Here is a 72089-nt window from a genome sequence, read left to right as displayed (position 1 = left end):
GCTGTTGTGATTTACTAGTACACGTCAGACACGCTCTCATAATAACGTATTAATTTATTACGGGTTACACGGTTTTTCCCTCTACCTGGATGCTCTGGCTGACGGAGGCTGAATTTGTCCACACATAAACGCTAGTTATGAAAACATCATTCCGAGTTGTCCAGAGAGAACGGAGGGAGGTTGAGGCCTGATGCCTATTTGCAATACAGTCTACATATTTCCGACGAAGTGCTAGGATCTGCTTGCCGTGGGCTTGATGGCTCTGCCTGCCTTCTTAATAGTACTGTTTTCATCAGTAGCCAGGTCGGATGCGATTGCACCTAAACTACTACTGCAAATTTCTCGGCCATTGCTAACATAGTTTTCGATGACGCAGCTGTACTCCACACGACGACCTTAGATATGCTGCCTAACCTACAGGCAAGATACCTTTTGCTGGATATACTGTTCGTCTCTCTAGGTGGGCATTTTGTTAACCTGTGCTATGTCTTATACACACAGTAAGTTTGGTTGCAAGCAAAAGAATTTTACTGTTACATTATTATTATTATTATTATATTATTATTTACAACATGGTCTATAACACAAAGATTACATTTTAAAATGAGTTATGTAGTGGTCGCTCGGCAAGGTTTTATCTATTGTGGTGTGGTATCTTATATATCTTATATATATGCAATCTTTGGTAACAAATCAGTAAAATAGCAGTGCTTACGGTTTTTGCTATGAAGTCATTAATACGTCCAGACGTCATTACTTCTACCAACAGGGGATACGTGTTCTTTCGTAACACATACACTATGACGCCACACTTTCAATGTAGTAATTTGATGGTGGATTAGCAGTGATAAATAATATTCGGATACTTTTGGGAACATACTGATTTATTGTGTTTGGCTGTGAGAATAATCACAACGTTCATGCGACGCGATGTTAACGGCACGTCGGGGGCAGTGGGACACAACTCGCCAGTTGGATAAAAGTACTTAAAATTTGGGAAAGATATGAAAAATAGTAAAGTACGCCAATTGTAGTTTATACGAACATATACGAAAAACATGAAAAAGTAAATGAGTGTACTAAATATCTGTCCTAGGGTGATCTCTGTTAGTGCATGGAATTACGAAGATCAAGTAAATTTAATTTGCTATTAACAAATGGATCTCGAGTTACGTGAATTGACGTTATTGTTGCACAATTAATTTTTATCAACAAACAGATATAGCCTGTTCACTCCCTGTGCTACGCAGCTCCAGATTCAAGCCATTCAAGTCCCTTTGTTCTTAAGAGGTCTAAGGCCTGTTAAATCTCTAAATGTGTGCTGTACGTAATTTTCGGAAAAGACGTTCAGAGTAATAGCAACAGAACAGCACAAATGCTGAGTAGTCACTTAAATAAACGTTTTTAGGTGGTGGATGAATGACTTTAACATTAGGCATTTCGGGGTAACACATAGTCAGACATCTGTGACACAGAAGACATATAGTCATTTGGTAAAAGCAGAAGCGCTGTCGTGGCGCATCACGCAGATATCGACAGTTAAGAAATACAGAACACATACGAGATACATCGAGCTGTACTGACGAACTGAAGATGTGATAATTCCACACATGTCATAGACAGACCGACGGTTGCACAGTGATAACAGCACCATGAAACAATATTCTACCGGCAAGTGGCACGTGTTTTTATCGCATGACGTTCTTATATTATTCCTCGCAGGCCGTCTTTATGCCATGTTACTATTGCTTGATCAGGAATCTTATTCACGAAATTCTGGAATTCGCCAAAACTTTACATTTCTTGACGTAGGTGTTTATAAAAGCATCCGATTACCATTTAAACCCACCTTTGATGCTTAACTTCATGCAGTTAATACACATTCGGAATCAGTAACAACGTCACCAGATACTACCGAATACTTTACAACAATAAATAGAACGTCCTCTTTAGCGTCTGACCTATCCTTATGATCTATATTGCAAGCTTTATTTAGGATTTCGTTTCTGTTTTCCTCCGGTTTCTACCAAATTTCTGTTCCTAATACTGTCTAGTCATTAATACATTTAATAAGCGGTCTGAATCATTACTATGGATGATAGATGCTCCTGCAGTTTGCTGGTATCATTTTAACCTTCTCTACTTCCAATCTGTGGGGAATACCATTTTCTGAGGAGAGTGTGGCTGATGTGTCCCCTATTTCGGTAAGAAATTTATCTTCATCCCAAGGGAGAGGAGGATTTCTCTATCATAAAAAAGCCCTCATGTGCACGCTGCACCTAGCCTGTTACCGAGGCATGCATTTACTGCACGTCTGACCTAATTAGGAGAACCCTACAACCCTCCATCCGATAATGGACGTCGAGGAACCTGCATCCAATATCGTCGCTGTACCGTCTGAGTTGCTGGTTTAGAACATCACGCTGTGTCCGATGCTATTAATAGTGAGCTTAACTTGCTACCCACGTGTGATGTTAGCTGGCATCACCAAATCAGCCATGCAACTTTAGAACCTGAGGATGTCCTCAAAACCGAAACGACAATCGTCCTTTGTGCCAACATTAGTCACGATTTGTAGTTAGTTGCACACAGTGCACTTGATTTCCACCGACAGGGTCTCATCCGAGACCTCTTTCATACATGCTGAGTGCACACTGGCATTCTTTCCCGCTCTTCCTACTATTTGCCTGAGGGTTTCCATTACCTGCCTAACACTGGAGCTCCATTGACTGGCATACCTCCCCTGTGGCCGGCCGTTGTGGCCGAGCGGTTCTAGGCGCTTCAATCTGGAACAGCGGGACCGCTACGGTCGCCGGTTCGAATCCTGCCTCGGACATGGATGTGTGTGATGTCCTTAGGTAGTTCTAAGTTCTAGGGGACTGATGATCTCAGATGTTAAGTCCCATAGTTCTCAGAGCCATCTGGATCATTTGAACCTCCCCTATGCACTTTCCCTGAGTAGGTAGGAAAACCAGCCACAGTCCAATACAAGGGGCGTCCTGTTGTGGCTCCGAAGTATTAACACTGGGTAGCACCTCATATACATTGCTAAGGTGTAAGGAGTCAGCTGTGCCGCCCGTTTCCACTTTCGCCCTCCGCCCTGAGACGCACAAGAGTGAGTGACGGTCAGTGGTAAACTGATCGTCACTCTCTCTTGAGTGAAGACAGCCCTGTCAAATGTTGCGTATCCCAGTTCGTAACGACAACTGGGTAGAAAGGGGATTCCAGCAGCACCTAATGTTTCATAGGTCGCGTCTCCAGAGCTTCGCTGTTGCCGCATCTATGAGCAGTAGCCAGAAGCCAGCTAAATGTGGCAAACACTTCCGAGTATTTATGGACAGTGGCCAATTTCCTTGAGTAGGCACACGACAAGCACGGCCCCTATTCATATCGCGCTGAATAAAACACTATATGAGATTTGAAAAAAACACAAATAAAGCAGTCTGCAGTAACTGAGCAAGAGACCCCAGAAAAGAAAAAATCACCCAACAGAGGCGACATATCTTGTGTACACATTAATCTCATTCTTATTTTTGAGATCATTTAAACACACTAACAGTTCATCTGCTAATTTTTTTATTCCTCTGATATTTTGATGATGTAAATTCATACTACCCATTGTTTTATCCCTATTTCTTGTATAAGAAGCTTTCTTTATTCTACTTTTCTTGATTGGGGATCATCCCTTGTGTGACTGTTGCCCTCATATGGTAACTGCTAATACAGAAGCCAATTTATCTTTCCCCTTCCTTTTAGGTGCTGGCCGTGTCCAGTGAACCCCCTCCTACCAGTAGCATCGGCTGGAAAAAGACTTACGTGAGATCCTGTGTTTACTCAAGATCGATCGTGGCACTGAAAGACGTCCACACACCCTACGTTTGTGTGCCCAGTTTCTGCTCCTATTTTACCTATCTCACTCCAAACACTATAACTTGGAGTCCTAGACAGGCTGCCTCCCACTCTCCCAACTATAATTACGTGACCTTCTTTCTCCAAGTCCCTGCATAGCTGATCTAAGCTTCCTGTCTGCAGGCTAAGGCCAGCACCTGGTTTCACAAAACTTGTGATGGAGTACAGGGCACCGAATTTCTTCTGAAGCTCCTGGCCTACACCCTTCCCATGAGTGTTACCTAGATGCAGAACTCGTCTGTTCCTGTTCAATCAGATCCCGACTTGTTTTTATTTTCTTTAAGCTAATATTCTGCTTCAACCTACTTCAGATAGCAAGCCAAACTGGTTTACTAACTGAATTTCCAACGTTGTTTCAACAGTTCCCGTTATTCGCCATTTGCTTGCTACCTTTCTCCAGCATCCATCTCTTTTTCCTCCCTTAGACCACATAATTTCAAATTCGTCTAATTCAACCACAAGGGCACATATTTTTGCCTCCTGTTCAGCAATTTTTCCGTCCTTCCTACATAAATTACTTTGTCATGGAAGAGCCTCAATATCTAACCCCGATTCCTCGACGCTACAATCGCCCCAATGGAACCATAGCCTACTGTCGTGACAGAACAACCTCCCCCTTTTTTCTGTTTTCTACGGCAACCACATATATCACACATGGTTTGATAGAAAAATTTATCAAAAGCAGAAAATAACTTGGCACGAGTGCACAGAAGTTTCGTAACCTGTACTAATACGTAACTAAACGGTAATGTCAACTAACTTTTAACTCTGCTGTCGAAAGTTTTAATTAACTACCTAAGCTCTATATGACGAAGAAGAGTTAACGCAGCTTAAGACTGCTCAGTCTAGCCAAGAATAAAGATTTACACCCTCACGAAATTTATCCCTAAAACGTAAACATAACTACCGCATTCCGTCCCTTACGAAATACTTATTTGTCGATGTAAATGTCTGAAAAGCAAAAACTGCAACATATAGCCTAAGGAAGAAGTAAATCCACTAGTCTGAAATTTGATATTAACTAAATTAGCTCTTATTTCAATACTAATAACATAACTTAGCGAGAGCTTCGTGGACGAGCGTCTGCCCGAAATATTACTTGTTTTGTAATTGGATCTTTTGTATAACTGCTTAGGATAGAAAGATTCAAATTTTGACACAGATTGACTATGGAGAAAACTGAATCTGACATCAGTACCTCTTTCAGTATATGCCTCATTGTATACCACCTCCTGTAATTTACTCTTGAAATATTGTACTTTGTTCTCATTAACATGCTTACTGCGTTGTGTGAACATGCGTCAGGGCTGTAAGGTGCAGTATTGATCATTCTCGTTAATTGAGCATCATGATCATATAATGCATTGACAACTGACTGCAAATTAACTGTTCTATCCTCCGCCCTGTCTATAATAATGTCATCAGCCTGTGTCTTATTACCTTGTTGCAGACAAGTTGGAAACGTGAATACTGAAATTAGATTCAAACACCAAATTAATGATTCCAGTTCGTCTTTTGTTCCTATACCCTTCAAGATATCTACACTGAAATCTCCACGAACAGCTACATGTTTGTTTTTGTCTGACATATGGCTCCACAATTCATCCAGATTACTCAAAAGTAGGTGAATGTTTGCAAAAGCTTATCTGTATACTGTTAAAGTTACAAGAATATTCTTCAATAAGAACTCAAAACCAAATACTTGTACGTTCTGACCTACATAAAACTATTTATTTCAGTATTTGTATCTTGCGATCAACTTTTGCATGGTTCTGCTGCTACTCCTCATTTTTCCATGTTAACTCTACATAAAAATGATGCTAAAGTGTCATCCCTGATATTTACCTTCTGCATTCCTGAGGTTACTTGGAGTTCTAATGCAACAAATTAATTTAACTTTTTGTGGGAATTGTTACACATGTCATGGACCTGTTTCGCTCTATTTCCTTTCAATACTGTCAGTTTGAAAGCAGACTACAATCAAAAAAGTGTGCCTCAGGGATTCTGTAAAACCTACCTCTCCCCTTCCCCCCCCCCCCCCCCCCCCCGAATGGTTGCTGTTGCTGTTACTACTGCCTACAAGTCACCGTTAAAATTATACTGTTTCCTGTTACTCTTACTACAAGTTCCAGATCCTCTCCAACAACTTCTCTGTTAGTGGCCCCTATGTTCTCTGTCACATGACTACGCTTAGCACTAGGTTACACGATGCATGTGACCTGGTGTTCTGCACCTAGATTATCCTGTAGCAGTTGGTCTACATCCCTCTTTCGACTGCTACCTATCAGCAGCCCTCTTTCATTTCTATTTCACTTTTCTGCTGACCTTGCGTTAAAGTTGTTCCTACGAGTTTGCTTCCCTCTGCTTTGCTCAAAATCTGGCTGAGATTCTTCTCTTATTTCAGGTAACAAGTCAAGATTCATAACCGAAATTTGAAATGTCATTCCTTATTTATTCTTATTTCGCGCACTACTAGTCTCCTTTTCCCACCTCCCATTATTTCTTCCCCCTTCAATCTGTCTAAGAATACGCAATTTCTAATTCTGCCTGAGGAACACAAATCTTTCCCCCTTTTGCATGATTTTCTATTTTCGGCTATATAATCTACTGCTCCATTAGACAGCCTAATCTTACACTTTACCAGCTTCACCACTACAATCAATCCAGTGATATATTTCTCCCATACTAACTAATGAAAGGGAACATTTTCATTTGTCAAATGTGACGCTATTTTTACAGTAAACTAAAAGCGTATACCACACACTCAAACTATTAATTAGTATTAATCAGTGATAACCCACCTTACAACACGCAAATGATCGCTGAACGTTACTTTTAGGTAGCAGAAGCCGCGAAATGAATAAAAACTAAAAATAATATACTTTGTGACAACAATCTTAGACGCTGCCGGGAAATTAAAACACTGTAACACATCCAGACAACATATAACGACTGTACAACAGGTGGACGTTAACGCTAGACTGTAAACACCCCACATACTTACGTTCGGCGAATGTAAGCTTTAAATCACAGAAGACGTGCAACGATAGAAAATTTGAAAGAAGCACTGAATTTTTAACGACCATATTAAACAAACAACACCTGGAAATTATGAAAAGCAATGTATTATATCCAAAACAACACGCAGCATTCTGCAACTTCGGTTGTTGACACCAGAGTGCTTGGAGGGTGTGACCGTGCACCACGACTGCCAGCTGCCAATTGCCCTTTGGTTTGGTAACCATTGTTTATACAACTACCTCATAGTAACTGATGCCACTTTTTATGTGGATATCCTCAAAGAGATCAGGTCTGTTTGTTGCTACTAGACAGATCATATTTCCGTCATAAATAGATTTCAGACAATCTGTTGTACGTGGTTCTCGAAGAATGCGTTTTGTAATGTTTCGCAGGACATAATATTACGCCCATCACTAACAAAACTGAAACTATCCAAGCAGATTGTAGGATGATTAAAGTTTCCTACAGTGAAAGACAGTATGACTGCGGAACTCATGTACCAGTGACCTTAGGTTTTCCCTTATCAGTTACATCTGGTGGTGAATATGGTGGCCGATGGAGGGATCCAATCATAGGGTTATGTGCACCCTTGATATTGAGTTTTGTCCAGACAAACTCGCACGCATTTTCAATTTATATCTCATTGGATTTAATTTTCTTTTCTATTGCAACAAATACGTCACCCGTTTTACAACTGCGTTTTCCTTCGATACACGCTTACATCTTCCGCAAATATCTCACTGCTGTCAATTTTGGGTTTCAGTCAGCTTTCCCTCTCTACAATAATGGGAGATCCACAGCTTTCTAGGAACACTTCAAGCTCTGGTACTCTTTTACGAAGGCTTGGTAATTAATCACAATGATTTTGAATCTCTTAACTGTAGGCACCATTTCTTGCAATGTTATACTGCCATTTCTGGGTCCTCCACAGCTGTCGTTAATTGGACAGGGTGGAGAGTGGCCTACGCTTGTGTAAAGTAGACTCAGCTACCTGGGTAACAGCCTCTGATGTGTAGTGCATATCTGGCCTATTTAGAGGCACCCTAAAGTTGTCAGCCTTACGGCGGAAGTCCAGGAAGTTACGGCCTTGCTTGTCGCAGTCTTTTTTTCAACTCCCGCATTCAGCTCAGCACCAGGGGCCACGATCAGGTATTGTGAGCTTGGTTGAAACTCTGTAAGCGTATCTGGAATGATCCTAGTATGTCCCGGAGGTCACATGACAGGCATCGTTTGTCAAATGTGCGTCAGAATCTTCATGAAGGCATACCCCTGTTCCATTTGTGACAGCCTGGATAGCGTCTTCTTCATTTTGAATGAGTCTCCCAGGCACATAGGCTCAGTGCACCTGGCGGCGACACTTATCATTGGCTGCCATTCCCATAAGTGGTTAAATAATTCGCCATACTTTTGAACAGCAGAGGACTACTAGACTCCTAGCCGTTCATGCTCACCTCTACTTCACACAGTATATACTAGGCTCTGCAGCCAGGTGACGTAAGTCTGCCTGGCTCAGTTTCGTTTCAAGTACATACAGGATCTCGAACGTGTTATTAGAGAGATCGGTATAACACCTTGAGTTCTCCCTGGCCTCTGTCTACCCTGTACAGGGTACCTAGGCCTACCACTACACAGTAGGCAGGGCGATTTACATCTGGTTACAAACGTCATCTAATTTATTCCGTGTTCTACAAGAGCATTCACAGTGTGGCTGCGTTGTGGTTGCTAATTTTATTTTGATTTCTGGATCTGTTAAGCTAAAAGAATTATTAATTCCCCTAAACAAATGAAGCAGTTAGTTACCAAATTGAGATTTATATCAATGCAACAGAAAAAGCTGGGATTAAAATTACTGATTCCTGAAAGATTGTTGAGGTTATGGTCGCTAACAAATTCAACGGAAGTGTTATTATGCGATAAATATACACGTGGTTGATAGTCGGACTAAATGTAACATGGTATGGAGTAATATGTGCTATACTAAGTAAACAATAAATGACGATTTATTACGATAAATGTTATATTATGTCAAATTAACAATGAAGTATGGGAATGCAATCATTCTAGTAAATGAATTACTCTTATGTTCATTTTTAAGCTGTGACACTTTTTGTTGTTTTTCAGAATGAAAATTAGCATTTGTTTGTGTAAGGCATACCATTTATACCTCTATTACGTCACATTAGCATTATTGCACAAACATTTATAATGTCTATAATTATTCTTTGATTTACATGACTTTGGACACGCGGGATTAGCTAAACGGCATAAGGGCGCTGGAGTTATAGACTGTGCGGCTGTTCCTAGCGGAGGTTCGAGTCCTCCCTCGGGCATGGGTGTGTGTGTTTGTCCTTATGATAATTTAGTTTAAGTAGTGTGTAAGCTTAGGGACTGATGACCTTAGCAGTTAAGTTCCATAAGATTTCACACACATTTGAACATTTGAACATGACTTTGGAAAATGATGTGGGAGCAAAGAAATTATAAACTTTCAAGTAATGCTGACTCATGTAATTATAAATCACTTTAACATATCATCGAGCACTGATTAACGTTCTCTCTTCACATATCTAAGGAGAATAGAGAAGCATCTTATTCTTTTTACTGAAGCATAGACTTGTAGGCAACGAGCAGTAAACATATTATGGTGTCCTCGCGTCTCATATTAATCTTTTAGCTGCTGCTCATCATATTGCATTCTTGGGTCACGCTGCTTTCTGAACGTGTAGTGCTAGCAATAACGTCACAGATTTAACCTAAGAAAATCTTTCATGCTAGGCAATTACATTAGTGAGACGACATCCTACTGTAAATGCATCACACTATCGTCTGCATTCAATATTGTTCAATACTTTGCACCACAAACTCAAGTTATTGTTGAGCATATTCGGCGCGGACTGCTTGGCACCATTGTTTAGCTATGAACGATTACCGCTGACTGCAGTCACATATCGAAGTTCTCTGGTTGAAGACCACGTTCAGAAATACGTTAAAAAATAATTCCTTCACGAAGATAGCAGTTACTTACAAACATTAATAACGAAGATAATCTGATGTACAACATAGTTGCAACATACCAAATTATTAAATACATACTGCATAGGCAACGATAGTTAAACCTTGGTTTCAAAAACAATGTATAAAAAAGCGATCTTTATTAAACTATTATGGCAAGAACGTGCGATAATAAGCAAAATACACTGATGTTATGTTACAAGCTGGACAGATCTTTTAAGTTGTATTAAAAACACCTCCAACAAACAGGATCGCTATAAACTGTACCTAACAGAGGGTGCAGGCATACTTACTGCAACAAAGGTATAAAGCCTTTTAAACGTAAAATACTGTGTAAGCTTAGTAAGTTGGTAAAATATTAGAAAGGTCTTAGTATGTTAACTAAACAGTTACAAATATCATAGTATGCGAACGATTCCGTGCGAGCTTCAGGGACCAGCGTACTGTACGCGGAGGGATGTCATGTGCCACAGCGAACTGGGTTTATGGCTTAACCATTCCCATGGATTGTACCAAGCTCTCATCCTAAAGGTATGCTACATGCTGACTGAGTGGATGACTGTTGTGCCAAGCAGTTACTAGCCAGGTAACTATCGGGCAACTGCAACACTTCAGTTCCTTGGAACCTGTGTGTGGGCCTCTGCCTGAGTGAATAAAAGCTACCCTAACGTCTGAAAAGGCCAAAATGGAAGTCCGTAACTCTGTCTGAACACTTCCGGTGAATACGACCCAACAGTGAAGTTTTACAACTGGCTATCACAATGACTTCTGTGCGAAACTCAACAGAGTGAGTTAATTGCATTCTACAAATATAAATATTAATGGAACACAATTGTATTTTGAGGTGTGAAAGGATGACATGAAAGTACAGTTCAGAAAACTGCAGATACTGACATGATTTCTGAATTTCATTCTAAGGTTTCCTAATCGCATCCTTCTACGTCTGCATACACATCTATGACGTGCAAACCATTATTAACTGCATGACAGAGGGTACGTCCCATTGTACCTGTTATTTAGACGTTTTCCTTTGCCCTTCACGTATCAAGTGAGAGAAAAATGATTGTTTACATGCCTTTGTGCATGCTGTAATTAATGTAGATCAAACTTCACAATCGTTGTGGGAGCGATGTGTAAGCGGTTCTAACATTTTCGTACAGTCATTACTTAAAGCAGGTTCTGGACACATTTTGGTAGACTGTTTCAGGATAGTTTCCGTTTATCTTTAAGAATCGGCCCGTCCAGTTTTTTTCCACATCTCACTGACACTTTCCCGCGTGTCAAGCAAACCTGTGACAATTTATGCTGCCCTCCTCTGGAGGTGTTCAGTATACCCTACTAGTCCTATTTGGTTGTGGTCACACATACTTGAGCAATATCCTAGAATGTGCCACAAGAGTTATTTGTGAGCAATCTTCTATCTAGACTGATTGCATGTCCTTAGTATTGCATTAATTAACCAATGTCGGGTATCTACTTTATCCACGACACAGCCTATGTGATCGTTCCACTTCATGTTCCTACTAAATAGTTAAACACATTCCAAATGCGACTCATTGATATTCTGTTCACATAGCACTAAGTTTTTCGTTTTTTGAGGTGCACAGTTCTGTATTTTTGAACTTTTGAAGCAACTTTCCGTTCACTGCACTACTACGATTTCTTATCTTGGTCTGACTGAATATTTACACAGCTTCGATCAGACTGCCTTCCGTTTTACATAACGTCATCATTAGCGAAAATTGAGAGGTCACTATTCATATTTTCCATAAGATCATGACTATACGACATGGAACAGCAATGGAACCCACACACTTACTTGGGGTACATCCGAAGTTACTTCTACATCTGTAGATTACTCCTCATCCGAGATAACGCGCTGCATCTACCCTAGCAAGTAATCCTCAATCCAGTCACAAATTTCGTCTGATACCACATATGATCGCTTTTTTGATAATAAGCGAAGGTATCGTACCTGAGTCAAATGCTTTTCGGTAATCATCCAGGTAAATGAAGAACTTCTCGATTAATGTCTTTCAGGATGTCATGTGGCAAAAGTAAGAGTTGAGTTGCACATGATCTGTGTTTCCGAGCCTCGCGGGATTAGCCGAGTGGTCTCAGGCCCTTCAGTCATGGATTGTGCGGCTGGTCCCGGCGGAGCTTCGAGTCTTCCCTCGGGCATGGATGTGTGTGTTTGTCCTTAGGATAATTTGCGTTAAGTATTGTGTAAGCTTAGGGACTGATGACCTTAGCAGTTAAGTCTTATAAGGTTTCACACACATTTGAACATTTTTTGTGTTTTCCGAATCCATGCTGGTTGACATGGAGAACGACGTTCTGATCGCGGTATCTCATTATGCCTGAGCTCAGAAAATGTTCTGAGATTCAACAACAAATGGGTGTCAAGGATAGTGGAAGGTAGTTCTGTAGATCACTTTTGCTACCCTTGTTGTAGATATATGTGGCCTCTGCTTATTTCACCTACTGGGCATCGTTTTATGTTTGAGGTATCCGCAACAGATTATTGTTAACAGGGAGTCTAACTCAGCTGCTAATTGGGTACAGAATCTGAGAGGGATTCCGTCGGACTCTAGGAAATTGTTCAGTTTTAAATATGTCATTGTCTCTCAACACCCATGACAAAAATATCTGTCACTCTTCTAGTGGTAAGAGATTTGCATTTCGGCAATACTTCTGGGTTTTCATTCGAACAGGAACTTTTGAAAACAGAGTTAAACATTTCCGCTTTTGCTTTGCTACTATAAATTTCAGGTCCTGCCTTGTCCTTGAGTGACTGGACACCAGCTTGGGTGCTACGAAGAGTCTTTTCAGCCAGCCAAAATATCGTTGAGTTTTGTGAAATATCTTTTGAAATATTCTGTTACAGTCGTAATTGAAGGCTCCAGGCATTACTCTTTTGACTGCGAAACACGCTTATTCTGTATCTCTCTACTCATGGCGCTATGCTTATTTTATACCTGTTATGCTCTAGTATCTGTTTTTCTAGTAGTTTCTTTACAGTGACTGTATGCCATGGAGGATCTCTCCTACCATGAACTATTCTACTGGGTACATATCTATCCAGTGCAAGGTCTACTAAACTTGGGTTATAGTTCATGTAGATGTTCCTCTTCTGAACTAAGAGTTTCAAGCTCGTCATCGAGATATTACACTACTTCTTCGCTGTCTACTTTTCTAAACATAGGCGTATAGATCATTCTGCTTGTAGTAATAGCCATTTGCACTTTGGTATTCGTTGTTGCTATAATTGCCTTATGGTCCCTGATACCATTTTCGATGCGGACTACCTCAAAAAGGTCAAGTCTGTCTGTTGTCGTTGGATATAAAATATTCCGACATGAGTAAGGTTCTGAGCTATCTGTTCTAGATAGTTCTTAGAGAAGGCCTTCAGCAACGTTAGTAGAATATCTCAACACGCCCACCACTAATAGAGCTATAATTAGCCCAATCAATTGTTCGATGATTAAAGTCTACTACAACGATAACAATATGGAACTTACTTACAACAGAATTAGATTTATCTCTGAAGTTTTTGGACGCATCAGGAGATGGGTTTAGTGGTCGACATAAGGACCCTGTCATAATATTATCCCCATCCTTGATATTGAGTTCTGCCCAAACCATCTCACATGCAGATTTAATTTCTACCTCAGAGAACTTGAGTTTCATGCCTACTGTAACAAATGCATGACCTCTATTTCTCATGTACCTATCCTTTTAGTACACGATTGAATTTACCCAGAAGGTGTTGCTACTATGAAGTTCAGGTACCCAACTATTTTCTGTGTCTAATAATGTGTGAGCTTCACTGCTTTCTAGGAGTGATTCCGACTCCGGCGCTTTGTTGAGAATGCTTTGGCAGATAACGCCAGAGTTTTAATATTCTGGGCAGTGAGAGGCATTTCTTGGGGTCTTATACCGATATGTCTGGGTTTCGTAGGGCTGTTGTTATCTGGATTGGATGGAGGTTCACCTAACCCCCCAAAGAAACCTTGTATGACCTCCACACACAGTCCCTTCCTCCTAATTCAGACATCAACATATAAGCACGTAGAAAGCCTTCTGAAGCGGAAATTCCAGATGAATGCTCTGTCATGGTCAAAAGACACAGCACTGTACATTCCACTGAACTTGCAGTGCCTTGGCACAACTTTGTATTGATGAGAATCAGCGATATGCAGAATTGATGGCTAGAAGAGTTTGCTACAGAAAAAAATATATTTAATTAAAAGGGCCAATGGTGAACCAGTGAAAATGAACCCCTTTATAATAACACTTAATACACCAGAATATCTTTAGGCATGTTTTATAAGTTTTACAGGCAGATAGTCTTATGTGGGGCTATAAATGCGAGACAACATTATGGCCACACTATCTTCATGTGCAAAAGCTAAGCAGCGGGTAGGTGATATTTAGTGACTTCTCACGGAGTACAAAAAACCTCCCCATCATTATCGTGTTATGCCACCTGCTCGTGTCAGAATTCTGTGGAGAGAGCTGGACGCCCTATATTCGTTGAAGAGAAAAGGACACGAGAGACGATGGTAGCTAAACGGATATTGTCCGCGGACTCCAATAAAGTTTACAAGGAATTAAAGTAACGTACACATTTACATCTTCTTTCGCAGTGTTACTGGCTAGTTCTAGAAGAACTATACATGCATGCAAAACAGTTCATAAGAACAGTGAGGACTTTATTCAGAAAAGTCCGTCTTGTTCACACCTGCTAGACAATTCACAAGCATCAGATCTGTTACAAAATACAAAAAGATACTAATGTAATAAAAATAAGTTCAGTTGTCAAAATACTAAATATACAAAAAAATCTAGGTATACATAAAAAACATACGATGACAACAGCCATACAATGAATTACAAGCGTTGTGAAACGCGTATCAGTGTCAAATAGTATGTTAACTATGATACAGGGGTGAGCCCTTCACGCTTGTAAACGGAACTGTATATCTATAACTGTGATTTCGAAAGACATTACCACACTCATTAGAATTTGAGACAACTTGCACTTTGACATAAACTATAAAGTAATCCGTAGGCAAATTATAATATAGTAAGAGCCAAACGTATAGTAAGTACAAAGACGACTACCCACGTTTGGCTGAGGAGGCGTTTAAAAAAAACTGCACCGCATAAAGAGAGGAGTACAGGACATCTCGAAAATACTGGAAACCGAAGAAAGTGCAATGAAAAATGCGTGTTTCGATCATAACAACAATAGGAATGATTGCGAATTTGGAATTGTTGCACGGGCAACTACTTTAGTTCATGAGTCCTTAAGTGAAGCAGAATGTGGAAATTTAACACAGACAGAGGATGATAGCAATCCTTACAATGCACAAGCTGCAATAAGACACATCGAAGCAATGTTGGGCTATTTTATTCTTTATTACTGAGTTATGACACACATATTGCGATTTGGGACTTGAAATGTCACCTAGTCCGCAATAGAGGGGGAATTTAATGACTTGAAACATCAATTGTTAATTAATGAGAATCGGCCAATGCGAGTTGACAAATCCGTTGCTTGTAGTGAAACTGCTTGTTTATGGAATATCGTCCCATTTATCTGACTGGATTCGTGAATTCCTTTCAGAGATGTCACAGCTCGTAGTAAATGGCGGAAAGTCATCGAATAAAACAGAAGGGAATTCTGGCATACCCCATGCTAGTGTTAAAGAGCCACTATTGTTTCCTATCTATATTAATGACTTAGGAGACAATCTGAGCAGCCGAAAAAGGGTTTTTACACTCGATGATATCGTTTATCGTACAGTTAAGCTCGTCAGAAGATCAAAAGAAATTGCAAAAAGATTTAGAAAAAAATATTTAATCATACTAATATAGGAAACTGACGCTAAATAATGAAAAGTGTGAGGTGAGCCACATGAGTGCTAAAACGAATCCGTTGAACTTCGGTTACACGGTAAATTAGTCTAATCTAAAGATCTTAAATTCGACTAAATACTTAGAAATTACAATCATGAACAATTTAAAATGGAAAGAACACATAGACAATGTTGTGGGGAAGCAAAACAAAAGACTGCGACTTAATGGCAGAACGACTAAAGAGGAATCCTAGACTACGCTTGTACGTGCTCTTTTGGAATACTTCACCACGATTTGGAATCCTTAGACGATCGAATTAACGGATTACATTGAGAAAGTTCTTCGTTGAACAGCTCGTATTGAATTATCGAGAAATAGGGAAAAGTATGTCACGGACATGATACAGGATATGGGATATACGCAATCAAAAAAAGAGGTGCATTTCGCTGCGGCGGAATCCTGTCACGAAATTTAAATCTCCTCCGGACCCGAAAACATTTTGTTGACGCTGACATTCATCGGGAGATCAATCATCATAATAAAATAAGGGAAATCCGAGCGTGTACGGAAAGAAACGTGTTCGTTTTTTTCTCGCGGTGTTCGATAGTGGAATAATACAGAATTATTGTCAAGGTGGTTCGATAAACCCTGTGCCAGGTACTGGGGTGCATTTTGCAGAGTATCCATGTAGATGTAGATGTTGAAAAATGCTATTATTTCACAACGTTGCTATTATGCATCGCCGTTCTTTGTAAAGTTCGCTGATAAGAATGGTTGTTCCGTCCAGCTCCCGTTTCCATCAATAAAATAACATGTTCATCTGTTTCGTACAGAGTCTCTGGTGGTGCAGAATAGGTTTTCGTGTTCTGAAGACGATTGGTCCCTTATCACACTGTCGATTTTTGGAACCTTCGACGCAGGAAACAGAAGATTATCTAGAGGATGTTCTGCTGAATCTTCAGTTCTTGAATCTTAACTATTACGTCTGCTTTCCTTTTTGTCTTCTTTTCTCTGCTGATAATTTCTGAAAGGTAGTGTCAACTCTTAATATTTGTTACTTCACCCGAACGATGGTGTTATGATAATTGGCTGGAAACTTTCTCGTTTCTCCCGTATTTGCACGGTCAAGCTGATTCCATTGTCACAGAACTGCAATTCTATTCTCCGTGGTACACATCCCAAGTATTTACAACACAGAATACTCCTCATTTCCGCTAAAGTATCATTTTCTTGACTAATAAACCGACACGTCCCGCGGTACGTCTTTAAACTACCACTTCCCAGTTTCAACTTTCTGTTTCATTTATATATTGCCTCGTAATAAAATTTTGCACACACGTGTGTCAGGTATCACGTTTGTACCCTCTTCTGTGTCTCTACGTCAGAAGCAAATCTACGGCTTCAAGAAACTTTTTCAGGAACCCGAAAGAATGCAAATCGAGAGGGGATAGTTCGGGTCTGTATGCTGGATGTGTAACGGATTATTAAGTATCTTCTTCAGCGTAGTCGAAATAACCTCGGCAACGAAATGGCCGTCCACATACGGCTACTTTTGTTTTGAGTACGTTGTAGAAGTTCCGCTGTAAGCATTTACACATCCTCCATTCGTTCCCGATCTCTTCCCATGTGATTTCCATGTTTTCGGAGGACTGAACAAAGACTCGTGGCCATCGATTTCCTTCTGAAGAAGAGGAGCACGCCAGCCGCAAAGGTTCTTCAATAAGGGAGTTGACAGACTTGTCTCAGAGGAAGATAAATGTTTTTACAGTTACGGTAATTACTCTTCAATTAATAAACGGTTTACTTACGTTTTTCGCAAATGTCTCGTTTTCACGGGTTGCCTCTTATACAACCATCTCAAAGTCAGTGGTACCGTTTTCAGTATGAGCATCTGACACATCTAGTCCACTTATTGCCATTACACCAAATATATTTCTATTACGAACAACCAGGCTTCCGGTGTATCTAAACTAGGAGCTTCTTAGGAAAGCCATTTAGCAATGGTTAACGAGGTGTCTTACCATGACCGACACTTATAAACGTTTAATTATTCCTGTCGATAACTCTATGATTAAAATCTCTTCCAATGATGACAGTTTTAATAGGGAACATACTTTTAAGGAGATGAGAATGTGTTCAGGGTTTTTGGTTACATCTGGGCTTGAGTTCGTTGGTTAATAGATAATTCAATTTAGCGACACGAGTTTTCGGTTATACATGATTTTCCTTTCGACATGCACATCCATTTACGGTAAAAATTATCACTGCAGTCAACTTAGATATCTAGCTAAATTTTTGTACCTTGTGCTATGTGAACTCCGCAGCTTTCTACGAGTGCTTCCAATTATTGTACCTTGATGCGAATGCTTCGGCAGCAGATATGGATGAAGTGGATGGAAAGTCGCCTAGACTCCACTTCCATACCAGATTTCTAGGAGCGCTACAGACTCTGCTACCTTGTTGCTCGAGTAGTGATAATTAATCACACAGGACTTTAAAATGCTAACCTGTAGTCACCATTTGTTTCGATCTTCTACTGCCATTTCAGGTTCGCCTACAGCTATCTACAGCCTATTCCAAAAACTCTCTAGCCTGCACCCCATACAGTCAGCTACCGGGGTAGCAAGCACTCGTGGACAGTGATCATCTGACCTATTTAGAGGGACCATACAGTTGTAAGCCTTATGGCAAAAGTCAAGGAAGTCACTGCCTAGCTTCTCGCAGAAACTTCGAAAACTTTTCTTCAATCCTTCCATTCAACTTACAACCAGGATCCACGATCATTTATGGGGGCAATGCTGCAAATTGTGATCTTCGTTGAAACTCTGTAAGAACGTGTAGTCTCCTCGACTTTCTCTGGCAGTCTCAGGAATGATCCAGATGACTCGGACAGGCGTCTTTTGTCCCAACGTCCGCCGAAGTCTTCAGTTAGTTATAGACCTTTTTCCTCAATGACAGCCGGAATAGCACCTTCAGCAATTTTAAAGAGGCCCCATGCATATAAACTGAGTGCACCACGTGTCCCATACCATACTTTGCTGCCATTTCGTTAAGGGGTTAAATTAACCGCCATATGTTTGAATTTCCAAAATTTTCTACACAGCTACCCTTTCATGTTTACCGCTTCTTGACACAAGATATGCCGGCCAGAGTGGCCAAGCGGTTTAAGGCCCTTCAGTCTGGAACCGCGCGACCGCTACGGTTGCAGGTTCCAATCCTGCCTTGGGCATGGATGTGTGTGTTGTCCTTAGGTTAGTTAGGTTTACGTAGTTGTAAGTTATAGGGCACTGATGACCTCATCTGACAAGTCCCATAGTGCTCAGAGCCATTTGAACCATTTGACACAAGATATAGAACGTAATCCAGCTGTAGAAGCAAGTCTTACTGGCTCAGTTTTGATTTTCAGTACATAAAGCACTTCGAACTTGTTAGTTAGTGTGATCGATAAAATACTTTGAGTTCTCCCTCGTGTCTGTCACCCCAATACAGGGTGCCTAGCGCTAGAAACACACAGCCGTTAGGGCGATTTATAGCTGCTTACAAACGTCATCTAATTCATCCCGTGTTCCTAAGAGTATTCACGGTGACGCCGCATTGTGGCTGCTAAAAATGTTTTGATTTATGGATATGTTCAGCTAAAAGAATTATTACTTGCCTTTAACAAATGAAGCAATTAGTTAGCAATGCAACAGAAAAACTTGGGATTAAAATGATTTTCTGAAACGTTGTTGAGGTAACAGTAGCTAACAATTTCAACAGAATGTTAGTATATGATAGTTATAATCTCATGACAGGGATGTAGCACAGTAGGTTATAATGTGTGCTACAGTAAGTAAACAGCAAATACCGATTTATTACGATACAAGTTATGTCAAGTCAAATTAACCATGTGCTATGGCAAAAGGGTATTGCATAGGTAACAGTATTTAATTCTTGCTTTGTAAACAAGGCAAAAAAATCGGTGTTAAATTATGAGGGGGAAAAAATGAAATAATAACCAATTGCAGGGCTGTTATGTTATAAAATGAAAACATCTGTTATGTTGTACTAAAAATGCCTCCGATAAATACCATGGCTGTGAACTGTACCTAACAGAGCATGCAGGCGTACTTGCTGGAGAACAAACACAAAGACTTTTAATATTAAAATAAAGTGTAAGCTTATTAAGTACAAAAAATATTACAAATATCGTAGCATGTTTGCTAAATTGGTACCAATATCATTGTAGGCTAGCAATTGTGTGCGAGCATCAGGGACCACCGTGTTGCACGCGGTGGGATGTTATGTGCCATAGCAAACTGGGATTATGGCTTAACCATTTACAGAGATTGTATCAAAATCTCAACCTAAAGGTATGCTACTGGCTGGTTGGCTGGATGACTGCTGAGCCAAGCAGTTACCAGTCAGGGTACTGTCGGGCACCTACAACATATCAGTTGCCTTGAACTTGTGTGCAGGTCTCTGCCGGAGTGAATTAAATGATCCCCTAGCATCTCAAGAGATCAAAAACTAGATCCCTAACTCTACCTGAAACACTTGCAGTTAATACAGCAGAAGAGTGAAATTTCACAACCAACCAACAAATTGACTTCAGTGGGTACCCCGCCAGACTGAATTAATTGTATTCTAGAAATATAAATCTCACTAGGACTCAGCTATATTTTCAGATGTGAAAGGTTGAGATGAGAGTACATGTTAGAAAATTTCATGTTCTGTAACGTGATTTCTGAATTTCAGTCTAAGGTTTCGTAATCGCACCCCTCTACATCTGCATCCACATCTATACCATCCAAACCACCGTGAAGCGCATGACAGAGAGTACATCCCACTGCGAGAACTATTTAGGTGTTTTCCCTTGCATTCACGTATGGAGTGAGGGAAAAATGATTTTTTACATGCCTTTGTGCGCTCTGTAATTAATATAGTCTTATCCTCACGATCTCTAGGGGAGTGATGTGAAAGAGGCTATAACATTTTCCTACAGTCTTAATTTAAAGGCGGTTCTTCAATCTTTTTTATTAGACTTAATCAGGACACTTTCCGTATCTCTTTAAGAGTCTGCCAGTTCACATACTTCAACATCTCAGTGACACTCTCCCGCGTGTCAATCCTGTGGAAGGTTCGCAGGAGAGCTTCTGTAAAGTTTGGAAGGTAGGAGACGAGGTACTGGCAGAAGTAAAGCTGTGAGTACCGGGCGTGAGTCGTGCTTCGGTAGCTCAGATGGTAGAGCACTTGCCCGCGAAAGGCAAAGGTCCCGAGTTCTAGTCTCGGTCGGGCACACAGTTTTAATCTGCCAGGAAGTTTCATTCCTGTGGAAATTTGTGTTGCCCTTCTCTGTAGACGTTCACTGTACCCCAGTAGTCCTATTTGGTACTGTTCGCACATACGTGAGCAATACCCATAGAGGGGTCACACGAATGTTTTGTAGGCAATTTCCTTTGTAGTCTGATTGCATTTCCCTAGTATTCTGTCAATTAAGCGACGTCTGCTGCCTGCCATACACACGACTGAGACTATGTGATCGTTCCACTTCCTGTCCCTACTGATTGTTACAAACAAATATATGTATGAATTTACAGATTCCGACTAGGACTCATATTACTGTGTTGTTTCGTTTTTTGAGATGCACAGTTGTGTATTTTTGAACATTTAAAGCAAGTTGCTGGTCACTGTATTACTTTGATTTCTTTTCTTGGACTGACTGAATATTTGTGCACCTTCGTGCAGACTATATTTCGTTGTACATAAAGGCATCATTTTCGAAAATTCAGAGGTTACTATTAATATTGTCCACAAGATCATTAATATACGTCATGAACAGCAAGGGACCCAGCACACTTACCTAATGTACATACGAAGTTATTTCCACATCTTTGGATGTCTCTCCATCAAAGAAACACGCTGCGTTCTCCCTACAAACCAATACTCACTCCAGTCACACATTTCGTCATACTTTTCTAATTCCTTTGATAATAAGCGTAGGCATGGCACTGAGTCAAATGCTTTCCGGAAAAGGATAAATACTTATTCAACCTGTCTGCCCTGATGCAGCACTTTCAGGAAGTAATGTAAGAAAAGTGCGTGCTGCGTTTCACCACTTTGTATTTGTACGTGCATTATACAGGGTGAGTCACCTAACGTTACCGCTGGATATATTTCGTAAACCACATCAAATACTGACGAACCGATTCCACAGACCGAACGTGAGGAGAGGGGCTACTGTAATTGTTTAATACAAACCATACAAAAATGCAAGGAAGTATGTTTTTTAACACAAACATACGTTTTTTAAATGGAACCCCGTTAGTTTTGTTAGCACATCTGAACATATAAACAAATACGTAATCAGTGCCGTTTGTTGCATTGTAAAATGTTAATTACATCCGGAGATATTGTAACCTTAAGTTGACGCTTGAGTACCACTCCTCCGCTGTTCGATCGTGTGTATCGGAGAGCACCGAATTACGTAGGGATCCAAAGGGAACGGTGATGGACCTTATGTACAGAAGAGACCGGAACAGCACATTACGTCCACATGCTAACGATTTTTTATTGGTCTTTTTCACTGACGCACATGTACATTACCATGAGGGGTGAGGTACACGGACACACGTGGTTTCCGTTTTCAACTACGGAGTGGAGTAGAGTGTGTCCCGACATGTCAGGCCAATAGATGTTCAATGTGGTGGCCATCATTTGCTGCACACAATTGCAATCTCTGGCGTAATGAATGTCGTACGCGCCGCAGTACATCTGGTGAATTTCGCCGCAGGCTGCCACAATACGTTGTTTCATATCCTCTGGGGTCGTAGGCACATCACGGTACACATTCTCCTTTAACGTACCCCACAAAAAGAAGCCCAGAGGTGTAAGATCAGGACAACGGGCTGGCCAATTTATGCGTCCTCCACGTCCTATGAAACGCCAGTCGAACATCCTGTCAAGGGTCAGCCTAGTGTAATTGCGGAATGTGCAGGTGCACCAGCATGCTGATACCACATGCGTCGACGCGTTTCCAGTGGGACATTTTCGAGGAACGTTGGCAGATCATTCTGTAGAAACGTGATGTATGTTGCAGTGCTCTCCGATACACACGATTGAACAGCGGAGGGGTGGTACTCAAGCGTCAACATTAGGTTACAACATCTCCGGATGTAATTAACATTTTACAATGCAACAAACGGCACTGATTACGTATTTGTTTATATGTTCAGATGTGCTAACAAAACTAACGGGGTTCCATTTAAAAAACGTATGTTTGTGTTAAAAAACATACTTCCGTGCATTTTTGTATGGTTTGTATTAAACAGTTACACTACCCCTCTCCTCACGTTCTGTCTGTGGAATCGGTTCGTCAGTATTTGATGTGGTTTACGAAATATACCCAGCGGTAACGTTAGGTGACTCACCCTATATGTTTATGTATGTATATGAAAATGTCGCACCGAGTCGTGTCTCACCGTCAAGAACAGAAGGGAGACTAACGAGGTATACCGGCCGCGGTGACCCAGTGGTTCTAGGCACTACAGTCAGGAACCGCGCGATTGCTACGGTCGCAGACTCGAATCCTGCCTGAGGCATGGATGTGTGTGATGTCCTTAGGTTAGCTAGGTTTAAGTAGTTCTAAGTTCTCGGGGACAAATGACCTCAGAAGTAAAGTCCCATTTTGCCCAGAACCATTTTGAAGTAACGACGTGTATGTTAGTAATATTGATGTGTGCATCAGTAGAACTACAGCGAGTGATCCAGTATTAATAATTTTATAAGTGTTATGCATTGAGACAGCATATTAAATTGTTACTGTTTTAAGCACGCTTTAGTTGTGTCGAGAACGGTGATGTAGACGTTCAGTGCTCACATTTTATTGGATCGTCTTTGAATTTATTCCTCTGAACATCTTTCTGTCTTTATACATTGCAGTTACTGCAGCCTCCTGAGTAAACTATTCCGAATTTGTCGTTCTGAGTTATGATGGAATCAGAACAGAATTTTTGATTGCTGGGGAGTGTGAACCAAGTGAATGGTGAACTGAAGTCCTATTATCTCGCACGGGAATTTCATGACATAGAATTCTACTGGAGTTTAGCCAGCGACATTTATCGACAAGCACTTCTCATGAACGACGAACAACATTTCAAACCCTCATAACATCTCAAAGTAACGTTCAGCGGCTCATCCAGTGACTTGCGGACACTTACGGAATGTAGATCACGTATGATTTCGGTTTACCTCGTAGAACGCGCATGTCGTTAATAGACCAGTTAAGGCTGTACCGAGTAGAGATCGAAATTGAAAAAAGTATTTGATGTATAGCAGCAGAAGCCTTAATCCACGCCCTTGTTCACGGAATCCAACCGATGCTCACAATATGCATAATTCTGCGCAGATATGATCGCGGACTTCTTGTTCAGAGACGAGTGAGCGGTGTGAACCAGAGACTTCGATGAGTTTATGACTAGCTGGACAGGGCTGGGGTGCCTAGATTAGCGCTGTAGGGTCGAATACTGTAGGTTGTCTTTGATTTTATTCCTTTATCACGTTTCTGCTGTTTCCCTTGTAAGCCATTCAATTTTTCCCGTTTTGTGTTTGTAACAAAATCAGAACACGATTCGTGATTGTAGTGAAGTGTGAACGAAGAGAACGGTGAAATGAAAACCTATTATTTAACACGGCAATTTGATGACATAGTATTCCCCTACGGTGTAGCCAATAGTAGTTGGTTATCGACAAGCACAGTCATGTACGACGACATTTGATCCCTGCATTCCAACTCAAAGTTAAGGTCAGTAAATTCATCCAGTGACTACCAGACATTGATGGAATCATAAGAGACCAACACAAGTGATAACGGGTTACCTCGAAAAATGAGCATGTCGGTTATGGAGCAGTGAGTGTTGTGCCGAGTAGAAGGCGGAACTGAAAAAATTATGTGGTAAGTAAGTGTTCCAGAGGTCTTATGCCACGCCCTTACTCACAGAATTTCAACAAAGCATACAATGTACAACATTCTCCGCAAAGCAGATAGGAGACGTATTGCTCTGAGACCAGTGGGTGACGTGAACCAGAGACTACGATGATTGTTTTACAAGCTGGACAGGGCTGGGAGTTCCTAGCTTTGTGCTGTACTTTCGAAAACTGTAGGGTCTTAGTAAATGTGTAAGTGTCGCAATACTATCAGAGATACTATCCACCTGCTGATGGCCTGTGGGATACTCCCGAGGGATTTGTGCTTAGGGTACACTGCGTCCACGTCACCCTGATCAGCTGCCAAATCATTCGCAACAACCTACAAGGGTTGATAGCACTCGTAAAAAGGTGTGGAGTCCACACAATAGAAGGTTATGAAATTTATGTAAAAATTGAAGATGACAAAGGTGAGATTTATTTTGGCAAATGCAAGCGTATATCGAAAGCATAAGCGTATGGGAAATAGTAGTACTGTATTTATCGCAAGTGACAACAAACTCGGATCAGCTGAGATAAAACTGGAGCTGCATGCCAAATTGCTTCCTCAGGACTCAGTATCAAATTTGGGATTATTCTTATAACTCGATCTACCTATTAACCACCGGACTCACGCTCAGATGTGACTGAAAACTTTAAACTCAAACCCATCCCTCTTAATTGTTTCCCCTTTCAGACTGTCGTCAATAGAGAAGCTTGTAATGATACAGATATGGATAGGAATAAATATACATTTATTAGTGTTGGACATTGTAAGACATCTCGTTTATTATTGCTAAATGCCTTTTCTAAAAAGTACCTCCCTTACATGGTTCGCAAGCCCACTGGAGATGGAAATATATTGGATCTAATGGCAATAAATGGACGAGACTTCTCTGATGATGTTTATACTCAGAATTTCATCAGTGATAACTTGCAGTTTGTATATGAGGCAGTAGTGAAAGCGAGACAGTTGGGGAAAAGGTAAGTAAACTGTTTATTATATCAAGAGTAATCGCCATAACTGTGAATACATTTGTCCTACTGCTGGACAAGTCTGTCACTGACTTTATGGATAAGCGTTTGCGGTTGCCTATGGTATCACGATTGTACCAAGTCGTGCTCATCTTGGCCCCAATGAAAGCTATGGCCAGTAATCTCTCACTTCAGTCGTCCAAAAGCATGGAAATCACATGGGGAGATATCATGATCGAATGGAGGATGTGTAATAGCTTCCAGAGAAACTTTTGCATTGTATTTGTAACAAGCCTAGCAGAATGTGGGCAGGCATTTTGTTACCATGGTTATTTCGTTTACGCTGCAGACGTAATTTGGTAAGCCCTTGCACATCCTACATACAGTCCCGACCTCTCCCCTAGTGGTTTCCGTATTACCTGAATCCTGTAGATGGATGTTCATCAACGCCGATCTTCTCCGTAAGAAGAGACACAGGTGTGGGTACAAACATGTTCCTTAGGCAGAGTGGTCAGTTTTTGGTTACGAGGCTACTGATAAATGAAAAAGGAAGTAGAAGTTAGGAAGTGGTGTATTGTAGACCGGCAGGGGGCGTTTCATTTTGATGATGATATAAATGATAATTTTGCGGAATTGGGGAAATATTCTGTGTAGAAATAGTTTGAATGTGTAACGGGAGGAAGAGTATTACATTCCGGTGACAACTATTGTAGTTTGAGCAAGCAGAGACGGGTAAAACGAAGACAAATGGCTTGGTTCAAATGGCTCTGAGCACTATGTTACTTAACATCTGAGGTCATCAGTCCCCTAGAACTTAGAACTACGTAAACCTAACTAACCTAAGGACATCACACACATCCATGCCCGAGGCAGGATTCGAACCTGCGTTCGTAGCGGTCTCGCGGTTCCGGACTGAAGCGCCCAGAACCGCTCGGCCACAGCGCCCGGCAAAACGAAGACATTTCTAGCTTATTATCATAGTAGAAGCCTTGCAGCTTTTACGAGAAGGCACGACAAAATTGGAAAAGACGTAGAGATTTATCTCAATACCTGCATAAAAGCTGTTTTGTCTACATTGGAATCAATGAACTTCACGTCGGTTAATTAAAGTTGGTGAATGACGCAAGGAGTGCTATTTGCGTCATTCAAAATGTCTCTGAGCACTATGGGACATAACATCTGAGGTCATCAGTCCCATAGACTCATAACTTCTTAAACCTAACTAACCTGCCCGAGGCAGGATTCGAACCTGCGACCGTAGCAGCAGCGCGGTTTCGGACTGCAGCGCCTAGAACCTCTCTGTCATAACGGCCGGCTTGCATCATTCACCAGCTACATAAATATTATTACGATTCTATATCTTTATCTGTTTTATGTGATTATTAGTGTTTGTGTGTATGTGTATAGTGAAGTCATCTATCGTTGTCCAGAGCAGATGTGAGGCTAGCCACGTGTAAGTTAGGAGAATGTATTTGTGTTGTGCTGAATTATTTTGGTGATACATTGGTAGGTTTTGTGGTTGCATTTCGTGAGTATTCGTTGACAGTGACGTACACCCAGGGATACTGAAGTGTGCCTCAATATCACTAGAGAGAGTATTCCAGAATCAATTGGATTTGGACCACTATTGCGGTGTCGAGAGCGCCCTATACCCAGTGGTGTTGAGGTTCATTGCTCACATCTTATCAACTTATCTCTGTGTTTAGTCATGTGACTACTGCCCTTTTCACACTTTCTTCTTTTCTTCCTTTGCTGTGTGTCTGTGTAGCTGTTATTATTAGGTTACCATTTTTGTGAAGAATTATAATTGCTACGTTTGTTCTGACTCACTCTAGTTCTCTACAGCCTTCAGAACGACATTTTTGAATTGTTAAGAATAATACAAATAATATGGGAGAGAGGTTAAAGTTTGCTCCTCTTTAGATAATAATGGTGGTTTGAAAGTTTCTGTCTTCCTCTGTATTCTTCCAAAATAGTTTTTTAAGGCATCACAAAGGTTGCAGATGAGTGACGACATTTCTTTCCACTTATCACTTTAGAAAATGAAACTCCTGTAAGAAAGTGCTGAACATATGTTTCTAAGATTACAGGTATGTCTAGTTTGTTCCCTTTGGATTTTCTGCTAGTTAGCACCGATAGCGGTTCGTTCCAACATTTCGCAATGTTCCTTGTATCTGCACCCAACCGATTGAATCGAACGTATCACAAGCTCTGCAGGCTACGAAGAGAAAGAGACGGGAATGTCACTTGCAGATTGTAATACGTCGCAATAGAAGTTTGATACTTCTAAAAGTAATTTCAGCCATAATAAGTGTTTGGCGACTTCAAGGGTAGTGCTATCATCGGATTACTAGACTCTCGTGCTTCGATCAGGTAGACAACAGGTGCCAAGCTCACGTATTTACCTGAATATCAGTGCAGTAATCAGCAATTTTGATGAGAATGTATTTATAAGCCCTAAAAATATTTATATGCTTCTGCCAAAAATCATTATAATACCTAGTCCAAAGTGCTTGAATTCCAGGTCGTCAACATTGAAATCCAATGGTCTATTGCTATACGTCAGGACAGATACCCTGTATGAGAAACTGAGGAAGAAAAAGTCGATGCCATGAACTATCGCATTTAAGAGATATAAAGCGTCGGAGTTTGGACTGTCCGTTTAGTTCAATGGTAGATTTGAAGAATGTCGAAACAATGTATCGGGAATTGTTGTTTCGACTGATCATTTGTATACAGTAAGAAGCGTCAGCTTAAAGGAAAACGAAGAACTCATGTTCCAACAGAAATGGTAGCCCGCAATATCTTACCTCATATCTGGCCCAGAATCGAGGAAAATCAACTAACGAAATTTGGAGACACTGAGCTTCCGCAATTACCAACAAATTGAGTTTCAAGTAAGACAAAACAAGAGCTCCATAATGCCATTTTTGGATTGACTGGATGCAATCCGATTGAAAATCTCACGGTCATGAAGATTGCACGTCATGACGGTGAAATTCACTCGATCGGTCTACATCCATAGCACGTCCATTATTGTATGCAAGAACAATTTGCTGTGTTCGTAAAGTATTCACAACACATCTGTATAGATGGAACAGGTTCATTAGTAAAAAGATTGAAGAAACTAATAGGAAAACTCTGTTAGCAAATCTATCTTTATCAAATCGTCACAGAAACCCCGGTTTCCAGACTGCGCGTCTTTCAAATGTTGAGCGAGTCTCAAAAGACAGATTCCATGCAATACTGGTTTAATGAAATTATTCACTTGCGTAGCAAGCACAATAAAAAATTTCCAGTCGAAAACACGTTGTCTGCAATTTCTACAAATCACTGGCTGCTATTCTAATGGCGTTTGGAGACAGTCGAGATCTAAGAGTTTATTTATCTCTAAAAATGGTTCAAATGGCTTTGAGCACTATGGGACAACATCTGAGGTCATTAGTCCTCTAGAACTTAGAACTACTTAAACCTAACCAACCTAAGGACATAACACACATCCATGCCCGAGGCAGGATTCGAACCTGCGACCGTATCGGTCGCGCGGTTCCAGACTGAACCACCCAGAACCGCTCATTATTTATCTCCGTGTTTTAATTATTTGGACCTTTCTAAAACTGCACTTCCATCACGTTTTCTACGATAGAATGTGTCTCATTACGTTCATATGATTTTCAAGAAATACTGAAATATTCCGTCATAGTTTATAACAGCCAACGTGTATGGTATTCACAAAGACGACTATCCCTATTGGCTGAAAAAGCATTCCAGATTCTGCGCCACGTAACGAGAGGAGTACTGGCCATCTCCAGAATAGTGGAAACCATAGAAAAAAAATTGAAGAATGAAGAAATTTAAACAACTGAGTATTTTCATGATAACGACAACCACGATTGCGAATCCGGAATTGTTAAATGGGCTACTACGCTAATTAATTAGTCCTTAAGAGAAGCTGAATATAAGTACTTAGCATAGACGGGGCATGATATCTATCTTTGTTACGGACCAGCTGTAGGGCGAAGCATCATGGCAATCTTGTATTTTTTCTCCTTTATTCAGCTATTAGAATACCCATATTTTGATTCGGGGCTACAAATGCCATCTCCTCCGCAGTAGAGCGGGAATTTAACGATTTGACACTTCGTTTGTTACTAAATGAGACTTGGCCGAAGCCAAATGACATCTTCGTAACTCTTCGTTTGATATCTATTTCAGGACATTCCAAGCCAGCTTGGGCCAAATAAGTCTACAATGATTCAACGAACACTGACGAGTCCGCTACTGGTTACTATAAACTACATGAAGTGGAAACGTCACATAGTATTTTATTGAATGTACAAAACTATCGAACCACGAATGTTGCAGAACCAGTGGAAAAAATTAGGAGATACTGAACTGAAAAATCGGAGGTGGTAACAGAACACCCTGGAAACTGTTCTACTAAAGATGGAGTTGATTCATCGATAGATAACTCCCACGAGTTAACACTTGAACACAAGTGGCTCAATAAAAATGGCCCCCAAAAGACGAAGAGTACTTAATTGCATCCTCGTTCTGAGTTACAGATGGCCACATCTTGTAAAACTAGAAAGTTCGGTACCGGTGTTCTACTGAATGATTATACTTTGGAGTCGTTTAGGGAAAATGGCCGATGAATTGTTGCGACTGATAAATGGTTTAAATGGCTCTGAGCATATCGCGACTTAACTTCTGAGGTCATCAGTCGCCTAGAACATATAACTAATTGAACCTAACTAACACAAGGACCTCACACACATCTATGCCAGAGGCAAGATTCGTACCTGCGACCGCTCGGCTCCAGATTGGGACTAATACTACTGCATTTGACAATATTGTGCAGTTACAGGCCACCACATGTACTTATGATTGCTTTCAGAAATCAGTTGAAACCACATCGTCAGATGCAATGAATCTTGTATAGCCTTTTGTGCAAATGGGATCATGCAAACAGATTTACATTGAAGGAGCGCAACTCTTAGCTGGCATTTCAAGCATAGTTAAACTAGGAAATCTATCGAGGGTAACTACCAATGATGCCAATTCAGATATTTGTAATTTGTTCTATTGGGTTTTTAAAGATGAGAGACGTGGGGGTCTGAGAGAAAAATGTGTCACATGTAAGAGAGAGAGAAAGTACTAAGGCAGCCTACTAGTAACATTAGACTTTGATACGATTTGCAAACGCGATTATGATAAACTAGCAGCACAGCAATACTCCACAGAGATACTCCACGGATAAAACGACATGAGCGTCAAATACCGCCCGTACATGTTTGACGACAACATAGGAGATACTGTGTGTGTGTGTGTGTGTGTGTGTTGGGGTTTATGGGCGCTCAACATCGAGGTCATCAGCGCCCTGACACACATTAAAAGGAACGAATGTGGAGAGACCTAATAAAACTGAAAAACACATTCAAAGAAAGCAGGAAAAGAGGGAAAATACTACATAAGAAAGTAAAACCTAAGGGGAGGGAAAACATAGCAACAAGAACGACACAGGAAAGTGTCATTGGCTGGCCACTTACATAAAAGATGGGCGAGCTTGTCACACAGTGAGCAAATTAAAATCCTCTCCCTAAAATCTTTGTAAAAACATTTGACAAAGCACAGAACTTTAAAACTTTAACCACATTCGTCCGAGTGTTGCCTAAAAGAGTTGGCAGGTCCGCTGGCAAATCAGCCGAGGCCCGCTGGTCAGAAAATAAAACGCAATAGGAGATACTAACGTTACAGTGAGCGTCAAATCTTTTCCGCACAGTATGACTCTCGGCGTATCTACGTGATATCTTCCTTCATATTTTCTAACAGCCAAAGTGTACGGTATTCACAAAGACGACTATCCCTATTGGCTGAGAAAGCATTCAAGATTCTGCGCCACGTAACGAGAGGAGAACTGGCCATCTCCATAATAGTGTAAACCAAAGGAAAAAACCGTGAAAATTGAAGTAATTTTAACAACTAAGTATTTTGATGATAACGACAAGAACGATTGCGAATCCGGAATTGTTAAATGGGCTACTACGTTACTTAATTAGTCCTTACGAGAAGCTGAATGTAGGTACTTAGCATAGACGGGGCTTGATGTCTACCTTTTTTACGGACCAACTATAGGGCGAAGCATCATGGCAACCTTGTATTTTATCCCCTTTATTCAGGTATTAGGATACCTATATTTTGATTTGGGACTACAAACGCCATCTCGTCCGCAGTAGAGGGGGATTGTAACGATTTGACACATCGTTTGTTACTAAATCAGACTTGCCCAAAGTCAGGTGCCAACTTCGTAACGCTTCATTTGATACCTCTTTCAGGAAATCCCAAGTCAGCTCTTGGGCCAAATAAGTCTACAATGATTCAACGTACACTGACAAGTCCGCTACTGGTTAATATAAACTACATGAAGTGGAAACGTCGCATAGTACTTTATTGAATGTACTGACCTATCGAACTGTTAATGTTGCAGAACCAGTGGAAAAAATGAGCAGACACTGAACTGAATAATTCGGAGGTGGTAACAGAACAAACTGGAAAATGTTCTACTAAAGATGGAGTAGATTCATCGATAGATAACTCCCACGAGTTAACACTTGAACACAAGTGGCTCAATAACATTGGCCCCCAAAAAATGAAGAGTACTTAATTGCATCCTCGTTCTGAGTTACAGATGGCCACATCTTGTAAAACTAGCAAGTTCGGTACCAGTGTTCTAATGAATGATTATATTTTGGAGTCGATTAGGGATAATGGCCGATGAATTGTTGCGACTAATACTTCTGGATTTGACAGTATTGTGCAGTTACAGGCTACCACATGTACTTATGAATGGTTTCAGAAGACAGTTCAGATGCAATGAACCTTGTATAGCCTTCTGTGCGAATGGGACCATGCAAACAGATTTACATTGAACGAACACGACTCTTAGCTATCATTTCAAGCCTAGTTAAACAAGGAAATATACCCAGGGTAACTACCAATGACACCAAATTAGATATTTGTAATTTGTTCGATTGGGTTTTTAAAGATGAGTGCCGTGGGGGTCTGAGAGAAAAATGTGTGAGTTATAAGAGAGAGAGAAAGTACTAAGGCAACCTACTAGTAACATTAGACTTGGATACGATTTGCAAACGCCAATATGATAAACTAGCAGCACATCAATACTACAGAGAGGAAATACTACGTCCCGTTTTTAATGGATGAGACGGCACGAGCGTCAAATACCGCCCGTACATATTTGACGAGAACAGAGGAGATACTAACGTTACAGTGAGCGTCAAATCTTTTCCGTACTGTAGGACTCTCAGCGTATCTACGTACACTATGGTAGGTATAGTTGATTATTGTTGAAACGGTAATGTTAGGCAAATAGCGCATTATATCACCATTATAAAATTTGGTGGGGAATTGTTTGAATTTTTGTGCAAATGGGATGATGCAAACAGATGTACAGTGAAGGAGCACAACGCTTAGCCGCATTTCAAGCATAGTTAAACTATGAAATATATCTAAGGTAACTACCAACTTGCTCAATCCCGTCTTTTGTCTTTACGTCAGTACGTTAATACAGTATTACAATAACATGACGCAGCGATTCTTGTTTTACTAAAACTGACGCATTACGAAAGCGATACGGCTTTCAGAAAACATTACCAATAACCAAAAAAAAAATAAAGAAATTAGCACTGACGATGTAAGTAAATGATTACAGTAACATTAATGTAGGTTGTAATATAGTAACTGAAGTGAGTCGCTTAATTTGCCTTCAACACAGTTGCGTAGTTCTTCAAAGGGATAAAAGGCATAAACGGGAAACGCTTCACTTCTCGTTTGACATTAAACATATGTTGATATAATGATGATAATGGTCAAAATGTAAAAAATGCAAAAAACGTAAGGAAACGAACCAAATAGACTGTACAGTGAAGGAGAGGTTACGTCATTAATAAGATCAAGCCAGACACATAGGAAAAAATTAAAAAGACGGAAAGGTAACTGATTACTTGCACGTGGTCCTTCCTGCATGCTCTTACGTTGATAATTTACCCACGTCAGTGAATGAGTAACCTATGTAAATTGAACGAAAGCACATGATATCTTCCACTTTTCGGATACGACATGATTCAGATAGTTGCCTATTTGGAATAATCTAACGCTGGATTTCAGTTTTCTTAAGTACCTTTTCCTGTTAACTGCTACATTGCATGCTCTACTTTTGCTACCTCTTCGTTCAGTAACATTTATTTGGCGGCATTGTAATTCAGAGCAACTGAAGCTAATCTGAACGGGTGTCATTTTTGGTTATTTTTCCAAAAATTGAGGGCTGTCTGAAGACATGTTTTTGGTTCCATTATCAGCACTGTTTGTCCAGAAATAGTATTGTTCTGAAGCAACATTCAGAGCAGTTACTGCAAATAAGTGCAGGCTTAAAAATTCCGATTTTCTTAAAGTGGTGGCACATGAGATAACCTGTTTTTGCTTCCCATTTGGAAACAGTTTATCTGTGGACTTTATTATTCTGGAGTAGCGTACTTATTTTTGTTTGCTTGCGTTCAAATTTATAGACGTGTTCTTCTGGAGTAACGTACAGCAAGACAACAAAGGAGAACTTCAAACATCTTTCATATTTGAGGCTTAACTTACCTGACGCACTCAGGAAAGTTTCTTAGCCTTGCCTACATTCCATCCACTTCCCCCTGACTCGCTGCCGAAGCAACGTACAATGACTGGGAGCACTCGTAAGAAGATATGGTGTTCACACGACACAAGATATAGAAATGTAGGCGCCAATCGAAACTGACTGGGCTGACACTTTTTGTGGCAAATGAAAGTGAATAATGAAAGCATATTCGTCTGTGAAATGGAAGTAGAGTATTTATCGTGACAGAGAAAAAACTTGGAATCCCTAACATAAAAAATGAAGCTACATGCCATAATATTGGGGAAAAACACAGAATCAAGTCTGAGCATAATCTTATAACTGGATCTATTTTTTGACCACCGAATCCACGCCCAGATTTAAACGAAAACTTTAAAGAAAAACTCATCTCGCCAAAAAAGATGATTTTAATCATACAGGTATCGTTCGAAATAATTGTCGTTTCATATGAGTTGGTCACGGTAAGACACTCTTGCTGAACATTTCTATTTAAGTTTTCTAAAAAGTACCTACCTTAAATAGTTCGGAAGCCAACTCGTAATGGAAATATATTCAATCTGATGGCAGTTAATGGACTAGACCTGTATGAGGTCGTTTATACTCAAAATGTTATCAGTGATATTAGTGCGGATGTATAAGAGGCAGCCCAATAAACCGAGACATTTAAACGAAACGTAAGCAAACTGTTTAATATTTCAAGAGGAAATGCCGGAAATGTTACATCAATTATGCTGCTGTGGGACAAGACTGTCATAGGCATAATGGAACAATGTTTGTGGTTGCCTATTGCATCGCGACGGTACCAAGACGTGCTCCTCTTCGTCCATAGCAAACCGATGGCCACCCATATCCTCCTTCAATCCTCCAAAAACAAGTAAATCATATGGGGAAAAATGGAGATCTTTTGGAGGTTGTGCAAGGGCTTGCAACGAACTCATAACAAGTTCTGCAATATTTGGACGGTAAATTTGTGACCATGGTTATTTAGACTACGTTGCGGAAGTTTCGTGGTCTGCCCTTACATATCCTCCAGGCAGTCTCGAACTCAGCGACTTCCATACGTTCGGGTACCTCAAGAGAGATATTCGTGGTCATCAATTTGCTCTGTACGAATTTGTTCCTGGTACAAAAGTGATTCTATACGTAAATCTGTGCAGGTTTTCATTACGAGCCACCTTATAAATGAATAAATCAGAGGGAATGTGGCAGTTTGAAGACGGGTAGAGTGATGTGTGGGGTTATTTGTGAAGAAAGTAATAATTTATAGGAATGAGGTAGTATTGTGTTCAGTAATAGTGGAACGTGTTACGTGGAGAAGAGAATTGCAGTACCATGAGAATGGAAGAAGCTTGAGGATGTAGAAACGTGTGAGACGATGAAGTTTCCAGTTATTTATCATAGCACCACCGTTTCAGTGAAAAGGCAAATTTTCGGAGAAGACACGATTTCTTCGAAATTGTCAACAGAGAATAAGACAAAAGGTAAACAGACATAGGACATAAAATTGAAACTGAAGGTTCAGCAGAACGTCGTCTCGATAATCTTGTGTTTCCTGCGTCGAAGACTCCAGACATCGAAAGTATGAGAAGGGGCTTCCCGACCTCACAAAACGAGAATAGAAGTTGCACCAACGGGGACTGTGTACGAAATAGATGAACTCGTTATTTTAAGTATCGAAACAGGAGGTGACTGAAGTACAATTGTTATCTGCGAAATTTGCGAAGCAAGACGATTCGCAGGAGCAACGGTGTGAATTAATAGAATCTTTGTGAATTAATTTTTTCGTTTTCGATATCACCCATCTTTAATTATCGTCCTCCCGTGGACATACAATTTAGTATGTCTCCTGCGATATCCAGCTGCTGCAGGAGATACATCTCAGGTGAGGGAGCTACTACATTTCGCTACTGACAGCCATTATTTTCGACACATCAGTGGCTATTTACATTCGAGCTAAACAATATGTAGCAGACTACTCGTAGAGATAAATGACAATGAAGAACAACGAAGCTGACTAAGTTACTTCAGGACAAGGGAAATAAACACAAAATATATTCGACTTTTAACAAGGACGCGTAATTTATACGTAGTCACTGCTATATAAATAAAGTAATGAACTCACGCTTTCGTGAGACCAAAATGTAAATAAATCATTACTTATTTAATCAGGTGCCATAAGCAATTTTGATATTTACGTTTGTTTCGTAAAGTCTGTTTAATTTATCACTTCTCAGCTAACTGTAATATCAACACTGAACTTAATTAACATATTCCATACTCTACAGACATATAATTATGATAAACATTTCAAGTCTCAGGTTTGAGTCTCACTGATATTTAATTCAGCATGTTCAATAATTTTCGGTAATTCGTATTCATTCATACATTCTTAACTCACCTTATAAAAAATGAAGCAAACTGTGTTGACACACGGCACTTCATTCGTCGAAACAGAGAAATTATTTATCCTTCTAAATACCTACATAAATAATATTACGATGTTACTATATCTGTACTTCCTTTATGTGCCTATGTGTGCATATCCGTGTGTGGAATCAAGACATACGCCATAGCCAAGGGCAGAAGCGGGGCTTCCCACGTGTAGGTTGTTGATCTGGTCTTCAGTCCAAAGACTGGTTTGATGTAACTCTCCATACTACTCAACCCTGCACAATCCTCTTCATCTCCGAGTAATTGCGGTTACCTACTTTTTTATGAATCTGCTTACTGTATTCATATCGTCGTCACACTTTACGATTTAAACTCCCTACGCTACCCTCCATTATTAAATTGGAGACTCCTTGATGCCTCAGAGTGTGTCCTACTAACGAATCCTTTCTTTTAGCCATGTTGTATCATAAATTTCTCTTTTTCCCAATTCTATTCTGTTGTGAATTGGCAGGAGCCAATTCGCGGAGTTTGGAGGAAGCCGAAATGCACGCGTTTAAGCTCACGAAGACTGGCGTGAGGTCTGGAACAATTAATGGAGTTGAGTCTAGTAAATAGTTGCTTGAATACTTAACTATAATCCATAATTGGAGAACATCGCTCTTGATGATACATTAATTACAATCTCAATATAAACTGGTAATGGCGCCTTGCTAGGTCGCAGCAAATGACGTAGCTGAAGGCTATGCTAACTATCGTCTCGGCAAATGAGAGCGTATTTGTCAGCGAACCCTTCCTATCAAAGTCGGCTGTACAAATGGGCCGAGTGCTAGTAAGTCTCTCAAGACCTGCCGTGTGGCGGCGCTCGGTCTGCAATCACTGACAGTGGCGACACGCGGGTCCGACGTATACTAGCGGACCGCGGTCGATTTAAAAGCTACCACCTTAGCAAGTGTGGTGTCTGGCGGTGACACCACATATTCAGTAACCCCTCATTAGTAACGTAATCTACCCATCGAATGTCCGGCTTTCTTCTGTACCACAACGTGTCAAAAGCTTCTATTCGATTCTTGTGTACACTGTTTATCGTACAAGTTTCACTTCCATACAAAGCTACACTCCACATAATTACTTTCACAATAGGCTTCCTGACACTTCCAGAATGTTTAGCCCTAGAGGGTGCCATCATCATTTAACCACACCGTAGAGCGGCGAGTCCTCAGGATAATGACAGCTGATATTATCCCTCGATTTACGCCGTTTGCAGTACCAGATCCGCAAGGTCGTTTTGGATGGACTTAAAAGGCCACATCAGTCAGTCATCGAGATTGTTGCCACTGCAATTACAGAAAAGGCTGGTGCCCCTTTTGAGGAACCATTACACCTGTAGTACAGCTATGTATCACTGAGGCGCTCACGTCTTCCCACCAGCATCAAGGTTTATGGTTAATGGCGGGATGTTGGGGGGGGGGGGGGGCGGACGTGTAGGTTAGGCGGAAGTATTGGTGTAGTAATGCATTTTGTGACATGGGAATTTGATGACATAGTAACCTCCAATTCTTAAACAACGGCAGTTGTGTGTGAACCAAGTAAAGGGTGACATGATGTCCTATAACTTGACACGTGAATTTGATGACATAGTATCCTCCCGCGGTTTAGCCAACGGCAGTTATAGATAAGCACTTGTCACGTACGACAGACGACATTTTAAAAAATATCTCTGAGCACTACGGGACTTCACATCTGTGGTCATCAGTCCCCTAGAACTTAGAACTACTTAAACCAAACTAACCTAAGGACATCACACACATCCATGCCCGAGGCAGGATTCGAACCTACGACCGTAGCAGACCGCTAGACCACCGCGGCCGGCTAGACGACATTTTAATCCCACATTCCAGCTGATAATAAAATTCATCAGGTTACTTCGGCAACTTGCAGACTCTGACTGAATCATAAGCAACTAACATAAGTGAAAGCGGTAATACTAGCAAAATTCGCAAGTAGCTTAGGAACCAATGACTCTTGTACCTAGTTGGCGAGAGACGCAATATTGGAAAAAAAAAGAATCTGATGAACAGGCGCTGCAGAAGTTAAAATCCACGTCCTTTCTCGCGGATGTTCAACGAAACTTGCAATATGCAACTTTCTCCGCAGTACTGATCGAAGACCCCTTGTTGTGAGACGAGTGGGCGGTGTGAACCAGAGTCATTGAAGATTGTGTGACAAGCTGGACGGAGCTGGGGCTTAATAGATTAGCCCCGTATGGCCTCCGTAAATGGGTCAGGGGCGCACTACAAAACGAGATCAAATAAATCTAGCTGATGGTGTGTGGGATACACATGAGGCTTTTTTAGCCTAGGCGTACAATTCATCAACTTCACCCTGGTCACTTGCTAAAGCATTCACAACATCGTACATGGACGAGCAGAATTCGTGAAAAATTGTGGAGTACACACGGTACACGGTACAGAAATGTATGTAAGAATAGAAAATGCCTGCGGAGATAAATTTTGTTGTAAATGTAAGAGTAAATCGAAAGCATAAGCGTGTGGTAAATGGAAGTAGTGTATTTATCGCAAGAGCCAACAAACTCAGATCTCGCTGAGATAAAAATTGAAGCGGCATACCCAAATATTTAGGCAAGCCTCAGTATAAGTATGGGCTAAGTCTTATAACTGGATATATTTACTGCCCACCTGACTTACGCCCAGATGTAACCGAAAACTTTAAAGCCAAACTCATCTCGCTAAAGTGTATGTTCCACATTCATACGGCCCGCATCTCGTGGTCGTGCGGTAGCGTTCTCGCTTCCCACGCCACGGTTCCCGGGTTCGATTCCCGGCGGGGTCATGGATTTTCTCTGCCTCGTGATGGCTGGGTGTTGTGTGCTGTTCTTAGGTTAAGTTAGGTTTAAGTAGTTCTAAGTTCTAGTGGACTGATGACCATAGATGTTACGTCCCATAGTGCTCAGAGCCATTTGAACCATTTGAACCACATTCATACTGCCCTGTTGGGAGAAGATTTTGGTCATAGCTGTATCGATAGGAATAATTAAACTTTTATAAGTGTTGGTCATGGTAAGGCACCTTGCTGAACATTGCTAAATGCCTTTTCTAAAAGTACCTACACTCCTGGAAATGGAAAAAAGAACACATTGACGCCGGTGTGTCAGACCCACCATACTAGCTCCGGACACTGCGAGAGGGCTGTACAAGCAATGATCACACGCACGGCACAGCGGACACACCAGGAACCGCGGTGTTGGCCGTCGAATGGCGCTAGCTGCGCAGCATTTGTGCACCGCCGCCGTCAGTGTCAGCCAGTTTGCCGTGGCATACGGAGCTCCATCGCAGTCTTTAACACTGGTAGCATGCCGCGACAGCGTGGACGTGAACCGTATGTGCAGTTGACGGACTTTGAGCGAGGGCGTATAGTGGGCATGCGGGAGGCCGGGTGGACGTATCGCCGAATTGCTCAACACGTGGGGCGTGAGGTCTCCACAGTACATCGATGTTGTAGCCAGTGGTCGGCGGAAGGTGCACGTGCCCGTCGACCTGGGACCGGACCGCAGCGACGCACGGATGCACGCCAAGACCGTAGGATCCCACACAGTGCCGTAGGGGACCGCACCGCCACTTCCCAGCAAATTAGGGACACTGTTGCTCCTGGGGTATCGGCGAGGACCATTCGCAACCGTCTCCATGAAGCTGGGCTACGGTCCCGCACACCGTTAGGCCGTATTCCGCTCACGCCCCAACATCGTGCAGCCCGCCTCCAGTGGTGTCGCGACAGGCGTGAATGGAGGGACGAGTGGAGACGTGTCGTCTTCAGCGATGAGAGTCGCTTCTGCCTTGGTGCCAATGATGGTCGTATGCGTGTTTGTCGCCGTGCAGGTGAGCGCCACAATCAGGACTGCATACGACCGAGGCACACAGGGCCAACACCCGGCATCATGGTGTGGGGAGCGATCTCCTACACTGGCCGTACACCACTGGTGATCGTCGAGGGGACACTGAATAGTGCACGGTACATCCAAACCGTCATCGAACCCATCGTTCTACCATTCCTAGACCGGCAAGTGAACTTGCTGTTCCAACAGGACAATGCATGTCCGCATGTATCCCGTGCCACCCAACGTGCTCTAGAAGGTGTAAGTCAACTACCCTGGCCAGCAAGATCTCCGGATCTGTCCCCCATTGAGCATGTTTGGGACTGGATGAAGCATCGTCTCACGCGGTCTGCACGTCCAGCACGAACGCTGGTCCATCTGAGGCGCCAGGTGGAAATGGCATGGCAAGCCGTTCCACAGGACTACATCCAGCATCTCTACGATCGTCTCCATGGGAGAACAGCAGCCTGCATTGCTGCGAAAGGTGGATATACACTGTACTAGTGCCGACATTGTGCATGCTCTGTTGCCTGTGTCTGTGTGCCTGTGGTTCTGTCAGTGTGATCATGTGATGTATCTGACCCCAGGAATGTGTCAATAAAGTTTCCCCTTCCTGGGACAATGAATTCACGGTGTTCTTATTTCAATTTCCAGGACTGTAGTTAGTTACGATGCCCACTGGTGATGGAAGTTTATTCGATCTAACGACAATAAACTGACTAGACCTGTATGAGGGTATTTATACTCAGGGTCGTATCACTGAGCTTGAGGCGGTTTTATAAGTGGGACCCGGTGGAAACACGTTATACCAAGGGCCGGGCCCTCTACGTCGGAAGCAAATCGATGGCCACGAATATCTTTTATCAGTACTTCAAAAACACGGAAATCAAGTTTGGAGAGATACGAATCGAATGGCGAATGTGTGAGGGTTTCCAGCGGAACAATTGCAGCATATTTAGAACAAGCTTAACAATATGTCGACGAGCATAACGTTCGAATGGTTATTTCGAGTACACTGATGAAGTTTCTTGGTAAGACATTACACATACTCATTACAGCCCTAACCTCTGGCCTTCCGATTTCCGTATTTTCTGGGATCTGAAAGACGATATTCGTGGCCGATGATGTGCCCGAGACATACATATACACGCCTGGATAGAATCGTGATTCCTTAGGCACATATACACAAAATTCTTTTACGAGGCAAGTGATAACTGAGAATAGGTAATAGAGACACGAAAGTGGCATTTAAGGACGGGTAAAGGGAAGTGTCTGTGTATCAGTGAAGAAATGATAATTTTACAGAAATGTGGTAGTATTCTGTGTAGTATATAAATGGAATGTGTAACGTGGAGAAGAAAACTGCAGGGCGGTGACCATGGAAGCACTACGCCTGCCGAGACGGGTGAACCAAAGAAGTTTCCAGCTAATTCTTGTAGCAGCATCGTTGCAGTGAAACAGCAAATATTCAGGGAAGACACGATTCCTTCGAAGTTATTAGAAGCGAATAAAACACAAAAATAGAAAGCAGAAGTAAGAGATAAGATTCAGGAACTGAAGACGCAGCAAAACATCGTCTCCATAATCCTCTGTTCCTTGCGTCAAAGGTTCCGAACATCAAAAGTGTGAGAAGAGACAAATCGATCTGAGAAAACGAGAATATACTCTGCAGCAACCAGCAAAGAGTACGAAAAAGATATACTCGTTATTTTAACGAAGGAAGCATTAGGTCGACTGGACTACAATTCTTATCAGCAATCTTTACAGCTCAAGACGAAGCACAACAGCAACAATATGAATTAATATAATTTCTTTGAATTAATTTGCTCGTTTTCGATGCCAACTATCTTCAGCTTATCGTCCTCCCGTGGAGATCTGATTTACTATGGTACCTGCGTTATTCCGCTGCTGCAGAAGATACTTCTCAGGTGAGGGAGCAACAACTACTGAACGAGATTCTCTTCGACACATCAGTGGCTAATTACTTTCGAGCGAAACAGACTTCGCGTAGAGCTAAATAACAATGAAGAATAATGAAACTGAATAAATCATTTCAGAACTATAACAATAAACTAAAATATATTCGATTATTCACTCTGACGCTTGATTTTTCGCGCAGTTAGATGCTTTATCTCACTATTTAAATTAAGCAGTGATATCGTGCTTACCCGAGAGCTGAATGTAAAATGAATCTTTACTGTTTCTTTCCGCTGGCATAACTAATTTGGAACTTTAAATGTGTTGTTATAAAATTCGTTTATTTAATCACTTCACATCAAATTGTATTATCAAAAGTGAACTTAATTAAATGGTACCGTATACTGTAGTCCTAAATTTTCGATAAATTTTTCATGTCGCAACTATCAATCTGATCGTAATTTGTAATCATAGTGCTCCATGTTTTTCAATAATTCGTATTAATTTATGAATTCTTATCTCTCCTTATGGAAAATGAGCGAATGGTGTTAACGCAGAGTACTTCAGTCGTCGAAACAGAGATGCTATTTGTCTACCTAAATAGCTACATAAGTACTAATACGGTTCTGTATCTGTACCTGCTTTCTATGATTATGTGTATAAATTGCTACGTTATCTAGTCATATGACATAGTCAAGAGTAGCAGGATAGTTTGAAACGTCTAGGTAAGGCCAAGCTGTTGGTTTGCTAATGAACTGTTTTGGGGAAACACTAGCGCGGTTGTTGGAGGCATTTTATTAGAGTTCATTGACAGTGTCCTCTATCCAGTGATATTAAAGTGTGCTTCAGAAGTACTTCAGCCAGGGTTCCAGTAATACCTTACAATTGTAAGGTATTAAGATAAGCACTACTTTTGTTGTGTTGAGAAGTGTCTGTTCTCAGTGGTGTTGACGGTCATTGTTCACGACTTGTCGGCTTCTCAGTGAATTCAGGTCTCAGAACACGATTCTGCTACCTTACATAGTAATTACTGGTGCCTCCTACGTAAGCCATTACGTCGTTTTCGTTCCGAGGTTGTGATGGAGTAAGAAATACGATTCGTTATTGCTGTGGAGTGTGAACCAAGTGCACTGTAAAATGAATTTCACACGGCAATTTAATGAAGTAGTATTCTCCTACGGTGCAGCCAACGGCACTAATTGACAAGCACTTGTCATGTACGACGAACGACATTTTAAACCCGCATTCCACCTGAAAGTAAGCTTCAGCAGGTTCACCCAGCGACTTGCAGGCACACACTCACTCATAGGCAACTAACACAAGTACTACAGTTCTCTTCTTCATGTTACACATTACAACTATTTATTTCACATAACATTATCTCGTTTCTGCAAATAACCACTTTTTCCACCGATACAACCCTCCGCCATCATTGAACTGCCATTGCTCTGTTTCAACTGCCATTCTCATTTACCACTTGCCTCGTAATAAAAATTTGTGCAGCTTTGCATAACTAATCACGACTTTACCCAGGCCTGCATCTATACGTCTGGAGAAAATGTAGGATGTGTAAGGGCTCAGAAAGAACTTATTCGCTTTAATCGAAACAACTTTCGCAACTAAATGCCCGTCCACATACTGCTAAGTAATTTTGAATACGTTGCTGAAGTCTCCTGGAAGCCCTTACAAACTCTCCATACGATCCCGATCCCTCCCCATGCGATTTCCATGTTATTGGAGCACTGAACAAAGAAATTCATGGCCACTGATTTGTTTTTCACGATGAGGGGTACGCATTATTATAATAATGCTACGATTGGTATCACAATCATTTACCCGTAATGGAGTTGAAAATCTCATCTCACAGAAGGATACATGTTTTAACAGCTATGCCAAATACTCTTGAAATAATAAAGAGATTGCGACCAGTTTCCGCAGCCCTCTTGTTTTCCTGGATAATCTCTCTTACAACCGCCTCTAAGTCACTGATACCATTTTGAATACGAACATCCTCAGTCTATCGATTTATTACCATTAGATCCAACAAATTATTATCACAAGTAGACTTACTAACTATCTAAACTATGTACTTTTTAGGAAAGGCGTTTAGCAATTTTGTGCGTGGTGTTTTTCTGTGACCAACTTTCACAAATACACTCCTGGAAATGGAAAAAAGAACACATTGACACCGGTGTGTCAGACCCACCATACTTGCTCCGGACACTGCGAGAGGGCTGTACAAGCAATGATCACACGCACGGCACAGCGGACACACCAGGAACCGCGGTGTTGGCCGTCGAATGGCGCTAGCTGCGCAGCATTTGTGCACCGCCGCCGTCAGTGTCAGCCAGTTTGCCGTGGCATACGGAGCTCCATCGCAGTCTTTAACACTGGTAGCATACCGTGACAGCGTGGACGTGAACCGTATGTGCAGTTGACGGACTTTGAGCGAGGGCGTATAGTGGGCATGCGGGAGGCCGGGTGGACGTACCGCCGAATTGCTCAACACGTGGGGCGTGAGGTCTCCACAGTACATCGATGTTGTCGCCAGTGGTCGGCGGAAGGTGCACGTGCCCGTCGACTTGGGACCGGACCGCAGCGACGCACGGATGCACGCCAAGACCGTAGGATCCTACACAGTGCCGTAGGGGACCGCACCGCCACTTCCCAGCAAATTAGGGACACTGTTGCTCCTGGGGTATCGGCGAGGACCATTCGAAAACGTCTCCATGAAGCTGGGCTACGGTCCCGCACACCGTTAGGCCGTCTTCCGCTCACGCCCCAACATCGTGCAGCCCGCCTCCAGTGGTGTCGCGACAGGCGTGAATGGAGGGACGAATGGAGACGTGTCGTCTTCAGCGATGAGAGTCGCTTCTGCCTTGGTGCCAATGATGGTCGTATGCGTGTTTGGCGCCGTGCAGGTGAGCGCCACAATCAGGACTGCATACGACCGAGGCACACAGGGCCAACACCCGGCATCATGGTGTGGGGAGCGATCTCCTACACTGGCCGTACACCACTGGTGATCGTCGAGGGGACACTGAATAGTGCACGGTACATCCAAACCGTCATCGAACCCATCGTTCTACCATTCCTAGACCGGCAAGGGAACTTGCTGTTCCAACAGGACAATGCACGTCAGCATGTATCCCGTGCCACCCAACGCCATTGCGATTTCCATATATTTGGGGCCCTGAAGAAAGATATTTGTTGCCGTAGAATTACTTCATACGTGGAGATACGGGCCTGAGCACAAACGTGATTCCTTAGTCATACCTGGGCATGTTATTTATTGTGAGACAAGTGACAAATGAAAATGCCAGTTGAATCTGGTATGTGGTAGCTTGAAGCCGAGCAGAGAGATGTGTCGGTTTATTAGCGAAGAAAGCGACAATTTAGCAGAAATGACGTAGTATTCTATGTAGTAAATAGTTGGAAGGTGTAGCGTGGAGAAGGCAATTGCAGAACGATCACAATGGAAGTAGTTTGTGCTTACAGAGACGGGTGAAACGAAGAAGTATCCAGCTAATTATCATCGCGTAGTGAAATAGCCAGTGTTAAAAGACAACACAAGTTTTTCGGAATTATCAAAAAATGGTTCAAATGGCTCTGAGCACTATGGGACTCAACTGCTGAGGTCATTAGTCCCCTAGAACTTAGAACTAGTTAAACCTAACTAACCTAAGGACATCACAAACATCCATGCCCGAGGCAGGATTCGAACCTGTGACCGTAGCGGTCTTGCGGATCCAGACTGCAGCGCCTTTAACCGCACGGCCACTTCGGCCGGCCGGGAATTATCAACACAGAAGCGATCACTTAACAGTGAGCAGACATAAGAGAGAAGATAGAAGGACTGAAGATTCAGGAGAACATCATCTCGTTAATCTTCTATTTCTTGCGACGAAGATTCCAGACTTCGACAGTGCGAGAAGGGACCAATCGTCATCACAAAACCAAAATACACGCTGCACCGACCGAGACTGTGTACGAGACAGATAAACACGTTATTTTAACTATGGAAACAAGAAGCTGACTAAACTATTATTTTTATCAGCGCACTTCACAAAGGAAGATAATGCACATGAGCAACAATGTGTATTCATAGCATTTTTCTACAGTTATATCTACATGGATAATTAACTGCTGTAGTCATCAGTCCCCTAGAACTTAGAACTACTTAAACCTAACCAACCTAAGGACATCACACACATCCATGCTCGAGGCTGGATTCGAAACTGCGACCGCAGCGGTCGCACGGCTCCAGAGTGTAGCACCTAGAACCGCTCGGCCACTCCGGCCGGCGATCAATTTTCAATATCAATGTATTTCTCCTCCATGGACGAGGTCTGTGCAATGGCGTCTCCCATTGCAATTGCACACATCTTTTGGCATATGCTCGTTATCGATCCATTTGCCAATTATACAGTCGTGGAAGTGCTGAAACTACTGGTTTTCAAGCGTGCCTCGCCTGAGGAGACAGCAAAAAATCATCCAGCATTTCCAGGCTTTATGTCTCCTCTGGTGAAGTAAAACGAAATTTGCTTATTTGATCTTCACTGAACTAGCCATGATCGTGAGTAATGCGTAATTTTATACGTAAAATTTGCCGTTGTCTTCAAATATTAAATCAAATATTAGCGTCCCCATTTAAAAAGAAATCACTCTTAAGTTCCAAAACGCTATGAAATCCACGTTGAAGCTCACGGCCAGTAGCAGCAATTCGTGACCCACTTACCCACATGTAGCTGTACCGCACATTGACCTTAGAGATGTTGCCTAACCTAAAGGCGTGATAGTTTTTGCTGCAGATACTGGTCACCTCTTTAGGTGGGCATTTCTTAACGCTGTGCTTTTTGTTATACACACAGTATCTTTGGTTGTAAGGAACAAAATTTTGCTGTTGCATTTTAGTCTTATTATAGTTATTATTAACAACATGTCATTTCTATAACGTGATGTATTACATTACAAAATGAGTAATGTAGAGGTGGCTAGGCAAGGATTTATCTATCGGGTGTGGTATATCTGATATACTGTATATATATGCTATGTAGGACTGGAAATCAGTAAAATTGCAGTGTTTAATGTTTTTGCTATGATGTCTTTAATACGTCCAGACGTCGTTATTTCTACCAATGGGAGATATGTGTTCCTTTGTAGCTCATGCACTATGACGCCACACACACAATCCAGTAATTTGGTGGTGGATTAGCAGTGATAGATAATATTCCGAAAATTTTGGGGACACACTGATTTATTGTGTTTGGCTGAGAGCAGCGTTATAACGGTCATGCGACACGGTGTTGACGTGACGTCGGGGCGGTGGGACTTAACTTAAAATTTTGGAAAGACACGAAAAATTGTAAAGTACGCAAATTATAATGTATATAAACATATACATAAAACATGAAGAAATACGTAAAAAAGTGAAAAACGAGAGTACTAAATGTCTGTACGTTTGTGGTTTCTGCTAGTGCCTGGAATTAGGAAGATCATGTAAACTTAATTTGTTATTAACATATGGACCTCTAGTGATGTGAATTGTTGTTGTTGTTGTTGTGGTCTTCAGTCCTGAGACTGGTTTGATGCAGCTCTCCATGCTACTCTATCCTGTGCAAGCTTCTTCATCTCCCAGTACCTACTGCATCCTACATCCTTCTGAATCTGCTTAGTGTATTCATCTCTTGGTCTCCCCCTACGATTTTTACCCTCCACGCTGCCCTCCAATACTAAATTAGTGATCCCTTGATGCCTCAGAACATGTCCTACCAACCGATCCCTTCTTCTGGTCAAGTTGTGCCACAAACTTCTCTTCTCCCCAATCCTATTCAATACTTCCTCATTAGTTACGTGATCTACCCATCTAATCTTCAGCATTCTTCTGCAGCACCACATTTCTAAAGCTTCTATTCTCTTCTTGTCCAAACTATTTACCGTCCATGTTTCACTTCCATACATGGCTACACTCCATACAAATACTTTCAGAAATGACTTCCTGACACTTAAATCTATACTCGATGTTAACAAATTTCTCTTCTTCGGAAACGCTTTCCTTGCCATTGCCAGTCTACATTTTATATCCTCTCTACTTCGACCATCATCAGTTATTTTGCTCCCCAAATAGCAAAACTCCTTTACTACTTTAAGTGTCTCATTTCCTAATCTAATATCCTCAACATCCTCCGACTTAATTCGACTACATTCCATTATCCTCGTTTTGCTTTTGTTGATGTTCATCTTATATCCTCCTTTCAAGACACTGTCCATTCCGTTCAACTGCTCTTCCAAGTCCTTTGCTGTCTCTGACAGAATTACAATGTCATCGGCTAACCTCAAAGTTTTTATTTCTTCTCCATGGATTTTAATACCTACTCCGAATTTTTCTTTTGTTTCCTTTACTGCTTGCTCAATATACAGATTGAATAACATCGGAGAGAGGCTACAACCCTGTCTCACTCCCTTCCCAACCACTGCTTCCCTTTCATGCCCCTCAACTCTTATAACTGCCATCTGGTTTCTGTACAAATCGTAAATAGCTTTTCGCTCCCTGTATTTTACCCCTGCCACCTTTAGAATTTAAAAGAGAGTATTCCAGTCAACATTGTCAAAAGCTTTCTCTAAGTCTACAAATGCTAGAAACGTAGGTTTGCCTTTCCTTAATCTTTCTTCTAAGATAAGTCGTAAGGTCAGTATTGCCTCATGTGTTCCAGTATTTCTACGGAATTAACGTAATTATAGTACCATTAATATATTATCAACAAACAGATATGGCCTGATCCCTTCCTGTGCTGCACAAAACCCAGCTGTAGCCATTGAGGTCCTTTTGTTGCTTGGAGGTCTAAGGCGAGTTGGTTGTCTAACTGTCTGCTGTATGTAATTTTCCGGAAATACGTTCAGAATATTTGGAACAGAACTGCACAAATGCTGAACAGGTCATTAATAAAACGTTATTAGCTGGTCAATGTATGCTTTTAACAATAAGCATTTCTATATAACACACAGTCAGACATCTGTAAAACAGAAGACATATAGTCACTGTGTAAAAGCAGAAGCGTTGCCGTGGCGCATCACGCAGAAATCGACAGTTAAGAAATACAGAACACATACCAGATACATCTAGCTGTACTGACATACTCAAGATATGATAATTGCATACATGTCATAGACAAACTGACGGTTGCACAGTGATAACAGTGTACATTTCTTGACGTAGATGTTTATAAAAGCATCCGATTACCATTGTAATTGTAACCCATCTTTGGCCCTAAACTCCATGCAGATCGGAGATTGATACACATTCGGAATTAGTATCAGCTTCGCCAGATATTACCGAATTGTTTACAACAATATGTAGACGGTCCCTTTAGCCCCTGTCATATCCTTATGATGAACATTGTAATCTGTATTCAAGGTTTAGTTGCTGTTTTCCTCAGGTTTCAACCAAATTTCTATTCCTAATACTGTCCAGTCATTATTACTTTTAATAAGCGGTATTAATTCTGAATCCTTACTCTATATGATAGGTGCTCCTGCAGTTTGCTGGTATCACATTAACCTTCTCTACTTATTATCTACTAGACCCGAAACCTTTCATATTTACTTCTTGACACAGGGTATAGGAGGCTGGTGACGTAAGACTCTGTGGCGCAGTTTTATTTCAAGTACTTACAGGACCTCGAACTTGTTATTAGAGACATCGATATAACACCTTGAGTTCTCCCTGGTCTCTGTCTACCCTTTCCAGGGTGCCTAGGCCTACCATTGCATATTAGTCAGGGCAATTTACATCTGCTTTCAAACGTCAATTAATTTGTCTCGTGTTCGACAACAGCATTCAAAGTGTAACTGCGCTGTGGTTGCTAATGCTTTTTTGATTTCTGAATCTGTTAAGCTAAAAGAATTATTAATTCACTTAAGCGAATGAAGCAGCTAGTTACCAAAATGAGATTTCTATCAATGTAACAGAAAAAGCTGTGATTAAAATTACTGATTGCTGAAAGATTGTTGAGGATATAGTCGCTAACAATTTCAACAGAAGTGTTATTATACGATAAATACACACTCCTGTTGACAGGCGAACTAAATGTAAAACGGTATGATATAATATAATCTACACTAATTAAATAGAAAATACCGGTTTATTACGATAAAAGTTATATTACGTCAAATTAACAAAGAAACATTGCATAGCAACCAGTCCACTAAATGAATTACGCATTTGTTTATATCTGACCTGTGACACTTATGGTTATTTTTCAGAGTCAAAATAATTTGGTTAACAACAAAAACTGAATAAACTTTTTAGGAGTGTGGAAGGCATGTAATTTATACCCCTATTACATCACATTATCATTATTTCACAAACATTTATAATGCCTATAATAATTCTTTGATTTACATGACTTTGAAAAATGACATGCGAAGAAGGAAATTATAAGCTTTCAAGTAATACTGAGTCATGTAATTAAAAGTCACTTTAACAAATCTAATTAACATCACCCCTTCACATATCTAAGAAGAATAGAAATATATTCTATTATTTTTACTGAAGCATAGACCTGTAAGCAAATAGCAGTAAATATATTATGGTATCTTCACGTTCTTTGGCCATGCTACCTCCTGAGCGTGTAGTGCTAGCAATTACGACATTGATTTAATCTACAAAATCTGAAAAGTCTCGCGTCAGAGGCAAATACAAAACTAAGATGACTTCCTACTGTAAATGCATCAAACTATCGCCTGCATTCACTATTGTTCGATACTTTACTGCACAAAATCAGCTGATTTTTGAGCGTATTAGGTGCCAACTGCGTTGCACCATTGTTTAGCTACGAACGATTACCACTGACTCTTAGTCACATATCCTGCCTCACTGGTTGAAGACCACGTTCACAAATATATTACATCATCATCCCCTCACGAAGATAGCCGTTACTTACAAACATTAATAACGAAGATAATTTGATGTATAGTTTCAACAAATCAAATTATTTAATACAAATTGCATAGGTAACAATAGGTAACGCTTGGTTTCCAAAATATTGTATAAATAACATTCGGTATTAAATTCTGATGGCAACAACATGCGATAATAATAAAAATACACTGCTGTTGCGTTACAGGCTGGATAGATCTTTTATGTTGTATTAAAAACACTTCCAACAAACAGGATCGCTATGAGCTGTATCTAATAGAGCATTCAGGCATACTTGCTGGAGCTAAGGCATAAACCCTTTTAATCGTAAAATATTATGTAAGCATATTAAGTACGTAAAAATGTTACAAATGTCATAGTATGTTAGCTAAATCGTTACAAATATCATAGTCGCTAACAATTCTGTGCGAGCATCAGGGACCACCGTGCTGCACGCGGTGGGATGTTATGTGCCACAGCGAAGTCTGCAGATACTGACATGATTTCTGAATCTCATTCTAAGGTGTTGTAGTAGCATCCATCTACATCTGTATATATGTCTTTAACGTGCAAACCATTATGAAGTGCAAGATTGGGGTACGTCCCATTGTATCAACTATTTAGACATTTCCCCTTGCCATTCACGTATGGAATGAGAGAAGAGTAATTGTTTACATGCCTTTGTGCATGCTGTAATTAACCTAGATTAGTCCCCACGTACTCTAAGGGAGCGATGGGTAGGCGGTTCTAACATTTTCCCACAGTCACCATTTAAAGCCGGTTTTGGAAACATTTTTGAAGATTTCTCAGGATAGTTTCCGTTATTCTTTAAGAATCTGCCCGTTCAGTTTTTTGAACATCTCAGTGACACTCTCACGAGGGGTCAAACTAACCTGTGAAAATTTATGCTGCCCTTCTCTTGAGATGTTCAGTATACCTACCTAGGATGAGTCACACATACTTGTAGTAATATTGAAGTGTGCATCAGTAGAACTACAGCGAGTGTTCCAGTATTAATAATTTTATCAGTGTTATGTATTCAGACAGCATATTAAATTGTTACTGTTTTAAGATATGCGACGCTTTAGTTGTGTCGAGAACCATGATGTAGACGTTCAGTGCTCACATTATATAGGATCATCTTTGAATTTACGGAATCACGATTACGTGTGATTTCGGTTTACCTCGTGGAACGAGCATGTCGTTAATAGACCAGTAAAGGTTGTACCAAGTAGAGATCGAAATTGAAAAAAGTATTTGAAGAATAGCAGCAGAAGCCTTAATCCACGCCCTTGTTCACGGAATCCAATCGAAGCTCACAATATGCATAATTCTGCGCAGATATGATCGCGGACTTCTTGTTCTGAGACTAGTGGGCGGCGTGAACCGGAGATTTCGATGAGTTTATGACTAGCTGGACAGGGCTGGGAGTGCCTAAATTAGCGCTGTAGGGTCGAATACTGTAGGATGTCTTTGAGTTTATTCCTTTGACACGTTTCTGCTGTTTCCCTTGTAAGTCATTCACTTTTTCCCGTTTTATGTTTGTAATGAAATCGGAACACGATTCGTGATTGCAGTGAAGTGTGAACCAAGGGAACACTGAAATGAAAACCTATTATGTCACACGGGAATTTGATGACATAGTATTCCCCTACGGTTTAGCCAACAGCAGTTGGTTATCGACAAGTACAGTCATGTACGATGTACGACATTTGAACCCTGCATTCCTTCTTAAAGTGAAGGTCATCAAATTCATCCAGTGACTACCAGATATTGACGGAATCATAAGAGACCAACACAAGTGATAGCGGGTTACCTCGAAAAAGGAGAATGTCGTTTATGGAGCAATGAATGTTGTACCCAGTAGAAAGAGAAACTGAAAACAATTATCTTATAAGTAAGTGTTCCAGAAGCCTCATGCCACGCCCTTACTCACAGAATTTCAACAAAGCTTAAAATGTACAACATTCTCCGCCAAACAGATAGGGGAGCTCTTGCTCTGAGGCCATTGGGTGACGTGAACCAGAGACTACGATGATTGTTTCACAAACTGGACAGGGCTGGGAGTTCCTAGCTTTGTGCTGTACTTTCGAAAACTGTAGGATCTCAGTACATGTCTAAGTGACGTAATACTATCAGAGATACTATCCACCTGCTGATGGCGTGTAGGTTACTCACGAGGGTATTGTGCTTAGGGGACTTTGCGTGCACTTCACCCTGTTCAACTGCCGAATCATTCGCAACAACCTACAAGGGTTGATAGCACTCGCAAAAAGTAGTGGAATCCGCACGATAGAAGGTCATGAAATTTATGTAAAAATCGAAGATGACAAAGGTGAGATTTATTGTGGCAAATGCAAGCGCATATCGAAAGCATAAGCGTATTGGAAATAGAAGTACTGTATTAATCGCAAGGGACAACAAACTCGGATCAGCTGAGATAAAACTGAAGCTGCATGCCAAATTATTTCCTAAGGACTCAGTATCAATTTTCGGAATATTCTTAATACTCGATCTACCTACTAACCACCGGAATCACGCCCAGATGTGAGTGAAAACTTTAAACCCAAACTCTTCTCGCTTAATTTCTTCCCCATTCAGACTGTCGTCAATAGAGAAGCTTGTAATGATACAGATGTGGATACGAATAGTTATACATTTCTTAGGGTTGGACATTGTAAGACACCTCGTTGATCATTGCTAATGCCTTTTCTAAGAAGTACCTACCTTAGATGATTCGCAATCCCACTAGAGATGCAAATATATGTGATCTAAAGGCAATAAATGGACCAGACTTCTCTGAGGATGTTTATACTCAGAATGGCATGAGTGATAACTTGGCATTTTTATATCAGGCAGTAGTGAAAGCGAGATAGTTGGAAAAAACGTAAGTTAACTGTTTATTGTATCAAGAGTAATCGCCATAACTGTGAAAACATTTGTCCTACTGCTAGACACGTCTGTCACTGACTTATGGATAAATGTTTGCGGTTGCCTATGGTATCATGATTGTAACAAGTCGTGCTCATCTTCGCCCCAATGAAAGCTATGACCAGTAATCTCTTTCTTCAGTCCCTCCCAAAACTTGAAAATCACATGGGGAGATATCATGATCGAATAGAAGATGTGTAATACCTTTCAGAGAAACGTCTGGAGTGTGTTTGTAACAAGCCTAGCAGAATGTGGACAGGCATTGTGTTGCCATGGTTATTTCGTGTACGCTGCAGAAGTAATTTAGTGAGCCCTTGGATATCCTCCATACAGTCCCGACCTCTCCCCTAGTGGTTTCCGTATTTTCTGAATCCTGAAGATCAATATTCATCAACGCCGATCTGCTCCGTAAGGGGCAATGGGCGTTTCATTTTGATGATGATATAAATGATAATTTTGCGGAATTGGGGAAATATCCTGAGTAGAAATAGTTTGAATGTGTAACGTGAGGAAGAGTATTACATTCCGGAGACAACTGAAGTAGTTTGAGCGAGCAGAGACAGGTAAAACGAAGACATTTCCAGCTAATTATCATAGCAGAAGCCGTGCAGCGAAATACAAAGTTTTTAGAAAAGACATGATCACTTCGTAATTATTTTACGAGAACGCACGACAAAACTGGAGAGGACGAGGAGATTTATCAAAATACATGCATAAAAGGTATTATGTCCACGTTGTAATCAGTGAACTTCGCGTCCGTTAATTAACGTTGGTGAATGACGCAACGATTGCTATTTGCGGCATTCAAAATGGCTCAGACCACTATGAGACTTAACATGAGAGGTCATCAGTCCCCTAGACTCAGACCTACTTAAACCTATGTAACCTAAGGACATCACACACATCCATGACCGAGGCAGGATTCGAACCGGCGACCGTAGCAGCAGTGCGGTTCCGGACTGAAGGGCCTAGAAAAGCTCGGCCACAAAGGCCTGCTTGCGTCATTCTCCAGCTACAAAAATATTATTCCGATTTTATATATTTATCTGTTTTAGTTGATTATTAGTGTTTCTGTGTGTGTATAATGAAGCGATCCGTCGTAGTCGAGAGCAAATGTGAGGCTAGCCACTCGTAGGTTAGGAGAAAGTATTTGTGTTGTGGTGAATTGTTTTGGTGATACATTGGTAGGTTTTGTGGTCGCATTTCGTGAGTATTCGTTGACACTGACGTACATCCAGTGATACTGAAGTATGCCTCAGCATTGCTAGAGGGAGCATTCCAGATTTAATAATTTTGTCAGTGTTATTTAGCCGATCACGTATATTTAATAATTAATATTTGAAGGTTTGGACCACTTTTGTTGTGTCGAGAGCGCTCTATACCCAGTGGTGATGAGGTTCATTGCTCACATCTTATCGACTTATCTCTGCATTTAGTCCTGTGAAGATGGCGATGTTCTCATAGATAGAAATCATTGGTGTCTCCTACGTAAGTCGTTCTGTATTTCGTTGAGTTCAGTTTGTGGAGGAATATAAACTCAGTAGTCCCACACATCTAGCTGATGGTCTCTGGGATACTCACGAGCCTCCGTTAGATTAGCCCCCAACGTTTCTCCACAAAACAATGTCCTCACATAAAAAGGTTTCAAATGTGAAGCGAGAACATATCTTCCACCACCATCCCCATTTTGTAAAATCGGGTTTTTCTGCTCCTCTGTGTTGCTCCACTTGCTCTGAATGTTACTTCTGAATAACATTCACCAGAACACACTTATTGAAAGTTGGTTTTTTGTACGCTGACTGTTACCTCGTGTCAACTTGCTTATAGTCTAGAACTGGTAACCAAGAGAATGTTTTGTCCTTGTCCTCTCTTTTTGAAAAGCTGGTGTTTTTAAAGTGTGCCTTTAGTTACACTACGTATTCCGAACATTGCTCCATAAGTACTATCCCGACAAAGAAATAGTACAGAAATAGAAATTAATCCACATTTTTATCAGCTGCCCTTTTCACACTTTTATCCGTTTTTCCTTGCTGTGTGTTTCTGTAGTTGTTCCGAACATAGTATCCTCTGGTCAAACACTGCCGACAAGTAAACAGTATTGAGGTGGAAACCATACCAGTTTTCTTATTAGCCTACCTTTTTACGCAGAATTATAGTTTCTAAATTTGTTCTGACTTACTCTAGTTCTCAACAGTCTCCAGAACGACATTTTTGAATAGTGAATAACAATACTAATAATATGGAATCGATGTTGAAGTTTGCTCCCCTGTAGTTAAGAACATTATCACTTTAGAAAATGAAATTCCTGTAAGGAAGTGCTGAGCATATGTTTCTAAGTTTACAGGTATGTCTAGTTTGTTCCCTTTGGATTTCCTGCTAGTTAGCACTGATAGCGGTTCGTTCCAACATTTCGCAATGTTCCTTGTATCTGCACCCAACCGATTGAATCGAACGTATCACAAGCTCTGCAGGCTACGAAGAGAAAGAGACGGGAATGTCACTTGCAGATTGTAATACGTCGCAATAGAACTTTGATACTTCTAAGAGTAATTTCAGCCATAATAAGTGTTCGGCGACTTCAAGGGTAGTGCTATCATCGGATTACTAGGTTCTCGTGATTCGATCAGGTAGACAACAGGTGCCAAGCTCACGTATTTACCTGAATAGCAGTGCAGTAATCAGCAATTCTGATGAGAATGTATTTATAAGCCCTAAAAATGTTTACATGCTTCTGCAAAAATTCATTATAATACCTATTCCAAAGTGTTTGAATTCCACGTCGTCAACATTAAAATCCAATGCTCTATTGCTAAACGTCTGGACAGATACCCTGTATGAGAAACCGTGGGAGAAAAAGTCGATGCCATGAACTATCGCAGTTAAAGGAAATAAAGTGTCGGAATTTGGACTGTACGTTTTGATCAAAGGTAGATTTGAAGATTGTCGAAACAATTTATCGGGAATTGGTTTTTCGACAGATCTTTTGTATACAGTAAGAAGCGTCAGCTTAAAGGAAAACGAAGAACTCATGTTCCAACAGAAATGGTAGCCAGCAATGTCTTATCTCGCATCTGGTCCAGAATCGAGGAAAATCAACCCACGAAATTTGGAGAGACTGAGCTTCCGCAATGACCAATAAATTGAGTTTCACGTAAGACAAAACAAGAGCCCCAAAATGAAATTTTTGGATTGACTGGATGCAACCCGATTGAAAATCTCACGGTCATTAAGATAGAACGTCACGACGGTAAAATTCACTCGGTCGCTCTACATCCATAGCACGTCCATTATTGTATGCAAGGACAATTTGCTGTTTTCGTATTCACAATACATCTGAATAGATGGAAGAGGTTCATTAGCAAAAAGATTGTAGAAACTAACAGGAAAACTCAGTTCGCACATCTATTTTTATCAAATCGTCACAGAAACCCCGGTTTCCAGACTGCGTGTCTTGCAAATGTTGAGCGAGTCTCAAAACACAAATTCCATGCAATACTGGCTTAATGAAATTAGTAAATTTCCAGTAGAAAACACGCTGTCTGCTATTTTGACAAAGCACTAATGTCTGCTATTCTAATGGCGTTTGGAGACAGTCGAGAACTAAAAGTTTATTTATCTCTAAAAAATGGTTCAAATGGCTCTGAGCACTATGGGACTTAACATCTGAAGTCATCAGTCCCCTAGAACTTAGAACTACGTAAACCTAACTAACCTAAGGACATCTCACACATCCATGCCCGAGGCAGGATTCGAACCTGCGACCGTAGCGGTAATGCGGTTCCAGACTGAAGATTCTGCGCCACATAACGAGAGGAGAACTGGCCATTTCCTAAATTGTGGAAACCATAGAAAAAAAACCATGAAAAATGAAGAAATTTAAACAACTGAGTATTTTGATTATAACGACAACAACGACTGCGAATACGGAATTGTTAAATGGGCTACTACGTTAGTTAATTAGTCCATAAGAGAAGCTGAATGTAGGTATTTATCATAGATATGATATCTATCTTTATTACGGACCAGCTGTAGGGCAAAGCATTTTGTCAATCTTGTATTTTTCCCCTTTATTCCGCTATTAGGATACCCATATTTTGATTTGGGATTAAAAATACCATCTCGTACGCAGTAGAGAGCGAATTTAACGATTTGACACATCGTTTGTTACTAAATCAGACTTGCCCAAAGCCAGATGACAACTTCGTAACTCTTCATTTGATATCTCTTTCAGGACATCCCAAGCCAGCTTGGGCCAAAGAAGTCTACAATGATTCAACGTACACTGACTAGTCCGCTACTGGTTAATATAAACTACATGAAGGGGAAACGTCACATAGTATTTTATTAAATGTACTGACCTATCGAACTGTTAATGTTGCAGAACCAGTGGAAAAAATGAGCAGACACTGAACTGAAAAATTCGGAGGTGGTAAAAGAAGAACCTGGAAACTGTTCCACTAAAGATGGAGTAGATTCAACGATAGATACGTTAAACGAGTTAACACTTGAACACAAGTGGCTCGATAAAAATGGCCCCCAAAATACGAAGAGTACTTAATTGCATCCTCGTTCTGAGTTACAGATGGCCACATCTTGTAAATCTAGAAAGTTCGGTACCAGTGTTCTAATGAATGATTATACTTTGGAGTCGATTAAGGACAATGGCCGATGAACTGTTGCGACTAATATTTCTGGATTTGACAGTATTGTGCAGTTACAGGCCACCACATTTACTTATGAATGGTTTCAGAAGACAGTTCAAACCATACCGTCAGATGTACTGACCTATGAATCTTGCATAGCCTTTTGTGAAAATGGGATTATGCAAACAGATTTACATTGAACGAGCGCGACTCTTAGTTAGCATTTCAAGCCTAGTTAAACAAGGAAATATACCGAGGGTAACTACCAATGACGCCAATGGAGATATTTGTAATTTGTTCGATTTGGTTTTTAAAGATGAGTGCAGTGGAAGTCTGAGAGAAATATGTGTCAGATGTAAAAGAGTAAGAGAGAAAGTACTAAGGCAACCTACTAGTAACACAAAATTTTTGATTCGATTTGCAAACGTGAATATGAAAAAGTAGCAGCACAGGAATACTACAGAGAGGCAATACTACGGATCATTTGTAATGGATAAGACGACATGAGCGTCACATAATGCCCGTACATGTTTGACGAGAACATAGGAGATACTAACGTTACAGTGAGCGTCAAATCTTTTCCGTACAGTATGACTCTCAGCGTATCTACGTACACTTTGGTAGGTATAATTAATTATTGTTAAGACTGTAATGCAAGGTAAATAGCGTGTTATATCACCATTATAAAATTTGTTGGGAATTGTTTGAATTTAACACTGTGAAATCAACACGTATAAATGAAGATCACTTGCTCAATCCAGTCTTATGTCTTTACGTCAGGACGTCAATACTGTATTACACCAACATGATGCAGCGATTCTTGTTTTACTAAAACTGACGCATTAACAGAACGACACGGCTTATAGAAAACACTACCAATAACCAAAACAATAAAGAAATTAGCAATGACGATATAAGTAAATGATTATAGTAACATTAATTTTAGGTTGTAGTGCAGCAACCGAAGTGAGTCGTTTAATTTGCCTTAAACACATTTGCGTAGTTCTTCAAAGGGATAAAAGTCATAAACAGGAAACGCTTCACTTCTCGTTTGAGATTAAACATAAGAATATTCCAGTGAGATATGTATCATATCTCATAGCATATAAATATTATGAAAATGGTCAAATTGTGAAAAAATGTACAAAACTTAAAGAAATAAGCCAAATAGACCATACAGTAAAGGAGACGATACGTTATTAATAAGATCAAGCCAAACACATAGGAAAAACGTTAAAAAGGAGGAAAGATAACTGATTACCTGCACGTGGTCCGTCCTGCATGCTCTTATGTTGATATATTACCTACGTCACTGAAAGAGTAACGTATGTAAATTGAACGAAAGCACATGATATCTCCCACTTTTCGGATACGATATGATTCAGATAGCCTATTTGGAATAATCTAACCAGGATTTTTGTTTTCTAAAGTACCTTTTCCTTTTAACTGCTACATTAAATGCTCTACTTTTGTTACCTCTTAGTACAGTATCATTTATTTGCCGGCATTGTAATTCAGAGCAACTGAAGCTATTATGAACGCGTGTCATTTTTCGTTATTCTTCCATAAATTGAGGGTTGGCTCAAGACATGGTTTTGGTTCCAATTTCAGCACTGTTTTTCCGGAAATACTGTTGTTCTGAAGCAACGTTCAGTGCAGTTACTGCAAATAAGTGCAGGCATTAAAATTCCGATTTCTTTAATGTGGTGGCGCGTGAGGTAACCTGTTTTCGCTTCCCATTTGGAAACTGTTTATCTGTGGACATTATTATTCTGGAGCAGCGTTCTTATTTTTGTTTGCTTGCTTTCAAATTTATAGAGGTGTTCTTCTGGAGTAACGTAGAGCAAGACAACACAATTTTAAAGCAATATGAGAACTTCAAAAATCTTTAATATTTGAGGCTTAACTTTGCTGACGCACTCAGGAGAGTTCATTAGCCTTGCCTACATTCCATCCACTTCACCCTGACTCGCTGCCGAAGCAACGTACAATAACTGGAAGCACTCGTGAGAAGATGTGGTGTTCACACGATACAAGATACAGAAATTTAGGTAGCAATCGAAACTGACTGGGCTGACAGATTTTGTGGCAAATGAAAGAAAATATTGAAAGCATATTCATCTTTGAAATGGAAGTAGATTATTTATCGCAACGGAGAAAAGACTTGGAATCACTTACATAAAAAATGAAGTTACATGCCAGATTATTCGCGCAAAACACAGAATGAAGTCTGAGCATCATGTTATAACTGGATCTATTTACTGAACACCGAACCCACGCCACGCCAAAACGCATGTGCTGGGTCATACCATAATCATTAGAGAAGATTTTAATCATACAGGTATCGTTCGAAATAAATGTACTTACATAAGTGTTTTTCACTTTCCTATAGCATCGTGACTGTACCAAGACGTGCACCTCTTCGTCGAAAGGAAATCGATGGCCACCAATGTCTCCTTCAATCACCCAAAAACAAGTTAATCACATGGGGAGAAATCGAGATCTTTTGGAGGTTGTGCAAGAACTTGAAACAAAGCTTCTGCAGCGAACTCAAAACAAGCTTAGTAATATTTGGACGGGCATTTTGTGGCCATGGTTATTTAGACTACGCTGCAGAAGTTTCGTGGCCTCCCCTTACATATCATCCAGGCAGTCTCGAACTCAGCGATTTCCAAATGTTCGGGTCCCTCAAGAAAGATATTCGTGATCGTCAGTTTTCTCCGTACGAATTTGTTCCTGGTACAAAAGTGATTCTTTAGGCAAATCTGTGCAGGGTTTCAATACGAGCCAAGTTATAAATGAATAAATCAGTTGAAGCGGGAATGTGGCAGTTTGAAGACGGGCGGAGGGACGTGTCGGTTTATTTGTGAAGAAAGTAATAATTTAAAGGAATGAGGTAGTATTGTGCTCAGGATTAGTGAGAAGGTTTTACGTGGAGAGGAATATTGCAGTACCATGAGAATGGAAGAAGGCTGAGGGTGTAGAAACGTTTGAGACGGTGAAGTTTCCAGTTATTTATCATAGCACCACCGTTTCAGTGAAAAAGCAAATTTTCAGAGAAGACACGATTTGTTCGAAATTGTCAACAGAGAAGAGAGGACAAAAGATAAACAGGCATACGACATAAAAATGAAACTGAAGGGTCAGCAGAACGTCGTCTCGATAATCTTGTGTTTCCTGCGTCAAAGATTCCAGACATCGAAAGTGTGAGATGGGGCTTCCCGAGCTCACAAAACGAGAATATACGACGCACCAACGGGGACTGTGTACGAAATACATGACCTCGTTATTTTAAATATCGAAACAGGAGGTGACTGAACTGCAATTGTTATCAGCGAACTTACCGTAGCAAGACGATTCACAGGAGCAATGGTGTGAATTAAAAGAATCTTTGTGAATTAATTTTTTCGTTTTCGATATGACCCATCGTCAAATTATCGTCCTGCCGTGAACATACGATTTACTATGGCTCCTGCGATATCCATCTGCTGCAGGAGATACATCTCAGGTGAGGGAGCTACTACATTTCCATACTAACAGCCATTATTTTCGACACATCAGTGGCTATTTACATTCGAGCTAAACAATATGTAGCAGACTACACGTAGACAATGACAATGAAGAATAACGAAGCTGACTAAGTTACTTCAGGACAAGGGCAATAAACACAAAATATATTCGACTTTTCACAAGGACGTGTAATTTATACGTAGTCACTACTATTTAAATAAAGCAATGAACTCATGCTTTCGTGAGACCAAAACTTACATAAATCATTACTTATTTCATCGTCTGTCATAAGCAGTTTTGATATTTACGTTCGTTTTGTAAAGTCTGTTTATTTTATCACTTTTCAGCTAATTGAATTATCAATACTGAACTTAACTAACGTGATTCCGTACTCTACAGCCATAGAGTTTCGATAAACATTTCAAGTCTCTGGTTTCAGTCTCACTGATCGTTTAATTCAGCATGTTCAATAAATTTCGGTAATTCGTATTAATTCATACATTCTAAACTCTTCTTATTAAAAATGAAGCAATCTGCTTTGGCACACGGCACTTCATTCGTCGAAACTTTATCCTATTAAATACCTACAATAATAATATTACGATTCTATTATATCTGTACCAACTCTATGTGGTTATGTGTGCATATCCATGTGTGGAATCAAGACATATGCCATAGCCAAGAGCAGAAGCGGTGCTACCCACGTGTAGATTGTTGTTCTGGTCTTCTGTCCGAAGACTGGTTTGATGTAATTCCCCATGCTGTTCCACCCTGCACAATCCTCTTCACCTCCGAATAATTGCTGTCACCTCCGTTTTTATGAATCTGCTGACTGTATTAATAATTTCGTCACCCTTTACGACTTAAACCCACTACGCTCCCCTCCATTACTAAATTGGTGACCCCTGTACACCTCAGAGAGTGACCTACTGACGAAACCTTTCTTTTAGCCACGTTGTATCACACATTTCTCTTTTCCCCAATTTTATTCACTACCCCCTCATTAGTTACGTGATCTACCAATCGAATGTTTGGCTTTCTTCAGTACCATGTAGTGTAAAGAGCTTCGATTCTTTTGTACACTGTTTATCGTGCAAGTTTCACTTCCATACATGGCTACACTCCACATAAACACTTTCAGAATGGGCTTCCTGACACCTCCGGAATGTTTCTTGGTAAGACATTACACATACTCATTACAGCCCAAACCTCTGGCCTTGCGATTTCCACATTTTCTGGGCTCAGAAAGAAGATATTCGTGGCGGAAGATGTGCCAGAGGCGTACATATACACCCCTGGATTGGATAGAATCGTGATGCCTTAGGCGCATCTACTCAAATTTTTGTTACGATGCAAGTGATAACTGAGAAATGTAATAGAAGCACAAATGTGGCAGTTTAATGACGGGCAAAGGGACGTTTCAGTGTATCAGTGAAGAATTGACAATTTTACAGAAATGGGGTAGTAATCTGTCTAGTATATAAATGGAATGTGTAACGTGGAGAAGAAAACTGCAGGACGGTGACCATGGAAGCACTGCGCCTGCCGAGACGGGTGAACCAAAGAAATTTCCAGGTCTTTATTGTAGCAGCATCGTTGAAGTGAAACAGCAAATATTCAGGGAAGACACGATTTCTTCGTAGTTATCAGAAGCGAATAAATCGCAAAAATAGAAAGCAGACGTAAGAGATACGTTTCAGCACTGAAGATGCAGCAGAACGTCGTCTCCATAATCCTCTGTTTCTTGCGTCGAAGGTTCCGGACATCTAAAGTCTGAGACGAGACGAATCGATCTCACAAAACGAGTATGCACACTGCAGCAACCGGAAAAGTGTCCCAAAAAGATATTCTCGTTATTTTAACGAAGGAAGCATTAGGTCGACTAGACTACAATTCTTATCAGCGATCTTTACAGCTCAAGACGATCCACAACAGCAACAGTATGAATTAATAGCGTTTCTTTGAATTAATTTGCCCGTTTTCAATGCCGACTATCTTCAGCTTATCGTCCTCCCGTGGACATCAGATTTACTATGGTACCTGCGTTATACCGCTGATGCACGTGATTCTCTTTGACACATCAGTGGCTAATTACTTACGAGCCAAACATACTTCACGTAGAGCTAAATAACAATGAAGAATAATGAAACTGAATAAATCATTTCAGAACAATAACAATAAACTGAAATATATTCGATTATTCACTCTGACGCTTGATTTTCTCGCAGTCAGATGCTTTATCTCACTACTTAAATTAAGCAGTGAAATCGTGCTTACCTGAGAGCAAAATGTAAAATGAATCTTTACTGTTTCTTTTCACTGGCATAATTAATTTGCAACTTTAATTTGTTATAAAATTCGTTTATTTAATCACTTCACATCAAATTGTATTATCAAAAGTGAACTTAACTGTAATGGTTCCACATTCTTAAATTTTTGATAAATTTTTCATGTCGCAACTATCATTCTGATCGTAATTTGAAATCGTAGTGCATCATGTTTTTCAATAATTTGTATTAATTTATGAATTCTTGACTCTCCTTATGGAAAATGAGCGAATGGTGTTGACGCAGAGTACTTCAGTCGTCGAAACGAAGATGTTATTTATGTATCTAAATAGCTATCTAAGTACTAATACGATTGTGTCTCTGTACCTGCTTTCTATGATTATGTGTATAAATTGTTGCGTTATCAAGTCACATGCCATACTCAAGAGCAGCAGGAAAGTTAGCCATGTCTAGGTAATGCCAAACTGTTTGTTTGCTAACGAATTGTTTTGGCGAAACACTAGCGTGGTTGTTGGAGGCATTTCATTGACAGTGTCCTATATCCAGTGATATTAAAGTGTGCTTCAGAAGTACTACAGCCAGTGTTCCAGTAATACCTTACAATTGTAAGGTATTAAGATAAGCACCACTTTGGTTGTGTTTAGAACTGTCTGTTCTCAGTGTGGTGTTGACGTTCATTGTTCACGTCTTGTCGGTTTGTCAGTGACTTCAGTTCTCTGAACATGATTCTGCTTTCGTACATAGTAATTACTGCTGCCTCCTACGTAAGCCATTCCATTATTTGTCGTTTTGAGTTTGTGATGGAATTAGAAAAAGGATTCGTGAATGTGAGGTGTGAACGAAGTGCACTGTGAAATGTAGTCCTACTATTTCACACGGCAATTTAGTGACGTATTATTCTCCAAAGGTGAAGCCAACGACACTAATCGACAAGCACTTTTCATGTACGACGAACGACCTTTTAATACCGCATTCCATTTGAAAGTGAAGTTCAGCAGGTTCATCCAGCGACTTGCATGCAGACACCCACTTGTAGGCAACAAACACGAGTACTGCAGATCTCTTCTCCATGTTACTTAATATAATTATTTACTTCATAGAATATTATCTCATTTCTGAAAATAACCACTTTGTTCCCTAACGGACCGACACGTCCATCTGCCATCTTTCAACTGCCATTGCACTGCCTCAACTGCCATTCTCATTTTCCACTTGCCTCGTAATAAAAATTGGTGCAGATTTGTCTAACTAATCACGACTTCGCCCAGGACTACATCTATACATCTGGAGCAAACCTACGGCCACACATATCTTCCTCCAGGGGTCCATAAATATGTAAATCGGATGGGGAGATTTCGGGTCTTTGTGGAGGATGTGTAAGGGTTTAGAAAGAACTTCTTCGGTTTAGTCTAAAGAACTTTCGCAACTAATTGCCCGTCCGCATAGTGCTAAGCTTTTTACAATACTCTGCAGAAGCTTTGCTCGAAGTCCTTACACACTCTCCATACGATGCAGATCCCTCCCTGTGTGATTTCCACGTTTTTGGAGGACTGAAGAAAGAAATTCGTGGGACTGATTTGCTTTTCACAATGAGGAGTACGCCTTTCTACATTAATGATACCATAGGTACCCCAATCATTTTTTCATAATGGCGTTGACAGTCTCATCTCACAGCAGGATACATGTTTTAACAGTTATAGTAAAAACTCTTGAATTAAAAAAGAGATTACAAACGGTTTCCTGGGCAATCTCTCTGACAACCGCCTCAAAGTGACTGATGCCATTTTGAGTACGAACATCCTCAGTCAGTAAATTCATTTACTGCCATTATATCCAATATATCTTCCTCACGAGTGGAATTCCGAACTATCTACAAAATGGTTCAAATGGCTCTTAGCACTATGGGACTTAACTGCTGAGGTCATCAGTCCCCTAGAACTTAGAACTATTTAAACCTAACTAACCTAAGGCGATAACTCACATCCACGTCCAAGGCAGGATTAGAACCTACGACCGTAGCGGTCGCGCGGTTCCAGACTGTAGCGCCTAGAACCGCTCGGCCACCCCGGCCTGCAACTACACTCCTGGAAATGGAAAAAAGAACACATTGACACCGGTGTGTCAGACCCACCATACTTGCTCCGGACACTGCGAGAGGGCTGTACAAGCAATGATCACACGCACGGCACAGCGGACACACCAGGAACCGCGGTGTTGGCCGTCGAATGGCGCTAGCTGCGCAGCATTTGTGCACCGCCGCCGTCAGTGTCAGCCAGTTTGCCGTGGCATACGGAGCTCCATCGCAGTCTTTAACACTGGTAGCATGCCGCGACAGCGTGGACGTGAACCGTATGTGCAGTTGACGGACTTTGAGCGAGGGCGTATAGTGGGCATGCGGGAGGCCGGGTGGACGTACCGCCGAATTGCTCAACACGTGGGGTGTGAGGTCTCCACAGTACATCGATGTTATCGCCAGTGGTCGGCGGAAGGTGCACGTGCCCGTCGACCTGGGACCGGACCGCAGCGACGCACGGATGCACGCCAAGACCGTAGGATCCTACGCAGTGCCGTAGGGGACCGCACCGCCACTTCCCAGCAAATTAGGGACACTGTTGCTCCTGGGGTATCGGCGAGGACCATTCGCAACCGTCTCCATGAAGCTGGGCTACGGTCCCGCACACCGTTAGGCCGTCTACCGCTCACGCCCCAACATCGTGCAGCCCGCCTCCAGTGGTGTCGCGACAAGCGTGAATGGAGGGACGAATGGAGACGTGTCGTCTTCAGCGATGAGGGTCGCTTCTGCCTTGGTGCCAATGATGGTCGTATGCGTGTTTGGCGCCGTGCAGGTGAGCGCCACAATCAGGACTGCATACGACCGAGGCACACAGGGCCAACACCCGGCATCATGGTGTGGGGAGCGATCTCCTACACTGGCCGTACACCACTGGTGATCGTCGAGGGGACACTGAATAGTGCACGGTACATCCAAACCGTCATCGAACCCATCGTTCTACCATTCCTAGACCGGCAAGGGAACTTGCTGTTCCAACAGGACAATGCACGTCCGCATGTATCCCGTGCCACCCAACGTGCTCTAGAAGGTGTAAGTCAACTACCCTGGCCAGCAAGATCTCCGGATCTGTCCCCCATTGAGCATGTTTGGGACTGGATGAAGCGTCGTCTCACGCGGTCTGCACGTCCAGCACGAACGCTGGTCCAACTGAGGCGCCAGGTGGAAATGGCATGGCAAGCCGTTCCACAGGACTACATCCAGCATCTCTACGATCGTCTCCATGGGAGAATAGCAGCCTGCATTGCTGCGAAAGGTGGATATACACTGTACTAGTGCCGACATTGTGCATGCTCTGTTGCCTGTGTCTATGTGCCTGTGGTTCTGTCAGTGTGATCATGTGATGTATCTGACCCCAGGAATGTGTCAATAAAGTTTCCCCTTCCTGGGACAATGAATTCACGGTGTTCTTAATTCAATTTCCAGGAGTGTATCTATACTGTGTACTTTTTAGGAAAGGTGTTTAACAATTTTGAGCGTGGTATCTTACCGCGACGTACTCTCACAAATGTTTAATAATTCCTATCCATATCTTTACGTGGGCGCTGATGACCACGCTGTTTAGCGCACGTAAACTTCAAACACACACACACATATCTTTACGATTAAAATCTTCTATAAATATGACAGTGTGAATCAGGAACAAGCATTTCTCTTTGAAGTTTCCGGTTACAGTTTTGCTTGAGTCCGGTTATAAATAGATATATGCAGTTATTAAATAAAGCCCACACCTTATACTGAGTGTAGTACAAATAATCTGGCATGCAGCATCAATTTTTATCTGAGCTGATACGAGTTTATTGTCTCTTGCGATAAATACACTACTTCCATTACTCATACGCTTATTCTTCCGATTTACGCTTGCACTTACCACAAAAATTCTCACCGCTCTTAGTTTAGATTTTTACTCGTATTTCTATACATTGTGTTGTTAGAACTCCGCTTCCAATCCTCGTACGTTGTTGCGAATGGTTCGGCAGCTGATAAGGGTGAATGGGTCTAATGTCACCTAGGATTAAAAAAATTCTGAATATCCTACACACCATCAGCTAGATGGATCTGATCTCTGATTGTAGTGCTGTACTGACCCATTAACGGAGACCCAACAGTCTTCGAACTTACAGAGTTAGTATAGAATCTTGTTCAGTTAGCCACAGAATCTTCTCGGTCTCTGGTTCACACAACACACTCATCTCAGAACATGGCGTTCGGTATCACTACTGCGGATAATGCTGCATATTTTAAACTTAGTAGAAGTTCTATGAGCAAGGGCGTGGATTAAGACTTCTGAATCTCTCACTCATCAAATTCATTTCAGTTTGGTATTCTACACGTCGTAACCCTCATGGTTCCCTAAATGACATGCCCACTCTGGGAGTTAATCAACTGTCACTTATGTTTGTTGTTTATGATTACGTCATTGTCTATAAACCGCTGAATGAACCCGCTCAACTTTTTTTTGAGATGGAATGAGTAGGTTAAAATATCGTTTGTCGTCCATGACAAGCTTGTGTTGTTAACTGTCGTTGGCTAAATCGTGGTAGAATAGTATGTCATAAAATTTTCGTGTGTACTATTACGAGTAAGCAGAAGAAATTTTTTGGTAAGCCCTTACACGTCCTCCACATATTCCCGAACTCTGCCATTGCGATTTCCATATAACTGATGTCCTAGTGAAAGATATTTGTTGCCGTACATTTGCTCCATTCGTGATGCTACGGGACTGGATCCTTAGGCATGTCTGCACATTTCTTTATTACAAGGCAAGTGATTAATGAAAATTCCAGTGGAAGACGGGCAGAGGTATGCGTCAATTTATTAGTGAAGAAAGCAGTAATTTTGAAGGAATGACGTAGTATTCTGTGTAGTAAATAGCTGGATGTTTAGCGTGGAGAAGAGAATTGCGGTACTATCACAATGTGAGCATATAGAGACGGGTGAAACGAAGACGTTTCTAGCTAATTATCATCGTGTGGTGAAATCACCAATCTTACGAGGAAACACAATTTTTTCGCAACTATCAACACAGAAGAGATCACATAATGCTAAACAGACATAAGGGAGAAGGTACGAGAACTTAAGTTTCAGGAGAAAATCATCTAGATAATCTTCTGTTTCCTGCGACGAAGATTCCAGAATTCGACAGTGCGATGTGGGGCCAACCGTCATCACAAAACCAGAATACACGCTGCACCAACAGAGACTGTGTACGAAACAGATAAACACGTTATTATAACTATGGAAACAGGAGGTTGACAGAAAAATAATTTTTGTCAGCGAACTTTACAAAGGAAGATAACAAATAAGAGCAACAATGTGCATTAATAGCAGTTTTCTACAACTACATCTACATGGATACGCTTCATATCACACGTCATTGTTGTCAGAGGTTTTATCGAACTAGCTTCACAACAGTTCTCAACAATTCCACTCTCGAAGAGCCCATGGAAAAACGGCCAGTTATATCTTTCCGTGTGAGCTCTGAATTCCCATATTTTATTACGCTCATTGTTTCTCCCTATGTTCGCCAACGTCCACAACTTACTTTTGCGTTCGGAGGCGAACGTCGGTCAATGATTATTCGTGGGTATAATCCGTCGCTACAAATAAACGCCTGTGTCTTAGCGGCGTCCATCCCAAATCATGTATAATCTCTGTGACATTTTCTCCCCTATTTCTCAATAATTCGATGGGTGCTGCTCTTCTTTGAACTTTCTCGATGCACTCCGTTAATTCTATGGTGTACGTATCCCAGACAGAGCTGCTGTACTCCAAATGAGGACGAGCAAGCGTAGTGTGGGCAGTCTCTTAATATATCTGTTACATTTTCTATGAGTTCGCGCAATATAAGGTAGTCTTTCGTTCGTGTTCTTTACAATTAAATTGTTCGTAATTGTAATTCCTAGGTATGTAGCTGAATTTACGGCCTTTAGATTTGACTGACATATCATGTAACCGAACTTTAATTGCTTACTTTTATCACTCAAGTGGATGTCCTTATCTTTGCAACTGCCAATTTTCGCACTATTCAGATACCCTTTCTAAATCGTTATGCAATTTGTTTTTATTTTCTGATGAGCTTACTAGACGATAAGCATCAGCACCATCTGCAAATAATCTAAGACGTCTGGTCAGAGGCAGTACAACGTTACCTTGGGGAACGCTAGTAAACACCTCTCCTTTACTCGATGACTTTCCGTCAGTGACTATGAAGTGTGACTTCTCTGACATGAAACTACGAATCCGGCCACATAACCGAAACTATATTTAATAAGCCTCGCAAATTCACCACATACCTCTATTCTGAATGAATTTATTCCTTTTCGATACGACCAAAAGTCAACTTATCGTCCTCCCGTGGATATCTGATTAATTATGGTTCCCGCGATATTCAGCTACTGCAGAAGATGCAACCCATTTGAGGGAACAAATACGTCTCCCTACTGGAAGCCATTCACTTGTCCACATCTGAGGCTATTTATATTATAGCAAACGTTACGTAGTAGATCTCACGTCGAGATAAATGACACAGAACAACAATGAAACTGGATGAGTTGTATCAGAACAAGGAAAATAAATTCGGTTCTTTATAAAGACGCACAGTTTTACCGCAGTCAAATGATTTGTCCCATTATTTAAAGAAGCAGTGAAATCATGCTTACTTAGGAACTAAGTGTAAAATTAATCATTACTATTTCCATCAGCTGACATAAGCAATTTGGATATTTAAATTTCTATTGTAAAATTGGTTATTTTATCACTTCACGCCAAACTGTATAATAAAAACTGAACTCAAATAACACAATTTTTTAACCTGCAGCCATAAAATTTCGATAAACGTATCGTGTCACAATCTTCCTCTTGATTGTCATTTGAAATCTGACTGCTCAATATTGTTCAATAATTAATTTTTTGCAAATAATTTGTATTAATTTATAAATTCTTAACCCTGCTTATGATAATTAAAGCAAACAATGTCGACACATAGGAGTTCAGTCATTCAAACAAAAAATTTTTTTTATCTATCTAAATAGCTTCATAAATACTACCACGAATCTACATCTTGGCCCCTCTTTCTATGGTTATGTGTATATAAGCGTGTGTCGAATGAAGTCATACGTCATACTCAAG

The sequence above is a fragment of the Schistocerca cancellata genome, chromosome 4 (genome assembly GCF_023864275.1).
Source record: "Schistocerca cancellata isolate TAMUIC-IGC-003103 chromosome 4, iqSchCanc2.1, whole genome shotgun sequence".
Lineage (NCBI taxonomy): Eukaryota > Metazoa > Arthropoda > Insecta > Orthoptera > Acrididae > Schistocerca > Schistocerca cancellata.
The sequence above is the reverse complement of the archived record's forward strand: the minus strand, read 5'-3'. Positions refer to the sequence as shown.